We start from the raw sequence: 72,089 nt of genomic DNA, 5'->3' as shown, positions 1-72,089 counted from the left end.
TTCCCCCATGTTAATGAGCTTTAACATCAGTCTGTAACATTTTTTTGTAGAAAATAGGACCATGTTTGTGTGTAATTTGTATCATTAATGATGGTGATTTGGAGAGGGGAGAGGTCTAATTATAAGTTAAGGGAAATACTCAGAGTCACTAGACACATTACATGAGATACTATTTAGTAGTACTGGCAAAAATCAAGGTAACCAAGTTCATGTAGGAAGGAAGGTGACCTCAGAATTAAATTACTTTAAAGGAGAAAGAGGTAAATGAGTAAGGTAAGTAAATGAATTTTCTGGGCACTAAGCCAGTGGTGTGTAATAATTTTTTTCATCTATGTGAAGTAGCTATTGGTAGTTGGTATTAATTATCAGATTTACAGATCTAGAATTACCAAGGAGAAAAGCTTCAGGTAAAACCTTTGAGGAGTTACCAAGATCAGTTTGGCCTCTGGATATTTCTGTCTTGAATCCTCTAGCTTAATTTGTGGTGTAAAGGTTCACTCCAGCTGCCAGAAAAAGTAAAAAGAAGAAAGCAAGATGGCTGAGCACTAGATTCCAGCATTGTGTGGTTTTGGATGACAGATACAATGTAGTCAGCTCCTCACAATCTTGAAACCATGAACTTCCTTCTTCAGTGGAATGTACCCACAAAGTTAACCATGACCCCAGAATAAACTCATTTATTCTCAGTAGTTTGGCCAAAGACTTTCCATAACATAGAATCAATACAGTAGCCTAATTGGTGCCCGAAAATCAAAATTTTGGCAAATTGTATTGACATTCTGCCTATCTCTTATTGTGTCTCCTGAGTTTAGTCACTTTTCAATTATAAAATGAACAGTAAAGGTAGGCTACCCAGTGTAGTAAAAGAAGAAAGTCAGAAATAAAGAATAAAACATTTATTTTTTTTTCAAACAAAGTCACTTTTTAAATAGAGTTCCTGAAAAGGTGACTATGTTCCTTTTCTTTGTCTTTCATTCTTTCTCATGTCATTGTATTGCATAATTGTGTGTAAATGTCTCTTTGTTCATGATGAATGTGTATAGGCATGAATGTTACATTGCATGCATAGAGTAAATGGAGGTTTCTCGCGTGTCTGCCAGTTCCCAAATAACCATGAAGAGGCTTACATTAGTCATAAATGATTGGCTGGTGGCTCAGGCTTATTACTAGCTAGCTCTTACATTTAAATTAGCCCATATTTCTTACCTATGCTTTGCCACATGGTTCATGGCTTGTTTCCTCATTTTCTACATATTTTGCTTTCTCGGAAGCTGACTGGAGTCCTCAGGACTCTCTTCCCTCTTTCTCCCTGTATATCTATCTGTCTTTACTCACCCAGCTTTATTCTGTCTGGTTATAGGCCAAGCCAGTCTAATTTATCAACCAACGAGAGCAATACATCATCACAACATACAGAAAGACCATCCCACAGCCTTATGGTACAGAAGTCAGAGGACAACTTTGTGGAGCAATATATATTTGGAAAAAAATACTCCGTGTTATTGAAGCTATTAAAATAGAAATGTTATTTGGTATTGAAGCTCATCTCAGTCTCCCTGACAGATTCTATATTGGGAAGTCTGAACATACCATATTATCCTGTTTTCAATTAGATCTATGCTTTTTGTTTGGAATAAAATGATAATAAATCTTTTTCCTTTTATGTCTGTAAAATCGTTTTCATACATAACTTTTTGAGTATTGTAAACCCTAACTGCTTGTACTGAGTACTTCAGTGTACTCTTTGCAAAAGTGAGCTGCCAAGAAAAGCCTAATTATGTTGCAGTTTTTTTCATCGCTATTCTGGGGCAAGCAGTATGTGCTACATAACAGATATGCATGCAAGTTTATACTGAGCTCTTGCATTGGATCCCAACAGAACTGACCAAGCTAGAATCACATCATTTGTACTTTGTAGTATGTAATTCATCAAATCTTAAAAAAAAAAAAAAAAAAAAAAAAAGATTGAGTTTTTTTAAAACAATAAGGGGTCTATTTATAATAAGCAATCTAAAGTCAAAAGAAACACAGGCATTATGAGCCTGCAAGATTATAAAAGAAAGCCAAAGTCATCCCTCCAAAGAACTGATCTTGTTCAGTTGTGTGTACCACAAGCCTGATACCTTCTATCTACACATGCACGCACGCACGCACGCACGCACGCACGCACGCACACACACACACACACACACACACACACACACACACACACACACCAACCACATAATTTTATTTACATTTTAGCTGGTATCTCCTCCTTAGACAGCCTCAATCAGATTTAAGCCACCAGAGTTCCACAATTCAGAAATCTCTACTGAAGCAAAAATGAAAAGCACAAACTTACCTTGATAATCATCAAAATTTTCTTTCATTTTCTTTCAGAAGCTGTCTACATGATCTATGTACATATCATTTATGTGAATGAGAAACCAGCAAAGATAACCTGATCTTAATATATATATATATATATATGTATATATATATATTATACATTCATGTTAAATAAGTAACCAAAAATAATTTTTTTAGAGTACCAGACACAATTTTAACTTATTAACTTATCGTGTTCAGCAACATAATGTTTATGTAGATTAGAACTTGCCAATACTCCTTCTAAAGTATGTCTGAAAATCTGTAACGAGTAAGTAGAGAGACAGGTATTATTCATTTCCATCCTCTCTTCCCATGCCTATGATACGTAGTTTGTTGCAAGATGCTGTTCAATCACTGCAACTTTAGTTACAACTTCATTTATAGCTTGAAAAAATGCAAAAATTAAAGCATTTAAAGGACAGAAGCTTGGTGAAAATCTAGAACTTTCTCTTTTAAATAGTTTTCAAAGATGTGAAAATATACCTAAGCATATATTCCTGGTTGTGAAACCTCTCTGAAGCCCTTACTTTTGTTTTCATTAAGCAGGGAATAAATGAATACTGATACAACACAACTTTTTGTTGTTTGAATGACACAAAACCTAGGTAGGCTCCTGTATTTTAGCGATTGGTCAGCAGTTGGCAGAGCTGTTTGGAGAGGACATGGAGAGGACCTTCGCATGGTGGACACTTGCTGGAGGCACACTTCACTGAGAGTTCATAGCTTTACCACACTCTCTTTTCCCCTCTCCATTTCCTGCCTGCAGTTGAGATGTAAGCTCAAAGCTTTTTCACTCCAGCCACTGCTGACATGCCTCACAGCAAGCCACCGCCACTGCTGCCAGGCCTCACAGTAATTACGAACTCTGGAAACAGGAGTGAAAATAAATCCATCTTGCACAAGTGTCTCTTAGCTCTGGGGTTTTATCATAGAAAAAAAAAAAAGGAGCCTAACATGCAAATGGAATTTTGTTTCTTTGTCAATAGTGAAGTCACACACTGTTAAATATTATCCAGTTCATGGTCTCCAGTTTATAGGAAAATCTGGACACAAGGAAAACTTACTTTCCACAACATTATGAATTCCAATGAAGCTTCAAGAATATGTAACTAGATGTTCAAGGAGCAAATTCTGAAAGTATCACATATCAAATGTTAAACAATACACAAACATGTGTACATATAAACATATATGTACATATATACATATATATATATATATAGTGTTTTTAGATATTTTATTGTAAATGTGTTTAATCATGTATGCATGTGTGGGGATTAATGTACAGGTGAATACTGATATTGTCAGGGTCAGAGTCTTAGATCCCCTGCTGCAGGAGTTAGTGTTGGCTGTGAGCTTTCTGACTTTCTGATGTATTCTGTGAACTATTCAACCACCCTGTAAGAGTAGTACACAATCTTAAACACTGAGCCACATCTCCAGTTCTACAGCTCTATAGTAAACTTTGGAAATTTTTATTTAAAACAAGAGTCATAGTCCCTGTTACATTGCTAACATAATGTGATCAGAATTGCTGTTTTAAACTTGATAATCTGAAGAAAGAAACAGGCAAAGTTCTGATTAACTACATGTTTACATAAACCCATCTAATGAAGACTTCATCCTTGTCTTCACTTTAATGTTGTTTCTTTGTTCCCAGAAGCTTAAATCTCATCTTTAACATTCAATCCAAAGAGATTTATGAGACTCTCTTTGCCAGAGAGGGAGGGAGGGAGAAGGGGAAGAGCTGTATATTGATTGAGGTTTAGTTAATTATTCCAGGTCAAAATTTTAGAAATAAGATGCTTAGGCATGGAGAAGCTGAAAATGTATATTTAAGAATGCTAATCTCTAGCCAATTTGTCTCATTTATTCTCAAATTTAAGTACGAATCATATCAAGTAAATAAATGACCCAAAATTATAATGCAGCATAACTTCTAAAATTGCACTTAATGTGCTAATAACATTGAAATGCACATGAAAATTCAATTGTACATGTCAGTACGACCCAGACTCGCCATTTTTAATTATGTGATATGAGCTACAGAAGCTATATTTTTACAGGATGCAATGTTACATGATAAACCACAGTAATAATCATTACTGAAAAACAATTATTGTGTCTAGGGAAGCAGCAGTAAATTATTGAAGAAAGCAAATTTCCACAATACTCTCGAGAAAACTTTGAAATGATGTGACTGTCATTATTTTGAAGTGCTTATATTTAGGTAGTACTTCTACAACATATTAAATAACAGTGATTCACATGCTATTCTATGAAAATGGAGTGATGTGCTGGATCTTTTATGCATCGTCTTCTAGTTAAATGTTCAAAAACCACTAGAGCTTTAAGCAGTCACGATATTTACTGATAGTGCTACAATGAACATACAGAAAGGTTTCACTATGATCCTTACCAGTGCCCTTATAATTTTACTGCATATCGTTTGTGCATAACAAACTTATACACTAGCATGAGGACTGAGAACTCGGAGGGAATAACATATTGAAACCTTGCTCTCAACAAAATAAAATCAACAAATTAACCTATACTACAAATCAGCCATCCTACAGAGCTGAAATGGAATTTTTACAAATATTTTTGATGTAATAGCTATTGTTTGTTATTATTTGAAAATGAGTGAATGAAGAAAAGAATAAATAAATGCAATTCTAGACACAAGGGTAAATGTTAACAGCTAAACTTTCACTTGTAGCACTGGGGAGAAGGAAAATCATTTTTCTCCAATATAGTGACAATGGGTTATCAAACACTCTAGGGCAGACCTCATCTTAGGAGTGGTTGACTAAACAATAATGGAATCCAGCTTTCTGAGTGTGATTTTATTTGCTTACAGTTTGGTGTCATCTTTTGTTTGTTTTGATTCTTGAGATGAGTGTTGTTTTATCTTGTTTTCTTGGTTTTGGGAGGTTTGCTATATCAGGTTTTAGTTTCTGGGGAAAGAACTTGAGTGGTTAGGAATAGCGAGGGATCAAGAAGGACTTGTAGGAGGGAGATATGATCAAAATAAATTCAACTTTAAAAATTTAAATAATACAAATGAAATAAAATACTCTAGAATACAAAAGTAATAATAATTCTACCTATCACAGCATGGTTTCTTTTTGCACTAATCCCAAGACAAATGCCAGAACTAAACACTAGCTTTACCTGTCTTATCTGCCAATCAATTCATACAGTAATCTTACTAGATTGCTGATAGCTTCTTGACTAAATCAAGGCTGTTAATACAGGGTCTAAGAAGCCAGAGAAAAGGCCATTTAGCACAACTGTAGGTCATATTGGAACATCTAGAGGTATGGCATGCAACATGAGTTTTTCCAGTGGCGGTACAAATTAAATCAATTGTGGTAAGAACAAGTTCTACTGAAGCAGAAGTTGAGATCAATACATCCCCACCCAAAATTTCCAAGATCCCTTACAGCTACAGTGACGTTTCCTCATTTAGCCCAGAATGTGCAAAGTAGGATATTACCACAAAGAGAGCCACCCTGGACTAGTTTCCAAGAGAGGAAATGTTCAGGTACAATCTCTGAAATTGAGAGTCTGTTTACTGTTAATGAAAGGGTCAAAGGCTCTCAACTGCTTAGCTTTCCTTCTTCCTTTTTTTTCAAATTTAAATTTGAAACAAGGTTGTTTTACATTTCAGTCCCAGTTCCTACCTACAACCTCCCAACCTCCTCTATCACCCCCACAAACCCCAGCCTATCATCTTTCTGCTTCCGAGGATGAGTGAGACCTTACATGGGGAGTATTCAAAAGTCTGTCATATCATTTGGGGCAGGGCATAGGCCTCCCCCCCACCCCAAGTGTCTAGGATGAGAAAGTATCCTTCTATGGGGATGGGCTCCCAATGTCCATTCATATACTTGGGATAAATACTGATCCATTACTAGAGGCCCCATAGACTTCCCAGGGCTCCTAACTAACATCCGCATTCAGGGGGTCTGGGTTGGTCCTATGCTGTCAGACTGGGTTGCATGAGCTCCTGCTTGTTCAGATCAGCTGATAATCTGGCACTAGGGAAATGCCCAGAGATCTACAAGGATGAACACAACAATAATCTAAGCAATAGTGGAGAGACTACCTTAAATGTCCTTCCATGATAAGGAGATCAATGACTACATTATGTGCCATCCTAGAGCCCTCATGTAGTAGTTGATGAAAACAGAAGCAGACACCCACAGCTAAACACTGAGCTGAACCCTGGAATCCAGTTATAGGGAGGGAGGAGTGATGAGCAAATGTGTCAATACTAGGCTGAAGAACCCACAGCTTAGCTAACTTGAAGAAAGGACATTCAAGTTGAAGAACTATCATTATGTTTCTTGCCACGTGACAAAAGACAGAGACCTCCCTTCCCTGGGGGCACCACTTGGGTGGTAAATGACAACCAAATAAGTTGAAACTGTCATTAGAGTTAAATATCAGGTTTATTTAATTTTTATTATTGCAAACACCTTCAGGTATTGATTTTCTTGTAAATAAACAAAGACTATCTGCAAAAATGAAGTTCAATTCCTTAATTAGCGACTGTTGGACTTCCTTTAACTACTCTGCTTCTCTTAAGGTAAGGAACCATCAATCAGACAGCAAGCAAGCCTAGGCTTATGTCAGCCATTTTGGAGATTCTACTGATGCCTGAAAGAGACTCAGGAAGATCACAGCTGCATTGTCTGGCTCTTGAAGATGCAACATTAGTCAGCATTGTTTCATATGGTTTGTTCTGGAAGTTTTGCTATCAAAAGAGTCAGGAACTTAATATCTGCCAACCATTCCCATCTAGACAACTTGAGGCCTATCAGAGCAATTGTTTTGCTTTGTGGTGGCGCGGGGCATTGATATTAAACGTGTAGACATAAACCTTCATTTCCACACTAGGTTACTCTTGTTGTACATAATACCTCCTCTGGCTGAATAAATAGAATGTTTTTACTTAGTGAGTTGGAGAAAGACAATCTCAAGGCCTTCTTCATGAAGAATTATAGCACAAGACCTGGTAAAAAGCTTCTTTTGTCCCGCTTTTTCTTACTTAGTTTTAGTAGCTTACACAGAGTTGGAAAAACATAAAAATAAATAGTAGAAAAGCATCAAAGACAAAGCCAGTGGCCACTGAGCTGGTGGGTGGCCAATCTGAGAAAGTAGTCTGTTTGATAGCTGAAGAAGAGGGAGCTGAACAGTTTGAGAAGTTAAAGGTCATAGCATATGTGTATCTAAAGCCAAGAAATGAGAGAAAGCTATAAGGAATAAGAGAAGAGAAAGTGAAGGTTTTCCTCTTAGGGAGAATTACTTCAAAGTCTTCAGGTCATGGCTATTAGACATACAGAGCTGATAACTACATCACAGCTTGTTGTCAAAAGCTGGGAAATCCCAATGTCCAGCTTGCCTGTCGCCAAGACTAACTAATCGTTATTTCTTAGGCATATGAAAGAGTTCTAACACAATTAGTCTTAAGGACTCTCACCTGTAAGGTCTATAGGAGAGCTGTCTCATGAGAGGACATGTTATTGTCTCCACCTGCCAAATGCAATAGCTACCTCTTCTCCAAAGTCAAAAGAAGAAACTAAAGCTATCAAAGCTACGTCTTGAATACTTTATCCTTGCCTAACTCTTTTTTCTGTTTCTTTCTTTCCTTCCTTCCCCTTTTTTTTTTCTTGTAGGTAATACAGATATTCCAGCTAGAAGAGTGACAACAATGGCATTTAAAAGTTCTTATCCCCTTCTGGGAGAGTTTAGATAACTTTACATCTCACTTGAATTGAAAAATTGTCCCAGGTAACTGATGAAACTTTGTCTTAGCCATTTGTGGTTTCAAAAGAGCAGGGCTATTGTCTCTAAAGGAAAGATTATGGCATTATTAAATGATTTCCTGTAATTTAGAGTACTTTGACTTGTCTTGGGTCAAGTGTGATGGTTATGAGCTGTTATGAGCTTTTCTACGCAAAGTACAGTCCTCAGAATAAGTTGGATACTTGTGGTATCAGAAGAGCCGGTCTTTGTGTCTAATTCTAGGCTGAGCAACAAGTTAAAAAAAAAAGTGTCTGTTTGTGAGAGTCTCTGAGGCACTCACAAGTTAGAGAGCTTTGTCTAGATATTATATTGCCATTAAAGTCTTGTTCTCTAAAGAATTGTATAGTACTGGAAAAATCAACATCATTTGAAGCACGTGGTCCATTTGGTGGTCTCACTGCTCTCCTGAGCGCAGCAATGGCAATGAAATTTATTCCATTGTATTTTTATTGAGGCCAGACCAAAAAACATTAATTTCAAATAAAGAATTAAATCACAAAAATTTAGTCAAGAAAGAAGCAGGTGGTTTTTTTGTTTTTGTTTTTGGTTTTTTTTTGTTTGTTTGTTTTTGTTTTTTTTTCAAAGAACTTGCACAAACTTTCCTAGTAGGCAGCAACATCCTTAACTGAAATATGTGTTTGATCCCTGGCTAACAAAAATACCACAGGACACTGAGGAATTGTTAATCACCTATGGTTTACATTACAGTCTAAAATTACCATGTTTAAAAAATAATAAGATGAAAATTTACATAGTGAGCATGAAGAGGATTTCACCAGAGTTGTTTTTAGCTGTCTAGTGTCTGTTTGAAGAGTGAAGGCTTGATTGACATTGAACTAGGAGAATGTCCTGATGGTGGAGAAAAAGTCAAATAGCCAACATTTATCATGGGCTAATAGCTTTCTTGAATAGATAGATAACAATCCATCTCTCTATATGACCTAGCATCTTTCTGACCATTAGGGAACACTCTTGGAATGTATCACTAAGCTTGGCAGGCTTCTCCCATCCACCAACTCTGAAGCTTATTTCTAAGATCATGCCTGAAACCTACAGACAAAAATCCCCCACTATGCTGCAGCTCATCATCCTGATTCTCCTAACAACATGTAAATGCATTCATTTTAGACTCTATTTTCTTCTGTGACTACAGAAACTTCCACACTAGAACATGCTCTTCTATCTAACACAGACTTATGTTCCTCATCCATTCCCCCCCCCCATATGTGGCTGGTAATATACTAATATACCAACTTCTTCTTCTTCTTCTTCTTCTTCTTCTTCTTCTTCTTCTTCTTCTTCTTCTTCTTCTTCTTCTTCTTCTTCTTCTTCTTCTTAAAGCAGCATTGATATTTGAAGAACTCATTTTTGTAACTCTTCAGTCTTTGTGTGTGTGTGTGTGTGTGTGTGTGTGTGTGTGTATGCATGCAGGTGTGTATTTTTCTGAGTTATTGTTTTTATCTCTGTGGAAATGTTTTCCTGATGTAAGGCTTATACACTTGCTACAGTTTGTTTAATTCTCATGCTTCTTATTTAGCCTTAACTGATGCTGCACCTAAACCTCAGGAAGGTAGCTTCCACATCAATGCTGGTCCTCATTACACAGTTCAGAGTGTTGTTTAAGGCCAATATATTTTGTCTCTCCTCATATAGTAGAGGTATTCTGTGAAGTCCTACTTTTGGATAGGTTTTCCAATCCTTCAGAAGCAGATGGTCAACACCTTGCTTCTTAGCAGAACCTGATTTGCTGCCAACAGTCACCATAGCCTTTACTTTATCTAGGGTTCAGTTGAAGAGATTTCCTTCCATAGGTATAGTTCAGTCTTGACATCACTGCAGGTTGACATCACAGTAACATTTTTCACAGGTTTTCTCCCCCCACTCCCCACTGATCCTGTTTTGAACTATTTGGCAGATGACCATAAAAATGGCTTGTAGAGAAGTTTCAGACATCTGTCCTTTAATTCTTGAAATTCTAATCTATATAAAATTTCAAGTTTATCCACTTTAATAGTTTTTAATATTTTATTTTAAAAGTTAATTTCTTACATGCTTTCTTACCTGATTTTGTGGTCATACAACTTTGTTAGGTCATGGGTTAGTGGGCATGTGGGTCTGTACCTCTGTGGATCTTAGATTATATGGGTCTGTGGCTCTGTGTGGTTCTATGAGTGTGTGGGTTTTTGACTATGGATTTGTGGTTTTGTAACTTTGTAGATGTGTAGTGAATACTTTTTCTCCCTGTTGATCTTAAAAGTTAGAAATTTAATTTGTCCTCTTTTCATCTTAATCATAGGAATTGTGGCTCTCATTCTTTAGGTTGTAATTGCCACTGTGATCTGATATGGGGTTTGGTAGTAATAGGTTTCTAAATGTATTTTAAAGTCTCTCAGGTAGTAACGTATTTGTCAATTTGAAATTCAACATATGTAAAGGCCCACTACCAAGAATTGACTACCTCTTCTGGAGTTGCTGGCCAGTAATGAGCCATAAAACCCTAAATGTTTCATGCTGCTGCCAATGCTCTTGGTTATTCCTCAGGACTTGAAGGTACGTCACTGCATATTTTGGAGAAGACAATAATCATCAACTTTTGTTAATATGATCTCTGTGAATCACAATAAAGACAGGCACAATAGTAAAATGGACTTGGAATGAACAACCTCTTTCTTGTTGGACAACGGCCTATTCCACAAACTGAAACCTAAGCTTATCATGGCTATTAAAGCATGCATCTCTATTTAGACAAGTCATCAGCTTTACAACAGAACCTACCATTATTCCTCTGATAAACATGCAGAGTATTAAACTGATGTCTAATTATTTAGAGTTAAACCCATAAAATGGTGCCTTTTACCCTATCATTAGAGAAGTCTCTCTTTGTGACAGATTTCAATTAGCCCAGACACCCACAATCGTTCAAATGCGGAGAGAAAGGAGACTAGGGAATACACAGTCATAAGTGCTATATGTATATTATGGGGCCACCTTCCAAAGACCAGAAATCATTGGGATGAGGGAAGCAGAATGATTTAAGAGTCAAAGAGAGAGGATAACTTCAAGGGAACAGTATTTATTTTCTGGATCACTTAGAAGGACATCTGAAGATGTGCATTTGTGAGAGTTGAGACAAAATGTACAAATCAAGCTCAAGGCAGAGGAAATTCCAGCCCAGAAAAGGTAAGCAAGCATGAAGTCCCACTTCTAGCTAAGGAACTACTGTGAATTAATAGCTCCTAGAAAACAAAAAGTCGGATTTTTGTTTTCAGGGTGTGGACTATCCTGGGCTAATCACACTACAGTAGAATGCCCCACAGCCAAGCGTGTATGGGTCATACCAACTCTTACTAATGGATTTACAACAAATAGTCCAAGAGGAAACATTGAATTGCTTAGGGAATGGAGAGGGTTTAGAAATTGTGGGAGGAGGGTATAAATATGACCAAAATATATTATATGAAACCCTTATGTTTTTATTTATTAGTAAACAGTATATACATGTACCCAGTTTTCTTTAATCAGAAAACTAGTTAAGATACTTTTGGTAATTGTTTCCCAAATATCAGACTCAAGACAAATTCAGTCACTTTTTTTTTTCCATTTGTGTATTTTATTTTACATTCCAACTAAAGTCCTACCTCCGACCCTCTATACCTCCTCCCACTACCCCTCACATCTCCCTAGCCCACCCCAATCTACTCTTCCTAAAGGTAAGGGCTCCCATGAGGAGTCAAGATAGTCTGACACAATAGGTTGGGGCAGGGCCAGGCCCCTTTCCCAGGCATTAAGATTGACCATGGCATCCTACCCTAAGGAATGGGTTCCACCAAGCTAGCTCATGTACTAGGTTTGTATTGTGATTCTTCCACACACCATAAATCCCTGATGTTGACAAAGAGCCAAAATGATACAATGGAAAAAAAACATTTTAACAAATAGTACTAGCATAACTTGATGTTAACATACAGAAGATTGTAAATGGATCCATATTTATAGCCATGTACAGATCTCAAATCCAAGTGGATCAAGGACCTTAACATCAATCCAGCTTCATTGGACCTGATAGAAGAGAAAGTGGGATGTGACCTAGAACACATTGGCACTGGAGACCACTTCCTAAATATAACATCAGTAGCACAGACACTGAAAGCAACAATCAATAAATAGGACCTCCTGAAACTGAGAAGCTATGTAAGGCGAAGGATACTGTCAACCAGACAAAATAGTAGCTTAAACAATGGAAAAAGATCTTCACCAATCCCAATCTGACAGAGGAGTGATCTCCAAAATTTATAAAGAATTCAAGAAACTAGACATCAAACGCAGAATTACCCAGTTGAAAAGAGGGGTACAGAGCGAAACAGATAATTCTCACCAAGTTAAGTCTTTATAGTGAACATGTCAAGGGATATGCCTATTATGCAAGTGAAAAGACAAAAATGGTGTTATCAAGATAACCCACTGAAACCATCAGACATGTGTTGTGTCTAAGGAATTCTATTGGATATGCTGTCTGCTTACACATTTATTTAGTTCAGTCCTTCTTTTCTAATTATCCTTTTTTGTTTTTGATGTTGCTGTTTTGCTTTGTTTTAAAGTGACTATACTTCTATCATAAAATTATCAGCAACTGGTTCTGGAGAAATGGCTCAGTGGTTACACCTATTAGCTGTTCTTCCAAAGGTCCTGAGTTAAATTCCCAGCAACAACAAGGTGGCTCACAGCCACCTATAATGAGATCTGGTGCCTTCTTCTGGCATGCAGGCATACTAATAAATGAATGAATAAATAAATAAAATCTTTTAAAAAATATCAGCAACCTCACAGAAGATTACATACTACAGTTTAGCTCTAAGTAAGACTGGCATATGAATGAACATGCTTACATGTGTTCACCTGTGCATGTCAATGTGCTTCAATGTGTATATGAACTCATGTGGAGAACACAAGTCTACATCTGGTATCTTCTTTGAGCACTGCACACTTTATTTTTCCTTATTTATTTTTGAGACAGGCTCTCTTATTGTCTCAGAAATACACAAATTCTGCTAGATATCATGGTCAGTGTGTTCCATGGATTTGTCTGATCTATGCTCCAACTTGCCCAGTGCTGGGGTTACAGACTTGAGATGCCATAGCATATTTTTTGTGTGTTCTGGAGGTCCAGACTCAAGTCCTCATGCTTATTGCTCACTTTCCTGATTGAAGTCTTTATCTAGGTCCTAAGACTGGCTTTGATATCATTTCTAATGCAATGTTTATATTACAGTGAATTTCTTATAATCAGCTTTGACAATTTTTATTCTCTCTGAGTTTGTATTATCTCTTCTGTACATTAACGTCACCTTCTCTTAATTAGGGTTCTTATAGCTGTGAAGAGACACCATGACCATGACTACTCTTATAAAAGAAAGCATTAATTGGGCTGTCTTACAATTTTAGAGGATTTATCCCTTATCATCGTGGGGAGAAGTAGGGTAATGTGAAGGCAGCCACGGTTCTTGAGAAGGAACCGAGAGTTCTACATGTTGATCAGCAGACATCAGGAGACGAGGTACTATAGTGCATATGTCTTGAGTATGTATGAGACCTCAAAGCCTGCCTCCAGAGTGACATTTTGCCACCAACAAGGTCACACCTGATCCAGCAAAGCCACATCGCCTAATAGTGCCACACCCTATGGACCAAGCCTTCAAACCCAGGAGTCATTGGGGGCCATTCCTATTCAAACTATCTCACTCCTCATTAAGAAACCTCATGTTTAATTTTATTGTTGTTTTGCCTTTTGTATTTTTTTTAAATAAACCTGAATGCTAACTTCACATGATTTTAAATGCAACCAACAAACTAGTATTACTTAAGAGATAACATAAAACAAGCCCACACATCTGGAAGGCAAATAGGTCAGCTTTGTTGAGCATAGTAAAAAACATAAGAGCTTTGGGGAAAAAAACATCAAATAGGATAATTATCAATATTATAAAGCAATAAATGGCATCTTCTTGTAAAGAACCTCTGCAAATTGGATCAAGATAACCCTTTTGGTTATTGAGATGCTTAAATGGAACTGTTTGGGAGAAATTCTTGCTTTTTAATCTACACCTCTGCTTTATTTCCCCATTACGATGATTTTATAGTGAACATGCCTGCTTGTGAAGTAATTTTAGCAAATGTTTAAAAGTATCTTCCGGGCTGAGTGTATTAAGTTTTATATAAGCCATGTTTTCAATGTTCAGCTTTATTGCAGCTATGGCCGTGGACCCTATAGTGTTTATGTAAGCTGCAGGCTACTGCCATCATCTTTAGAATATCTAGCCAACTGCTTTTATGTCTTTAAGATACTCTTACAGCTAAAATAACGTTGGCAATAAGCACATGGGGAAATAAAGACACATTTCAGCAATGGACTTTCTGGAAATTCTGTGGATCTGATGTTTGAATAGACCCATAAATGCTTTGTAGTTTTGCAGATAATCAAGAATGGGATTTTTGTCCCAAATTTTTAGCCTTAGAATAAGGTTATTTTCACTGAGGAATAAAACACACTTTGATAACACCATATATAGTAAGGTTTCAATCATTTTTGGAGTCCTGGGACTTTGATTCCCCTTTCAGACTGAAAAAAGCCTGGTTCATTTAAACAGTTCTAGTTTGTTGAAATTTTTGAATTGATTCTGCAGATTCTTCTTAGAATTCAAATGCAGTAAAAGTAATGTGCAATTTCTCTCCCCCCCCCCCATCTGTCTTGAGTAGCTCAAAGTTGATGCTGTCATCAAAATTTAAATGAGTAAATATGTCCTGATTTTTAAACTTAAAGTTTTTTAATTAAAAGTTAACACAAAAGGATTATAATAACTCTAAGCACTAAATAAAATTGAGAGGGTCCAATTACAGTTCTTTCCACATACTTATGTGTTTTTCTTGTATTTAGGTGAATTAACTTCCAATTAATAAAAGTAGGTTATGACTTTAAGTCTTGACTCTGTTCTCGACCTCAGCTAAAGAGCCAAAACTTTGGAAGAGAAAATAATTTTTGTACCTGAGAAATCTCTAGATATATACTCAAACTTATTCTTTTGTTGTCATGATCACTAGTCAGTAAGTGAAATTCATGTATTATTGGGAGCTCACAGATGTCTGTGTTAAACATTGTGAACAACTCCACCACCAATATTTATGTATAATAAAATATTTGGGTATTTTAATATACAGCATTCTAGTTTTAAAATTCTGACACATTACTATAAATATGATTTCTGCAGTCTGGCAGGGGACAAGAATGGAAAAAAAAGTATCAAATAGAGTAAGGAACATGACAAAATAAAAATTTTTATGTATGGAGAGTGTGAATACACCTAATATCAAATAATATCTGGAAGATATAATTCATACTTGAAGAAATGCTTCATAATTCCTTGAGAGTAAAAGTACTTGCTAGTAAAAGTATGTTAGGTGAGCATAGTTAAGGTTATTTTATATGAATCAAAGATACTTTATTATTGTAGTTTAAGATTGTTTATGTTATCTTTATCTATGTGTAGGAGTGAGGAATCTTTCTTTTTATGAGTCCAGTGTGTGCCCAGTCCAAGAGATAGCACTGGATCCCCTGCTTGTGGAATTAAAAGCCCTTGTGTCTTTTCCAAACTGGGTACTGAACACCAAACTCAGGTCCTCTGCAGTAGCAAAAAGTGCCCTAAGCCACCTTTCCAGGCTGGTGATTCTTTCTTTTACACTTTTAATATTTAATAGAATATGATTTGAAATATTAAATAAAGTGAATTGCAAGTAAATATTGATTATATGTTTTAAATCTTTTTATTATGTTTTTAAAGATATAGTTTTGTTTTTAAACATATGTATATGTCTGGGTATATGATTATGAACCATATGTCTCACCAATAATTCAAAAACATTTAAATCATCGCTATTTAATGCATTTCCAAACTATGTCTTTTATTTTTACGTGTACTTCGTATTCTCCCACTATAATGAGAACACACTGTAAAACGTCCTATACTTGCAAGTTAATGTGTTTTTACTTTTGAAACAAATGCACAAAGGTATTTCATGGTGGGAAATTTAAGACACTAAACCATAAAAAAATGGCAAATAAAAGAAAAACATTTTAGTTTGGACCTGAACTCAAGTTTGTTTGAACATGGCACTCTAATCAACAATCTTTTTATTTTTTATTTTTAAATTTATTTTATATAACCAAGTCCATTTAAATGAAAACAAACATTTATAGTCAATATTTGGGAATTTGGGTGTTGTTCTTTCCAAACTATTTCCTGCTGGTAAGGGGCGCTGTCATGGGGGATTCAAAGAAGATTCAGAAATCCTGGCTGTAGTCTGTAAGGCTGCTTTGTCCAGCTGTTTTGAATGTAGGATCACCTGGTACTCTGTTTCAGGCAGTCTGGCTTGATCAAACCACATTAGTCTGGAAGGAATCCACATCTTTTCATTTTTTGTGGAAACAAAAATAGAAACCTTTTTCCCCAGTAACTTGTCCTTGAACTTAAATTTTGGAGTCAAAGTATTTTTCTAATTCAATTTATTATTTTACATGTCGATCCCAGTTCCCTCTCCCTCCCTCCCTTCCTCCCTCCCTCCCTTCCTCCCTCCCTCCCTTCTTCTTTCCTTCCTTCCCTCCCTTTTACCCTCTCTGACCTCTCACATGCACTCTAAACACCCTCCCCTCCCATCCCCCCACCCCAATTCCATATGTAGGGGAATGCCATCCAGTTGGGGTCATGTAGATCTGACAGGTCATGTGAAGTAGGGACTAGGGTTTCTCTCCTGTCTCTAGATTATGGCAGTTATCCCTCCATGGGGGATATGTTTGCAAAGTCCTTTTGTGCACCAGGGATACATCCTGGCTCCACTGTCTGAGGTCTCTTAGACTGCTCAGACCCCATATTCAGGGGGGTCCGAGTCAGTCCCATGCTAGCATCCCAGCTATCAGTCTGGTGGCCCGTTAGCTCCTCCTTGTTCAGGTAAGCTGTCTCTATGTGTTTCTGCTTCCTGGTCTTGTCCTCTCCATCTCATCTGAGTTCTACTTTGACTCAGTGTTTATGTATGGGTGTTTGCTCCTGTATCCAACAGGCATTAGTTGAGGGCTCCATGGATAAGTTAGTTGTTGACCTCACTCTCTGGGAAGGGCATTTATGGTAGCCTTTCCACGGAAGCTCAAATTGTTATTTGGCAGCAGTCTTGTAGTTCTCTAGACCTTTCTTTGTTTTCAATTTTATCTTCAAACCAATATTGGCTCCCTCTTTTATGTTCTCTCTCTCTCTCTCTCTCTCTCTCTCTCTCTCTCTCTCTCTCTCTCTCTTTCCTGTCTTCTATTCTATTCCTAATAAACACTCTTAAACACCAGTGCATGTTCAGAATAGCACTAACTCAAATGAAATTGAAAACTTTTTCTTTTCAAATTGTCCCTGAATATTTAAAAATGAGAAACAACAAAGACAACCAATATAGAGACATGGACACTTCTGGAAAGCTTAATAAAGAAAAGAGAATGAAACAATACATTATTTAAAAATAATAAAAAATAGGAAGAAACAGCAAATGAATTGATAGTGTTCATAATGAAGGCTTCCAGGAAAAAAGATTATTCAAAACCTACTTCATCCTAATTAACACACAACCTGGACTAGACATATATATTCCAATTTTACTCTATCTGATGTTTTGTTAAATGTTGGTTACTCCTTATATTGTTTTGAAAATGTAAGTTCAGATTGTGCTGATAATATATATCTACACAGCTTTGTAAAATTTTACTTGCCCATGAAGGTTGCTTCCTTGTGTGGAGATTCCTAGAATTAAAATTTATTGGGTTTCTTTTCTTTTTTGCTTTCTTCCTCCCTGATTTCCTAAAATTCTATCTTTCTTTTTCTTATTGCTTATTCTCCAGAACCCTGTGTCTTTATTCTTTTCCTATACTTGGTTTTGTGAGTTGAGCTACCTCGAGCTATTATGTTAAAAATCATACAATATCGTGTATTAATACATGGAAGAAACAAACACACATACACAAACACACACATGCACACATGTGCGTACAATGCATAGACAGAAAGAATGAAAAAGAAAAGATTTTTCTATGAGCTACAAATTTGTGTTCACTCATTTCTAAGCTGTACCCATACATTCTCAAGTTTTGAAGATGACTGAAGGCACACATGTATATACAATCAAGTCAGTCTTGATTTAGTTGAATGTAATTTTTTCCAGGTTTCATTTAGCTCTTTTTCTGCTACCTTGATTTTATGTTTGATTCCTTGGTTGTGGTGGTTGGGATGACAACCAATATTATGTGAAATGCTGGGAAAATGATATACCACTGAATAATCTCCCTTGCCTTCAGTTTCCTTAAGATAAAACCAATTCATGCAAATACCAAATGCACATTACTTTCATCATAGAGCTGCACACACCTCACTCATATTTTTCTGCCTATTTCAGATTTATAAATTTTCAACTTTTCTATAATCCACTAAGTGTGCTCCCAACTCTATACTATTTTCCTAAAAATTCTGTTTCAAATGACTCCAAATAATTATGTGTGTAAACAAAAATATAAAAAGTAGATCTGTTAATTAAAGCTTGTCATATCATTCATTAGATATGGAGTGAAAATCTTGAACATATCTTTAAAATGGTAAACATTCTTGCAAGTTTTCTGCAAAGAACTTGATGAGACTTTGGAAGAGTAAGACAAGGAGGGGGCTGTGGGAGGACCTGACAGAGTTCATGAGTTCCAGACCTTGATATATGTTTTGGTGTTCCTAAAGCATTGAAGCCAGGGAGGTAACAAGTGAAATGTGTGTGGATGCTATATCTTCAACATTTGGCAAAAGTAAGAGATTGAAATCAGCAAAATAAGCCAGATGCAATTCCAAAAGTAAACAGAGATGAGGCTGCTAGGTTTATTAGAAAGGTAGTCATAGCAATTACAAATATATGTGATCAATTTTTGTTATAAAAGAGGATTTCCTTAAATTAGGATTTCAATTATATTTTTAAAACTCTTGCAACACAAATATATATATGTAAAACAGAAACAGTCATAGCTGATGTGTTGATAATAAACAAACTATCGTGTCACAGCAGTTAGACTTGTGTTAGCTTATGGATCTTCAAAAGCACATCACCGAGTACGTATACCGTGTTGCTATGAACAACTAAAAAGTTACACTGAGATGTTAGTATGTGGGGAGAAAAAAACAAAACAAAACAAAACAAAAAAAAAAACACATACCTTTCTCTTTTAATTTGACTTGCTACTACTTGGTTCTCTGACTCAGATACAATAGCTAATGTTCTGCTGTGAATTTTTTTGATGTGTTTAATAAAGAAGTCTTCACAAACATCAATATTTTGGATGACATTTTACTTGACACCCTCAACATTTTAAACCAAAATGAAGTAACAGGAAAGCATTGTGATGGGCACAAAAGAGATATTGATTCTTCTGAGAACGGTGACAATGACATAAGAGTCAGAGGGAAATCTATAGCATACCTATATTAGTGGTTCCCTAGACAATGAATGCATAACTCAAAATTACGTAGTTTACATTCACTTCCTTATTCATCTTTTATGTATTTACTGTATTAAAGTTCTTGAAAAGAACAAAATCAATAGAATAAATGTATATTGCAAGGTGGTAGAATAATATTAGATTTTTATATATATTTATTTTATATAGCCAAGTCCATTTAAATGAAAACAAACATTTATAGGCAATATTTGGGAATTTGGTTGTTGTTTTTCCAAACTACTTCCTGCTGGTAAGGGGCGCTGTATAATATATACAATTTTTCATAGTTAACAGATGCAACATAAACAAATATAACACACTTTTACACATTTAAAGTAATATTCCACAACATAAACAAATGTAACACAAATTTACATAGTTAAAGTAGTATTCCCAACAACATATCTCAAGTCTGGTATTAAAATTTTGCATACATAATAATCAAAGAAAAAGAGGTCATCAACTTGAAAGTGGGGCTTGAATTCAAGAGAATGTAGGTGGGAAGGCTTTTAGATGGGAATGAGGAGGGAGGTGGTGTAATTTAATTTCAATTAGAAATTTTTATAAGTAGCTCTGTATAATATGTCAATAGCATTGTATATGAAATGTCAATAGCATTGTATATGACAAAAGATGTAATTAAGTTAAGGCATCAGAGAAATGTGTCCTAGGTGCATCTTTGTATTAAAATAAAGTCCTTTGGATTTGGGGGAAGAAGAAAACTGTATAACTATAACTACACAGGAAAAATTCAAATGATAACGCTATAAGTCATATGAGTATTTCCATAGACCATTTACGGAACACTACTGAGGACCCGATATGGGTGTACAAATTCCACCATTACAAAAATATATGTCTTTTATTTTAAAAAATGAAATTCTATATTAAATCACAGAGCAGTAATTTGACACAGCACTGATAAGAAACTAATACATTGCTTCTGAACTAGTATGATAACTAGGAAAGTGATAGATGGTGGGTAGATTTGTGGATAAGGTAAAAAAGGGAGTGGGTCCAAGAATATTTCATATTACTGGCAGTATTTTGGAGCATATGTACAGAATATATTTTACCCAATTTAGTAATATTATAGTATGGGAGTTATATATTAATATTTTAAATATACACATAAAGTATATAAAGCTCATGAACACGTATACAAATTATATAAATTGCAGTTTTCATTTTAGAGTTGTAGATTTTTGAAGAACACAAATCATAACTTTATTGTTTCAATATTAATTCTCTTCACCTGCAATGATTTTGAATTCTAATATATTATTTATAACATTACCATAATGCCTTATGTAGGAGTTAATTTTCCAGGAGATAATGCTAACAGAAAATAGTTGTTTATCTAGACAAAATAATTCACTACCTATATGTCACTCAATTTCATTTAAAGGAGTGAAGAAGAATAAATAAATAAACTATCCATATTTTTTAAAACTAGCTTGTTTTCTATGTCAGATTAACAGATCATTATGTTATGAAAATAATCAATGAAGTCATACTGAAACATGATCTATAAACAAGCAGAAGAAGCCATGTTAATTCTTACAATGAAGTTGCTAATTGTTTTAATTTATTGTATTATTAATTAGGAATGTATATCTTTAATGTATTTCATTTTTTCAACATTCTATGCATTGATAGCTAAAATGACAAACTTGCTCAGCAAACTCACAAGTCCAGTTTCAAACCCAAGGATGGTGTCATAGAAGGAGATTGCTCGCTGCTCCTGAGTCACCTTTTCTTTTGGATGAGTGCAGTTATACCTCAACAAAGTAACTTCTCTTTTCAGGATATAGGAACAATCACAGAAAACCACAACTCAATGAATATACCCATATCACAGTTTGTAGCATCACTAATCGGTTGAAGGCCTAGAGATATAAATAAAAGACAAGACAGCGGGTCATTTGTGCAACAGGAATGCTGCAATGGAGAATGCTGAGTGCCCTTTATTGAGGGAAAGGGGTGGGCTTATATACTGATTCACAGAACAGTAGAAAACAATCAAGGGTCAAGAGTGAAAACTCTCTGGCTTAGCTCCTCCCCAGCAGATGTGTGAATGCAAATCAAGAAGAGTACCAAGAACTACTCTGGTGCAAGATGTTCCAGCCAACAGCTTCAGGATTCCTCAAGGTGTTTCGGGGGCCTACATGGCCCTACAACTGTTCCTACATCTTAAAACTCAGGAAACACAGGGAAGAGAAGCTAAAAAGATGGTATTAGCCAGAAAATAAGGAATTCTGCTCTTAGTCTTTCCTAGATGCTGCTAAATAACCAAGTCAGAACAATGGCAATAGTGATAGGCATGCTGAAGTAGAAGTGGGGAAATGTTGGAAGAGCCCATATTAGACAAAAAAAATCCCCAAAACAAGTAACTAAAGATTTCTTTGGGGGGGGTTCTATGGCTTTATTATATTTTATTTTATTTTTCTCTTATTTTACATATCAATCCCAGTTCTCTCTCCCTCTCTCCTTCCCTGATGGGAGATGTCAAATTATGGTATAGATATAAATAATTTGTTTTGGTGTGGATTTTCATTTATTGATACAATTTAAGGTCAATTTTGTGATATATATATTTCTCCTCTTGTTTAAGTATTGTTTAAAAATGTAATGTATAATTCAATACAGATTATAGTATCTATGATAGTCAGATATAGTTAAGTTAGTTAAGTTTTCTAGATATACAGAGATGTATTTGAGATGAATAGGCATTCTTCAAACATTTCAAAGACCTACAGAATATGGCATTTAAAATGGTTTAGGGTTTTCATGACAGTGAGACATAATTGCTCTTGACAATACCACCTGCAACAGAAAGGAAGATGGACATTAAAGAAACTCGTTATGGAGTTTGTTTTCAATATGGCAAGACTAGCCATTTGGACAAGATATTGCTCTTGTCTGGACTGTTTGACTTTATGCTGTATAAACTAGACATGCAGGACCCACAGAAAAGCGATTGCTGATTCAAGATGGACATTGCTATAGAGTTCCTGCTTAATGGAAGAGTTTGCCAGACAGTCTACAGGACACAGAGGAAAGTGACTGACAAACTGCCAAATACAAGAAGACAGTTTAAAGTTTCCTGCTTTGCTGGAGAGTCTGCCAGACACACTATGGCCTATGGGCTAAAGATGGAAGATCACAAAAGAACTTCAGGTGACTGACAAGGCAAGATGTCTCTGTCATTTCTAGAGCTTATATATAATCCTTCTGTGGTCTTTGAAGGAGTTAAAGACAGGTAGTTATGGTTATAGTTTTCATTAGTTAAGATTAAAGATAAGTTACTTAGACTTTAGACACACAAAGATAAAATAGATGATGAAATATTTTCTTCAAATCTTGCTAAATGTTAATGGACTAAATAGTGTTAACTGTGATTCTTATTTGATAACTGTTATGTGATATATTTTGCTATGTTAAGGTTAAAACCCTTGTTTTTATTTAGACAAAAAAGAGGAGATGATGGGAGATGTCATTCTGTATATGTTTCTCATACTGGTTAATAATAAAGCACTGTTGGCCAATAAAAAAGGAAGATAGGAGGGACTAGGAGACAAGGAGAAAATAGAAAGGAGTAAGGAAGAGTCAAGATGGAGAGTCTGGAGAGAGCTGGACGCCAGCTGCCTCCCTGGTAAGAGAAGGCCATGTAAAAATACATAGATCAACAGAAATGGGTTAATAATTAAGACAGAGCTAGCCGATAAGAAACAAGTAACCGGGCCAACAACATTGTATGAAATACAGAGTCTCTGTGTGTTATTTGGGGCTGGCGCGACAGCGGGACAATACCAGGCGGCGGGTGGAAAAACCATACACCTTACACTTCCCTCTTTCCCTACTCACTCCCTCCCATGCCCCCTGATGTAATTAAAAATTTCTAAAAGAAGGAAAATTAGCCTAACTCAGGGATAAGCCCCCCCATTGCTATCTAATACCAAGTGTTTAACCCTAGCACCATATACACACAAAAGCAGACTCCAAAGGTTGTACAAGTATCCACAAACTCTTTGAATACATATTTACAAATATTTACATATTTGTAGGTACTTACATACTTCTCACTATCTTTGTTGCTATGTATCTATGTATCCGTCAGTCCGTGCATCTATCTATCTATCTATCTATCTATCTATCTATCTATCTATCTATCTATGTATCTCTCTGTCTGTCTTTCTGTTTATCATCTATGTAATGCTACTAGGGAAAAAAGAAAAAAAAGAGGCTATTAATTTGAGAGTGAGGTGGGGAAAAGCAAGAAATTGGAGGGAAAACACTTGGGACGGGGTAATGGGAGGAAATTGAAGATGGAAAGTGACATAATTACAGCTATTTAAAACACATTAAATACAGTATAACAGTATAAAATTGTATCATTTCATAAAATTGTACTTTTCATAACAAGTTGATGAGAAGACCAATTCAGGATTTTACAGTGTCACCATAATTTGATAATCTAGTAATTAGATTTGGGAAAACCCTTTTATAGATGGGAGAATGACAGGATATATTTATTTATTATAAAAGATTTATAAAACCACACATGATATATTAGAAAACAATTCTGATCCATTCCACATGTGACTTCTATAACTTTCTTATCACATTAATATATTTTATGTTTGAAATATATATTCTGTAATCACTATTTTATTGATTAATAATGACAGCATAAGGCATGCATTTTACAAAAATTAAGATTAAAAAGATGACATTTGATAAAGTTAAATGTTACCTCCAGCAACTATGGGTCATATTGGGGAAGCAGATGAATTCAGTGCCTTTTATTCCAAAATCCCGGACACCATAGGCAGTGTATTAGGACTTCCAAATGAATAAACTATTCTTTTTGTTGGCTCTTGTGCATTTCCCTAAGTTACACTTACGTGAGAGAATCTGAGGCAGTAAAAGTTTACGAACCATTAATTAATATTAAAAAACAACAGAATCCAGGGTCTTTGATATAAGCATATGTTCTGTAATTGTTTTTAAATTCACTTTGATACCTTATGGAATTTTGGATTCTGCTCTATTTGTCCAATAAAAACACAACCAATTTTAATTACCTATTAATATAAACATGTGAAAATTGCTGTTTGTGTGTGTTGTTTCTAGTATGATAGAGATCTCAGAAAAAAGTTAATGCTGCATTTGTGTTAGTTCTGTTTGCTTGTGTATTTTGAGTATTTAATTTAATTACATCATTTCCCCTTCATTTTCTCTTCTCCGATCCCTACTAAATACCCTTCCTGTTCTCTTTCAAATGACAACTTTGTTATTAAGAGTTATTTAATATACATATATATTTGTACCCTATTTTGTCCTTATAAAGCACACACATTTTTTTTTTTTTTTTGCTGCTATGTAAAGAAAAGCAAGAGAGAATTATGTGTGATAAGGCATCACCTTTTAGATTCTGTCTCTCCACAACTTAGGTATTTGGAATAACAATATCTGTCATCTTTCAAAAAGCAGTACCTGTCATGATCACAAAGTAGTCAGGTAAGTATAGGACAACAATAACTTGCATTCAAATCTCTGAAGGCTTAAGACTGGAATTGGCATGCTGTCTTTTCTGCCTGTGATGTATTGATCCATCATGCTATGACCAGAATCAGAAGGAAAGGATATTTCAAAACCACAGCACAGATAGCTTGGATAAAAGACATGCAATGAACTAAGTACGCAATTCAATTTACCAGGGATGATAAGACTTTTCTTTTCTTTTACTCATCTGTCAAATAAGCTCTTTTTCTTCTTCTTCTTTTTTAAAGTATCACAAAATATACCCCATGTTGTAAACAGTAGAATATTTTTACAAATAGTAATACTCTCTAACTTCAACTATGATCAAGCTACTACAAACATTTACTTTTTCAATGCCTTCTTTTCACTACTAAATATCATGCTATAACAATGTAAATAACTATTGTGTCCACCAATAATGACACAAATGGCTTAATTCTGGATCTTAGTCACAAGAAGAAGAAAATAATATCACTATAGGTCAAATCAATCTTCCAACAATTTCCCCTTTTGCTTCACTATGCAATTGTGGTTTGCGTTATAGTCTGACAAATTGCATGGTTGTGATGTTAGAACTTTAGAGAGAAACTACAAAGTAATCAGAGCAACATCATATGAAATCACATGTATCTCTGTAAGAAGTTGAACACTAGCACTAGAAAAGGGAATAGAAAAGAATCATTCAATGTAGTATTCCTTAAAAATCACAGGTAATTGATAGTTTCCCTTAAAAATGGTAAAGAAAGAGAAGTTATATAATTAGCTATTTGTATAATTACATGTTTCACCATGCATAGTATAAACAGTGTGGTAATTCATAAATTATTTTTTAAAGATTCATGTATTGCTACAGGTGGGTATGATTAAGTGGGAGCAGATGCCACACAGCATTTGTGGAAGTTGATGGGCAAATGTTTTGCTGCTTTTACTTTTATGAGAGCTCTGGTGATCTATTTTAGATTGACTGGTGACTACTTTTGGCAGCAGCTAAAATGCTTGGTTTAAAAATAATTTTGAGGAAGAATTATTATCAGTGATCAAGTATTAGAGATCAGTGATTCCAACTTTGTATTATCTTATTCAAGAACAAAATAAAAAGTGCGCCCAGATTAGCAAACAAGTACTTACTTTACTCAAAGAAAAGCCTTAGAACCTCTTGAATATTTTGCCAACAATGTTAGTACACCACACAAAGGAAGTCTGTTTGGGTGCTTGCTTTTGTGATATTCTGGAGAGCAGTTTGATTGCTAAATTGTGCAGTCCAAGTTGTTCTATATTTGTTGTCAGGGCATGAATTATCTTAGGATTTGTTTACACTTCATGATCATCCCCATGGTGTATCACATTTTTACTATTTGCATGTCCAAATGCACACAGACACACAATGTTAAATCAAAAGGCAGACTTTTTCTGATTCTGTATATATACCCCCAGCCAAGTCAGGTTGGAACAGTTCCCCAAGTTTTGTATCTGGGCACGGCAAGAGCATGATTGAATGGAATTTGTTTAGATTTGCCAATTGTTGACTGGAGGAGAAAAGAATGCCCTCTATTGTTCAGAGAGAGTGCGCCTAAAACTTGATATAGCAGGAGCCTAGATTGGTTGCGGGTTGTTTAAACTAGTAGAGTCCAAAGTTACTAAAGTATTCTCTAGGTTTGCCCACTGCAAAATGATATTCAAAAGTTGTTCAATATCATTATGAACTGACTGAAATTTTCCCTTATAAAATTTAAAACAATAAACCTTACCATTAATTTTAGATTTAGTAAAGAAATTTAAAATTTACTCATCTAGGAAAAAATATAAAAAAGGAACAAAACACCCATCATTTTAAGAAGTTTGAAAAACAATTTACATCAGTTTGTACCAAATCTTACTCATACTCAGTTTAAACATGAGGCCAGGAGGCTGTTTTGGTAAGCAATGAACACACAAGGACATTATATTTTATTCAAATATTGAAAAATGTTATGAATGAACTATTCAGCAAAATGAGTATTAAGAAAATTGTGTTTCTGAAAATTGACCTAAAGCCATTATCCACAATTTCAAGAAATGTCTGTTATTTTAATAACTGTCTTATGGTTATTTACTCACAAAGAGTATTTACTAAGTAAAGCTTATGGTTTCCATCATATTATAATTATTGGGAAAAATGGAAATTAAATCATACCCTCTATTCTTATGGATTAGTGAACAACAAGGAAAAAAATGTTAGTATTTGGTGGTACACACTTCAAGAGGTAAAATAAAATGTAAATAATGTAAAACTGGTGCATTATGGGTGGTTAGCACAGTAGTCCCTATTCAGTACTCCCAGAAATGCCTGCTTTGAAGAATATTGTAATTGGCTTTCCAATAGGTGAAGAAACACAGAAAAGATCCCTCAGATTTGCTAAAGGGTTCTGACATTGAAGCAAAGACATTATTTTGTAAACATTATGAGTTTTAATGGTCTGAGAGGAGAATGTCTTTGGCAAAGTCTTTCCTGACAAAGATAATTGAGTAAATTGAGGCAAGATAGGGAACATAATTAGGATGAATGCAACATGTGTTGCACATTGCATAAAATAACGGGGTTGAGTAGTGTATTAGTCAGACTTCCCCAGAGTCACAGAACTAGTAGAATTAATTCATAAGTGCACACATACACACATTGTGTTTGCTTCTTCTTTTGATATTTATATTCTATGTATTCGTGGGTGTAATTAATTGCCTTACATTGAAGTTTTCCTTCTAGCATCTCTGTTTACATTTGAATTTATCATATAATATCTCATTTTCTTTCCATCTGTGGTGACTGAAAGTTTTGCTGGGTATAGTAGAATGTGTTGGCATCTGTGGTCTAGAGTCTGCTGCATATACTTTCAGGCCCTTCTGCCTTTTAATGTCTCCATTTGGAAGTCTGGCATAATTACAATAGGTGTGTCTTTATATGTTACTTGGTCTTTTACCCTCACAGATTTTAGTTATCTTTCTTCTGTATACTTGATGTTCTGTTCATTGTGTGGCATAGAGACTTTCTTGTCTTTTCCAAACTCTGGTGTTTTGTAAGCTCCTTGTGTCTTTATTGGCATGTATGTCCTCTTTTAGGTCATGGACTGGTTAGTTTTGTCTGTCAAATTGACACAACCTAGAGTCATTAGAGACAAAGGAGCCTCAGTTCAGGGAATGCCTTCATGATATCCAGCTGCAAGGCATTTCTTACTTAATGACCAATAGGGGAGGGGCCAGCTCATGGTGGATGGAGCCATCCTTAGGCTGGTGGGAAGCAGGATTAGAGAGCTAAGTGGAGCAAGCCAGTAACCTGCACCCCTCCATGGCCTGGGAATCAGCCGCTGCTGCCTCTGGGATGCTGTCTTGTTTAAGTTTCTGTTCTTAGTTCCCCCAGTGATGAACAGCAATTTGTAAGTGACCCTCCTTTCCTCCCCAACTTACTTTTCAGTCTTGTTTCATCACAGTAATAGAAACCCTAAGACAAGTTAGAAAAATTTCTGTCCGTGTTTTTGTTGAAACTTTTTCTCGGTGTTTGACCAGAGATTCTTCTGGTCTTAGTGTCCTAGATTTCCTGGATGTTTTGTTTCAAGAATTTTTAAGATGTAGCATTTTGTTTGACTAATGTATCCATGTTTATCATTTCTTCAGTGCCTGATGTTTTCTTTTTAATTTTTTATAGTCTGTTGGTGAAGATTGTCTCTGTAGTTTCTGTCCAAATTTCTTAATTTTTTATTTCCAGAATTTTCTAAGTTTTGGTTTGCTTTATTGATTCCATTTTCAGTTTCAGGTCTTGAGAAATTTATTTATTTTCTCATAGTGTTTGCTTGTGTTTTCCTGCATTTCTTCAAGGGATTTAGCCATTTCTTCTTTAAGGGCTTCTATCATCTTCATATGGTTTTTTAAATGTCTCTTTCTTGTGCTTTAGTTATATTGGAAAATTTAAGTAAGGCTTTGATGGATCAGCTGGATATAAGTGGAGGCATATTGTCCTGGCAATTATTGACAGTGATTTTATTTTGGTGTCTTGGCATCTGAATTTAGTAGGATTGTAAATCTAGGTGCTGAATTCTGAATTTGTCTTTGTTGGGTGGGTTTTATGTACCTTGGTTTCTGTTTCCTCTCAAGATTTTTGGAGAGTGTGATGGCTGTGTCTTGCACTGGTAGGGATGCAATTGTGGGATTGGGTGTTGGGGAACAGAGAGAAAGAGAATGAGAGAGAGAGAGAGAAAGAGAGAGAGAGAGAGACAGAGGGAGATACAGAGAGAGAGAAAGAGAGAGGAGAAAGGAGAGAGAATGGCAACTTGCCTGGTTTTTCTAACAGGTATGGTTTATGGCTCAGCAAGGGGTGCCTGCTGGAGTTGGGGGCTGGGAAATATAGCTAAGCCCAGGGGAGGGAAGATAGGAGTGGAAGTGGATGGATGGTCTCTGGGACCAAAGGCAGCATGGGCAAGGGAGAAGGGAGGCTGAGCTGCAATTCTGTTGTAGCCCTAGGGATAAGATGGGTATTTTAAATTTACTTTTCAAACCACCTTGCTGAGTATACTTATGAATCAATGTCCTTCCTATAACTTATACAAAGGAACAGCCAATCCCTTTAATTTGCTTAGTTAACATTTTGAAAATATACAATTGTGTGCCTTTTCATTCACTGAGATTTTTTCTTACCTGTCTAAATGTCATGTTTATTTTATTTATGTCTCATTTTATTTCAGATTGTTCTTTCTCTTGGTTTACTCTGATCTTTCCAACTTATTTTATGACTCAGTTTCCAACATTTTATTCTCAGCTCTTCAAACCCCATGTGTCACCTAATACATTTTATTTCTATATTTGCACCTAGTACTATAATCACTGTATTTATCATCAACCATGTCCATGTGTATTTCTGCAAATATTATGATATCCCCAGTAATATCCATTACAGGAAACTGTTTTTCCCTCTTCCAGCCGGAATCAATTGCAATCAGCTTATTTGTTACTAGTTAGGTTCCCTGTCCATTTCCCTTTCTGCATGCTGGGGTTTTGTCTTGTTTGACTTGTGCATGCTGTCCCTCGCTGTGAGTTCGTACATGTCTCAGCTCTGCTGTGAGTGTGAGATGTTCTTTTCTTGGCGTCTTCTACCATCTCAGTCTCTTAATGCTTTTCTATCTCTTATTCTGCACAGATACCCGAATATTGCAGCAAAGGTTTAAATAAGACTTAGATTTAAGGCTTTACAGTCTCTCACTTTTTTCATTGTCCAGGTATGGATGTTTGTGTTAATTATCATCCATTCAAAATGAAGCTCCTCTGATTGGGATGAACTTATACAAACTCAGAGACTGAGTAGCATGCATTGGTTCTGCATGGGTCCTCACTAGGTCCGGTGAGTAAACAGTATCAATTCCATTTACTGTTTTTTTTTGTTTTTTGTTTTTTGTTTTTTGTTTTTTTTTTTTGCTTTCTTTGTGGAACTTTTCCTCCTGTTATTCTGCCTTGTTCAAATTCAAAGTGATAGTTCTATTTTATCTTATTAAATCATATATATATATATATATATATATATATATATATATATATATGAGAACACCTAGGTGGTAGCTTATAGGTTACTGAACTGATTATTTCTGCTGGGAGAGGGAAATCCAGTTTTCATTAATGGAGGCACTACTCTAGGGAAGGTCTCATGTTCAAGAGTAGTTGACCAAATAAAGTGGATGCCACAGATTTTTGTGTGCTACTTTTTTATTTAAACTTTTGGTTACAGTTAGATGGGTTTGTTGTTTTTTCTTTGGGGTGTTGTTTTCTTGGGTTTGGAGGCCTTTGTTGTATTTGGATTTAGTTTGTTTTGAATAAGTACTTGAAGTTGGCTGGGGAGCCATTGCTAGAGGATCTGGAAGGAATTGGGAAATATGATCAAAATATATGTAAGTTTTAAAATTGTCTAAACTAATAAAAATATTTTAAAAGAATTTAGACATTTATAGTTTATTAGTCAGTTTTTGAATTAATTCTGGGATCTATTTCCCAGTTATTAATTTACTCATTAGTTGTTCACTAATTATTCAGTATTTCTTTCTAAAAGAGCTACTGCATTTTTATCTTTTAACTTTTTCATTGTGACAACTTTCATACAACTGAGATTACTTTTATAAGAAGCATTCAGACATTCTTATTAGAAATTCCATTTCTCTTCATTCAAAATGTCAAAAGGCCCCTTGATTATCAGAATTGACCATGCCTGCCTATCTTTTTCATTTTTATTTTCCTATCTAGAATTAAGGAGAGAATTCAAAGGTCATCTTTGCTGTCTCATATCTAAAAGCAATCCCTGGCAGACTCTTTGCAAACTGGAAAAACTCACCAAGTCTGCTTAGGTGAACAGGGTGCCAGTTAAGCATTACTCCTTTTCCTCTTTGGGGGCAATCTGATTTCAGTCAATTAGATCTTATAATGTTATTCCTGTGCTCCAAGGCCATTTCTTCTTGGAGAATATCTTAGACAAAAGATCTTTCTAAGTCAGAATGCAGTCAATAAATTAAATCTATAACCCACTGTAATTTAAAACAGTAAAATGGTTTATTCTGTGATTAAACAAAAATTTAACTTTCATTATATATAATTTATCTATAATTGCAGGCTCATTTTATTAAATGTTGCATTACATAGGCAAATTCAGAAGTAAAAAATAAAATTTTATGTAATTTATCTTTCTTTTAAATTTACTGCCTACTTATTTTCATAGGACTCTTAGTTAGGGTTTCTATTGCTGAGAGAAAACACTATGACCAAAAAGCTATTTGGAGATGAAAGGGTTTATTAGACTTACACTTCAGCACACTTCAGCATTGCTATCATTCATTGAAGGAAGTCAGGACAGGAATTCAAAAAGGGTAGGATCCCAGAACAGGAGTTGAAGCAGAGGCTATGAAAGGGAGCTGCTTACAGGCTTGCTTCTCATTGCTTGCTCAGTCTATGTTTGACACCTCCTAAATGAGAAAATGCCTTACAGCTGCATCTCACGGAGGCCTTTCCTCAGCAGAGGCTCCTTCCTCCGATGGCTCTAACTTGTGTCAACTTGACATACAAAAACCACCCGGGACTGACTCTGTATTTTATATCTATACCATTTTTTTTTCTGAAGTATTTTGATTTATAATACATTGCCTGATAATAGAAAACAGTAAATTATCTTTAGCTTAATTAGAAAAAAGAGAAAAATATGAATAATGGAAGTTTACAAATAAAACGTATGGGCCTGTATTATATAACCTTTCTCAACTGTGAATAATACATGACACGAAGCAATTTAATGGTGTCAGAGATCATTCTGGCTGACAATTTAAGGGATACAGTTCAACCTAGTTAGGAAGGCATGGCAGGATGAATGGAAAGTGACTGGTCAAATTATGCACTAAGCCAGGAATCACAGAATAGACAGAGAAGGGTCTGTCCGTCAAATCCCAGGACATGTCTCCTAATCCCACCCTCTTCCCTCCAGTAATCAGTAATCTCTATGCTCCCAAACAGCGTCATCATTTGTAAACCAAAAATGTAAACATGTAAACTCATAGGGAACATTTTTCACTCAGATAAACCAGACTGTTTTCATTCCTGGATGAATGTTGAAACCTTGATTCCAGAACCAGGTGGTCAAATACCAATGCCCTTGCATCTCCATGTACAAGTCAACGCCTTAGTATTTACCAGCAGTCTAGGCTAGTCAATATTTTCCTTTTGGAAAATGAAAGTCAAGCCCACAGTGGTCTTCTGTCTTTTTCCTTTAACCATAGGCTAGTATGTTTGAAAAATTCATGTTATCCTTTCTCACTTCTTGTTACAAAAACCACTCAGCATTATTGTCACAGGGATATTTCCCACTAATACTGAACCTTGCTGATAGTGGTAGAGAGAATTATTTTCTGATTAGCAGCTATAACAAATTAAAATACCTTTTTATTTCATATAATCCTCAGTTCAATAATCTTTATGTATATTAGTATATTATGTATATTTATAATTTCACTTGAATAATACAGTAAAATATAATATAATATGTTTAAGGAATATGCCACAAGACTTCTAGAAGTAAAGATATTGAATTTCCAGATCTATAACAATCAGTTTTTTATATTTTAAATATGGAAATATTATTCCTTAATTTTTATGAGGTTATATTTCAAGAAGGATGGACATAATAACGTCCTGATGGGAACTGTTACCTCTAAGAACAAATGAATAATATACCACATCACATTTTTATTTTGTTTTCCTAACAGATTACCATAAAATACAATACAACTCAAGGAAGTAAAATAATGCATATTATGTACCACAATAATACATTTCTTAAGAATGTAAAACAGTACAATTTTAAGAAGTAGTATACCTGCAAAAGGGAAATTAATATAGACACAGTAGGCATAGATATTGTTCACATGCTTCATCAACTTATATTAATGTTTACTTTATGCTATATATAAACTTAATGTTATACTCTTGGTGCAGAATATTAGGATAAGAATCAAACAGGTGAATAATGGCCTCTGATTTCCATGCTGTCTCTTTCAGGTAATGATACACAATGTGGACCGGTAAGGTCAGGAATGTATGAACTGTCTTTGCTTGCTAAAACACAGAACTAATTAGATGATCCCAAAGACTCTATATATATGGCATTCTTTCAAGAACATCAAATTTATTTTTGATAGAATGGATCATAGGTATCTAGGATACATTTGTGTGTGTGTGTGTGTGTGTTCTTAGTTACTGCACTATATTATATATCTCATCAGTAATACTCCTTTGAGAGCATATGCTTTTCTTGGAAAACTATAATCATTGATAATCCATTTTAAAAATCCAAGGTCATTTTAAGATACTTTTATTTTTTCAAAAAAACATACTAAATTTTATTTGGTATGTATAAATACTTATCAGTGTGTATGTATGTTTACCACATGTGTGCCGGGTGTTTGTAGAGGGCAGAAGAAGTTTCCCTGGAGCTGGAATTACAGACATTTGTGAGCCACCGTGTGGCTGATGCTAAAACTAGGTCTTCTGCAAGAGCAGCAAGTGCTCCTAACCATTTAGCCATCACATAGTTCTAAAATATTTTCTTTGACAAGTATTTATTTACTTTGAACTCTGTATAAAGTTGGATGTCAAAGTTCTCTTTTCCTGGAGATATAAACACACTCACATTTTAAAATGTTGAACTCTGTCCTCTTCTAATGCCAAAGAAAACAGCAAATTATTCAGCAAGTATTTCAGTAAATATCAATTTGTAAGTAAGTTTTGAATAGTATTTACAATTTCATATGAAATGTAATTCACAAATCCCCTTATAAATGATATTTTCCAGCAAATCGAGCAAAACACAGTGTTCCTATGTATTCAATAACTAGAAAGGATATTCAAATAATATCTAGATTCTGATCTAAGAAGAAAACAATATTAAGTACAAGAAATAAAATTTCAGTAAACATTTATTATATTAGAGAAGAGAAGGTAATTGTGTGTTAACATATAAGAGGCAATTATATATAAATGCTTACACACATATAAATACATGTATTTCAAATGGAATTTTGAAAGTCATCCGATATAATTATGACTGAGGGAGAAATTTTAGAACTATCTATTTTCACTTGGATTCTTTACCTTGGGGATAAATTATCTATATAGACATACATGCAGTTTCTAAAATCAAACACTTTTTTTTTTAAGTTGAAGTCATTGCTTAGGGATAATCATATGTTACAAATTAAAATGTTTTAACATTAGAATGTATTAAGTTTTATGTTTGTATTGTTATCTACTTTTGATGTGATTACGGTGTTTCTTTTTTTCAATCAACACTTTGCCATGTATTCAAAACTATAGAATTACATTACAAAGTGTAAGACTTCATCACTTGTTCACTACACTCACCCAACTATTTATGTTATATGATGGTTAGGTTCTATCAGTTTATATGGTTATGACATAAATAAAGGGCAACATATAAGACATATGTATACTTTAATAGTTTATGTTAATTTAAAGTGAATATTCTTCCCCTGGGACATTTCCCACACTTTTTTTTTCTTCTTTCTTTTTTTTTTTTTTTTTTTTTTTTTTTTTTTTTGCCATCAGTGTTATTTTTAAAATGACACAATCACTTTACTTCATGGAAGGAGTTCATGTTTGAATTAAAACATTTCATCTGAGCATTCTGACTAATAGAACATCACATTTTGACTTGCATCACCACTCTTAAAGAGTTTATTAAAAGGCAAGTTTTTCCAGAGTTGTTTACTCACTATTCACCAGGTAAGACCCAGGATTTGTTTCTGGCATGTATGTATATGATACTACCATTTTCTGGTACAATTTTCCTGATGTCACACTATGAGACTTTATGAGCTGCCATCCATGCCAATAGACGAAGCACCCAATCTTTCTATATAAATGACTTGAGAAGGATTCTACAAATAAATAAAATTAATTGAGAAAGTTTAATATAATTTTGCCTAAAACATGCAAGTTTTATTATAATCTCATGAGAGACTTTAAAATTAGATCAACATTAATCTTGAAAATGCTGAAATAGCATCATTTAGAAACATTTAGGTCCTTGGAGTAATTTAATGTGCTTGTTATTTTTACCCTGAATTGCAATATCGAAGTTAAGGAGACATCGGTTTGTGTTTCTAATACTTTTTTGAAAAGTTTATTAAAAGGGGAACAACCTTCGGACACCAATTTCCCAAAGATAAACACCAGAAACTCATGGAGTTGAGAACCTTTTATTGGTTACCTGACCCTGACAAAGTTTACCCATAGAGAACATTCTCAGACCTCTACCACACTAATGCCCAAATTTTCATCATAGCTAAGAAAGTATAAAATAGTTATTTGGAATCATCAACTCTTGGAATGTATTGTAGATTATAGGGTTTTAATTTAAATTTTGCAGGCATGCACTGAGATAATTGCTTCAGAACCATCAGCTTTCAATTCCTTTGGTTCAAGTTTATCCAAAATCTTGGGAGTATATTTTTTTAAAAAGTATGATTGTTTTCATTATTTGCAAACTTTACCATTTGACATAGGAATGCTAACTCTTCTGAAATTTCATAAATACCAAGGCAGAATAGCTTTACTCAATATTCATTTACAGTATTAACATCAATGACACCGAAGGAATATTTAAACTAAAGCTGTTAATCAAATAAGTGTTTGTGGAGAAACAGTTTTTACAATTTAAATGAAATTCCTTGATGTTTGATTCCTGATTCTCCAGCAAGATAGATGTCTTATTACTGACTAGTTTGTCTCCAGTCATCCTGCTCTGAAACATGGAAAAGGGTATGTATGTCTCCTATGTGCCAATACAGAACTTGATGAGGACCAAGCATTTTATGGTCAAGAGTTCTAGCCCATGTTGACCTCTGTGCTCTGAATGCTTTCCGGTTTTTGGCATTTTTACCCTCCTGCATTGGTATTTCTCTTCTGATTTCAATTTTGAACAATAACAATTTCTCAAGGGATTCTCCTGCTATCTCTCTTTTTCAACACCCCAGAAATACTATCTAGACTCTATGCCAAATTAAGTAGCTAGGATTTTTACATATATTTATTTTAGTACTACATTATGTTGTTATTTTCAGAGACATGTCATACTTCAGAAAGTATATAGTCATTTTATCATCATGCACTCAGATTATTTCCTGGTGAGAAGGATTGAACAGGTCTGTCTAGAATTTTAAGTATGTGAATAATGTTATCTTATTCTTTCTAGAATTTAGTTTATTCTTAAAATATACATCTTTAATATTTATCAACTACTGATTCAAATGATTGTTTCAGAAGCAAGTGATTATGAATGCCTATTGAATAGCATCATTTCTGATAAGCAATATGCATGAGCGTGTCAAGCCTTTCAGGGTGTGAATTGAAACCCCTTGAATTAAATGTTGTGAACCAAGAAATGGATAATATCAAAAAATAGAATTTCCACATATTTTACATTCCTTATGTTTCAAAATGTTTACTGGTGTTACCAGTCTGACAATTTTTTAAGTTAACAGAAACTTTGTTAAGCCAGGTATTGAGATTCATCAATTACTAGTTTTAAAATATCAAGATACATGTACATTTCACATATATAACTTATAGTGTCACCAGAATATTCTGGACTGAAAAAAAAGTTAAAATTTCCAACTCCTTAGAGGATAGAATATTTATTTTTCCCTTTCTGTCACTCATATTCACAAGGAAGTATTCCAAATGTTGGGATGATTTATTCATTTTTCTTAGAAATAAATGTCAATGGAAGGGGATACATTCACTGGATTACTCCTTTCTTCCCATTGATGTGGTTGAGGAGTGTCACTAAGATGCTCATTTCCCTGAAATCATGTATAAGTGAGGGTCTCTTAAGAAGTCAGAAGAACTATGGAAGCTCTTCATTGAAAGGGTGAGCTCTGAAACAACCAATGAGTCTGGGGAGTTATTTTGAATAATTGAGAAACACTCATGAATTTTAAAGTATTAAACTCAAATACACTCAAAACAAAATGCTAAGCTCTCCAGGGGCTTTGGATTTGTCACATGTAAACCATGGAGGAACTGAATGTAACTATTTCTGAATACAAGGCCACACAAGGTAGATGGAAGACTTAAGGAACCAAAGAGAACTGTGTAAAATGAACATTCTCAGAGGCCTCATGTCCTCTAAACTGGGAAGAAGACCTTTGATTGTGGTTTAAAGAAGATATCAAAGAACATCAAACATCACCCATGAGATTATTTTAAACATTATGGGAAACTGAAGTAACTGATATGACTGACAGAGACAGCGGGACAAAGAGAGGCTTTGCGGGTGCAATCTATGACAAACCATGACTTTATGGATAAGATAGATATTCTGAATAACAATGCAGTGTATTGTCAGAACCATGAAATAAAAAAAAGCTCATGGAATAGGGATGCCCAGTATTTCTGCCAGTCAAAGTAGTGGTGATGGACATGGAGATAGTTTACTGGCAACGGCCATTATTATTGTGGAGAAAAACTGAGTGGTCAAGGTGGCTTTCATGGCAGCTTGGGTGGTGGTGGATATGGTGGTATTGGAGACTGTTATGATGAGTGTTGTAATGGTCAAAGCAAGATTTCAGGTGTAGGAAGCCATGGTGATTTTGGCTATTGCAACAAACAGGGTTCACATTTTGGATGCTTTAAAGTTTGAATTTTGGGTCCTTATAGCACTGGAGAGCAGTATTTTGCTAAAGTGTGAAACCAACTTAACTATGGTGGTTCCAGCAACAATTATAGCTATAGCAGAGGCAGGACGTTTTACTGCCAGGAAGCAAAATTTGGCAGGAATGGGAAGCAAAAGATGTGCTAGGAAGCTACATTTTCTAACAAATTTGAACTGAGCCAAAGTGGTAGCCAGACCTAACTGCCACAAAGAAGACATGTTTTACATGTTTTAGACAGTACTATTATGTATAGGCAAAAACACTCCAGGGATATATTTGTAAACAATTGTAAATAATAGTTTTGTTTTACTTTCTGCTCTTGGAAATAGTAAAAATGTAAAGAATCTCCACAAAGGGTTTTCGCTCTCTCTCTCTCTCTCTCTTTCTCTTTTTAAACCATGCTGTCAGTTGCTAAATGTGATAGTTTCATCATGGCACTCAATAAATATGTCCTTTTAGAAAATGCTGTGTAGAAAGGGCTTTGGGAGCACATTCCCCATGGAGGGATACTCTCCTAACAAAGAGGCAGGAAGGAGGGCCTAATCCCTATTCCAAATACTTGATAGATTATGTTGATTCCTCCTGGAAGATAACACTCTCCCTGTGTAGTGAGGGGGGGGGGATGGGATGGGAGGGAGGAAGGGAAATAGAAGGAACTGGGATTGATATGTAAAATAAGAAAAATAACTAGAAAAAAAAATACCAAAAAGAAAGAAAGAAAGAAAATGGTGTGTAGATGTAGCCTGCTTTGAAACCACATTGGTAAACAGTATGTTACCTTATAGTATGACATTAGCTTTCCTTTGGATGATGCCACAGTCGATTTATTCCATTTATAGTTTAGTTATACTTTGGTAGAGTAGTCACTATCCTTGAAAACCTAGGAATAGTTAACTGCTGCAAAATATATTAATTTGTTTCACCATTGAAAGGGTCATCCATTGCAAAGCAACAAAATTTCCTTACAAAAAATGGTTGTTGGAACAACATATGCAATAATAATTGAATTAAGGTAACAGATAAATAACAGATGAGAATGAAGTCTATGTATCATCTTTTGACATGTAATCAGTAGAGGAGTTAAAGTCTCTCGAAAAATCAAGTGCAAAATGAAAGACATAAAAAGGGATGTATATTAATGAAAGTTGTTACAGGTAAGTTGTGTTGTCAAAATAACAATTCCCCATTGAGTACTTTTTATAATATATTTCCCTTTCACACCTTAAGAATTTTTTTTGAAGCAGACTCCTTTAAAATAACTGAAGTCCTCATCTAACTACCTTGTCAATATCAATTCATCAACCGAATATTTTTGATTTTATAAAGCATATTTGAATATGCCTTCTCTAAAACCATATATAGTACCCACGGGAAATTTATTTAAAATATTTTGAATGGTAATCCAATTAAAGTAAAATATGTTCTGTAGCTTAAGAAATAGCATTGCTTAATCATCATAGGAATACTTTATTACAACAGCTCTGAGAATTCCATAACACTCTAAAAGCATTTCTACAGTTGCAAACATAAGCACAAGCAATCAACCAAAATATTTGAAGCTTTCTGTATAAAGTTTGGGGATTTTTATGTTATTAATCTTCCCATGCTGTGAGTGACTTGGTTTATTATTTGTACTTGAAATACATAAATCTAGTTCTTTGGTAGTAGGGAACTCAGAGGATTATCTTTCCTTTCATGAAGTTTCCTTTCCTAAAAACTAAAGTGACAAATCATCAGATATAACTTTAGATTTATCTTTCTTAAGAATTTTATATTCCAGTGAATACATTATGCAATATTTCATTTTGATTTATGAATGTAAGTAAGTTTTTGAATTTTAAAGTCATTTAAATGTTGAATTGATACTTTTCTTCCATTTCTAAAATAAAATTTTATTAACTATTTGTGAATTTCAAGCAACATATTTTGAATATTTATATCTTACCTCACATCTACCCCTACATCCTACTCACTTCACATCTTGGGTTTGGGGCCGACTGCTGTAGTCCTGTCAGCCTACCAGTCTTTACAGTGTTAAGTTAAAAAATGACTATCTCTGCCAGAAGCAATAAATTGCAGTAGTTCCTTAGGTAGGCGTGAGAATTCAAGCCCATTGCCTCTGTCATTGTTGGGGTTTGCACATGAAGTTTACAACTTCTATGTGTTCATATGTGCAACTGTGTTGTGTCCAGGAAAATATTGTTTTTTTGCAATCATCTGCCACAAAGACTTACATCCTTTACAAACTCTCTTCTATAATGACAACTTGAGTATAAAGGAGAAGGGTTACATATAGGTGTCCAATGGTGGCATAAAGACTACACAGTTTCTTAGTCTCTGCACATTGAAAATGTGTCTGTCCCTATATTCATTACCATCTCCTGAAAGAGGAAGTAAATGTTCTGATAAGTTGAGAAATTCACTAATTTATCAATATAGCAATATGTTTTTAGAACTCAGTTAAATGCAACATCCATTTACAAGCTGAATTATTACTAGAATCCACCCAGGATCTATACCTATCTAGCCATAGATTCTAGCCAGAATAACAGTGGGCCAGATATGGATTACATATGGCATTAAATAAAATTATAAAGGTGTTGGTTATTACTAGACCAGTCATACCACAATTACACTATAAGGCATATTGTATCTGGATACACAGTAATGTTCAAGCCTGGGTAAGATTGGTAACTTCTTTTCTCATATTATGCATTACCCTTTATAAACCAAGAGAGCTAGGTAGTAAGGATGAAGCGTCCATGTTGGGACCAGCATTATTTCTCCATACTTTATGACTAAACCTTGTGGTATTGTTGGCAATAGGGTCTTACCAGAAAGGTCAGGAGCATGACCAAGAAAAATGTCAATTTCATCAATGTTTCTGTTTCCATGGGAAGCCACTTACCACCAGCTCTAAAAGAGGTAATCCATTCCTCATGCTGGACTTTTTAATTCCTAGTCAGTTGTCTTGATACACTTAAAGTCACCATAAAACTTTCTGATTCAAGACCATGCTGGGAAAATGCACAGAAACAGCTTACCTGAGCAAATGGGAGGTCATGTACCCCAGTCTGACAGCTGAGGAACCTGCATAAGACTGAATGAGGCTCCCTGAATGTGGATGTCCTGTCGGGGGGGGGGGCTCAGCAGTCTAAGGGGCCTCTGGCAGTGGAACCAGTATTTATCCCTAGTGCATTAATGGGCTTTGGGAGCCCATTCCACATTGAGGGATACTCTTCAGAGCCTAGATACACGAGAGAGGGCCTAGGTCCTGTTCCAAATAATGTGACAGAATTTGATGATCTCCCATGGAAGAGGCCTCACCTTCCAAAGGAATAGATGGGGGTGGGATGCGGAGCTGGTGAGGGGAATGGGAGGACAGGAGGGAAAGGAGACTGGAGTTGGTATGTAAAATAAGATTGTTTTTTTAATCTAAATAAAAATTAATTAAAATTATTTCTGATTCAAAGTCTGTAATATTTGAAATGTTTCTTTATTAAATATTTACATAAAGTTGCGTCACATGGTCCATAAACATGCAGTGGGTTTTTTGATGTAGGATATTCACCTATTACTTGGTTCTTCACATAACTCCATGATCATTACTGCACTTGTACTATGACCATTACATACTACAAAAATGAATCAGTAGTGTGTCAAAATAAATAATGATTAAATTATATCATGAAAAACCACTTCTCTATTTTTGTTAATGGATGTACATTTGTGGAATAACAATTTGAACTGTAATGGTTATTCATTCTGTTATTATTGTTATGTTTGTTAATAAAATTTCATTCTTTACAAATATCAGCTTTTAATATGAAAAGGTAGATATTGTTTTATTCCCCAATAACCTGTTATTTTCTTCTTTTATTATTTCATGTCTGTTCATATATTATTAAGAAATTTAATCTTGGTTTCTGGTACTCAATATTACAGGAGAAATTTTCATATATATATATATATATATATATATATATATATATATACAAATTAAATTCCCTATAATTTGCTTTAAAAGGTTTATTGGAGAAATAAACTTCATCACTTTTTTTGTGTATTCAAAGGCAACATAATTATTATAGATTTTAATAGAAGTGCTTTAATCATATCAGCATCTATCCTAACACAAATAGGTTTTATCATATTTTTTTTCTTCACATTCAAATAGTATACTGTGGCCAATTACAACTTAAGGTCATCAAACACTTTCTTCCTAATGTATTTGAGAATATTAATTTTTAGTATGGCCTGTGTCAACCAAAATAATTTGTGAAAGAGTTTTCTCTGAAACTGTACTGTATATATTGTTACACACAAGTAATATCATGCAGTTACATTGAATTTGTGCATTCTGATTTGTGGGAATATGGAAATTATGAAATGAAATAACTAGCAAAAGCTAAATTGTAAAACAACTTCAGATAGAGGACTTGAAATTTTGCACATGTCAGAGAACAGAAAGCATGAATTTAATTTCTATTAGTGTTAAATATAAAATTACATTTAAATGAAATCCGTTAAATGAAGTAATTGAGAAATTATTGTTATCAATATGTTTTTAGACATAGTACACTAGTGTTACAGGCAGTGGAGTAACTATTCTGGATAGGTTCAGTCCTTCATGGGACAAGAGGACAGCCTAATGTGAATAATGACACACATAAGAGACTTAGACAAGGAGATCCCTTTCTTGCTCACACAATCATTGAGCAATGTTGGGAGAAGCATGCTGGCTAAGGGGATACAATGATGCATTTCCCAAGTGTCTAACTTGGCAGTGAGATATTTCAGTGATGTGGCTGCCTTCATTTCACTCATGATCCTGTAAGCAACTTTGATACCTTCATTTCTTCACCATCCTGGACATAGATTGATGGGAGATGTCATTCTGTATATGTTTCTCATACTGGTTAATGAATAAAGCACTGTTGGCCAATAGGAAAGGAAGATAGGAGGGACTAGGAGACAAGGAGGAAGAGGAAGTAGGAAGGAGGAGCCAAGATGGAGAGTCTGGAGAGTGCAGTACGCCGCAGCCGGCTCCCGGTAAGACCAGCCGGCTCTGGGTAAGAAGACCACGTGGAAATGCATAGATTAACACAAATGGGTTAATACTTAAGACAGAGCTAGCTGATAAGCAAGTAGTAACTGGTCAACAGTATAATATCTAATACAGAGTCTCTGTGTGTTAATTGGGGCTGGCGTGGCGGCGGGACAAGACCAGGCGGCGGCGGGCAGAAAAACCATACTTCTTCCATTAGATGGAATAATTTCTTTATACCTTCTTTATAGAAATATTCTTCAAAGGAAAATTTGTGCAACACTATTGCCTCAGAGAGAGTGGAATGGAATATTATTAAAGGAAAACAACTATTTAATTAATAATATTAACAAAAATTTCCTCATTATTAAATTGTGTAAAACCCATTTCCTGGCTTAGTATAAAGCACAGTAAAATGTAAATTTTACATAGCTGCTATTTTTATTGTGGTCAGTCTCTTAAATATTTACAAACATCAAAAACACTAAACCAATCACAGTTGTAAACATTTATTTCCCCCAGTGAACTATGCAATGCAGAATGCAAGTGAGAGCAAATTTCACTTTTTAGAATCATGAAGTAAAATGTCTTTACATCATTTTATAATTTAGCTCTTATGTGGCTTACATTCTTAATAAGTTTAAAAACAAATCTGACCTCAGAATACTCCCAGGCAGTTTTCAAAACTAGAGGAAAAAGAAGGTCATGCACAGTATTTGAAAATAATCTTTCCAGATATATTTCAGGTTAAAAGGTTGGCAAAATAGATCTGCATAAATTTAAATTTAATCAAAAATACAACAAACTTTTGACTTCTGTTTATCTCAAAACATGATTACAGCTTTTTCACATTGCAAATGCAAATGCAAAAAAACCTTAAAAGTTTATTTGCTGAAGTAAAACTTAAATTAGAGATGCAAATTGAACATAGTATTGATTTCTGAATCATTCTGAACTCCATCTATTAGACAGCAAGTTTACTCCACACAAAACATTAAAATTCAAGCCACTTTTCTAATATTCAGCAATGATAGAGAATTCCCCACATATCTTGTAATCTATTACCTAAGAAACATATATTAAAGATTTCTGCATGTTTTGAAAATATTCATGTATTTATTGATTATGCAGAGATGTTTTGTTAATAGAAAACATGTTAAAAAGTTATAGCTAAATTTTTCTGATTTCATAGCTAGAGCAGAAGCTACACAATTAAATTTGGAAATCTGAATCTCTAATGTATGCAGCAATTTTGGATACTGTTGAAATTGGAAACTAATACAGCTCTGATTTCTGACTTTTATGTCTGTTTAGATCAGGAGGAATACTTAAAGGACACATGGCCTAAGAAAGCAATTATTAGTTTCATCAAGAAAAAACACATTTGTGTCCTTGGTCTTCTTTCTCTGACATGCCATGCTTTGTAAGGAGTAAGATTTTCCTCCAGCTGCTGGTCTTGTCCCTCCGCCTCGCCAGCCCCAATTAACACACTGAGACTCTATTAGATATAAAGCGGTTGGCCAGTTACTTGTTTCATATTGGCTAGCTCTGTCTTAATTATTAAACATTTATATGTATTTCCACGTGGTCTTATATCGTGGTTAAATAAGGATCAGGATAAACAAATAGGCCGAATAGATGTTTATTCAGGGAGAAATAACTTACAACCTAGACAGATGAACACCAGGAAATTTAACCCGATCCTCTCCTGTCCGAGTCACGCCAGTAAGCGAGCTTTTCCCAGCTCTCCCTCCGACTTCCTTCCACAGGTCCCTTCCGCCCATGGCTCCACCCCCCCAATGGGCGTGGTCAGTGCCACAGAAGGACCATTATTTGGGGCTGGCGCAGCAGCGGGACAAAACCAGCCGGTGAGCAGAAAAACCGTACTCGTTACAGTCTTATCTTACCTGGGAGAGGGCTGTATCTGGTCTCCCCAGCCTCTCCATGTTGACTCCTCCTTATTCCTTCCTCCTTTTCTCCTAGTCCCGCCTATTTTCCTTTCCTATTGGCTAACAGTGCTTTATTCATTAACCAGTAAGAGAAACATATTTACAGAATGACTTCTCCCATCAAAGCTTCCCATGGAGACTGAATGGGAGATCCTCAGACTGAATGCAATGAGCTCCTCCCTCCTTCAACCTTAGGTTCCACTCTTCACCCAGCCATATCACTCCTGTCTCCACCTCCCTAGTGCTGGGATTAAAGGTGTGTGACTCACAAGTACTGGGATTAATGGTGTGATTCATCACTACCTGACTTTGTTTCTCTTCAGACTGATCAATCTTGTCATTCAGGGTGGCTTTTAACTCCTGAGACCTCCCCTGCCTCTGCCTCCCAAGTACTGTGATTAAATGTATGTGCCACTACTGCCTGCCTTCTGTGGCTGACTAGTGGCTAGCTTCACACTCTGCTCTTTAGGCAAGCTTTATTTGTTAAAGCACAAACAAAATATCACCACAGTCAGCATGAAACTAATTGTGCCAGTGATTAGTCTCTAGAGAGATAGAACAAATAGAATGTATATCTATTGCAAGAGTATTATGTTGGTTTACCGGATCTGGCCTCAGGAGCCCAGCAGTGATTGCTTGCTGGATAAGATGAGAACTTAGTTTCAGTTAAGAAGACAGGGTGGCTCAAGGTTTTCTATCTGTTCCTACACAAGCACCAAAGGATTTTGGGGGAATATTGTTTTTCAGTCCATGTTGGAAGGCTGAAAGGTGAGTTCCTCTGTTTGAAAGGATATCACCAGTGAAAGCAAAAGTGAAGTGGGTTCAGTCATTCACAAGGTATGAAGGCAGAGCAGCAAGGGCAGCTCTCTGTGTGTCCCTCTGGCCTTCTTGTATCTAAACCATCACCCCTGGGATTTTAACTTCTTCCTTTGATTTTTATTCTTTGTATAAAAGATGCATGCTTCTAATAGAATATTCCAGACAAGAAAATAAGAACTTTGAAGTGTTCTGTCATGAAGCAAAAACTGTTTTAATTTCTCAACTCATAATTGTTTTATGACTTGCTTTTCTGGTTTTCCTGGAAATGTGATAGAATTGGGAAATCTCTAATTTATTGTTGGATATTACTCATCCAGTGGATTTCACTCTTGAAACTTGTGAGACATTACACATATTGCCCCATCAATCACAGCTAAGTAGAGGAAGGCAGAAACCATGACACACTTTGCACGTTTTCCAAAAGAGTATAATGTTTAAAACCATATGTTATTTTGGTATAATCCTTGAGGAGCAATGTTATTATCTTTAAAATTGATTAAAATAACAGTCTCTGACTTAGATGAAAACTAATAGTAATCCACTCAATGACTTAATGTCACTGGGATAAAAGAGGGTGTGACTGTTGCTTATAAGATCAAATGTAAGAAATTGATAGATTCTCTGTAATACTTTCAAATACCAAATAAACTGAAGACCCTATCTTTAGCCACATGACCACATGAGTCTGATTTGGAATTCTTAAATTCCATGAGTTTGTACAAAATTAGAGAATTTTTCCTTTTTATTTAAGCCTTTGGAAAAAATAACTTCAATATTTAAAATCTTGGGATTTATATTTGTCACAGTCCTAGGATCATTAATACAGAAAGGACAAATATGTCAGACTAAGGTCTGTTCCTGGGAAAGCTTGAATGTATTTGCTGGACAATTAGGACAAAATTCCTAATAAAAGATTATTTTCCTTGGTATGATCACTGTGAAGTGTGAGGAAATTAATTCTAATTAAGTTTATTGAAATAGGAAGACCAAGCTCCACTTTGGCCTGCTTGGTGGGCTTTGGATGAATATTGAACTTCAACTGAGCACAAGCAAGCAAGCAAGCAAACATACATACATACATTTTCCTCCGTTCTTCGTTGTAGGTGTAATCTATCCATTTGTCACAGGCTTTTTACCATTGTGACATTCACACAGTGATGGATTATAACCTAAAAGTGTGAGTTAAAATACTGCTGTTTACACTAAGTTGCATTTGTGAGGACATTTTATCACCTTAACAAAAATGAAACTTGGTCAATAGGCATCATTCTTTCAACTGAGTTATATCCTCTGCACAAGATGCTGTTTAAAAACCTTAAGCTACAATAATAAGATGTAATAAAACTTTACTTTCAGAAAATCGTTAAGGTAGAAGTATACTTAAAAGTCAAAAAACTACTTTTGGTTTTGTCTATAGATTAACATTTGTCAGCAACTATACTGTAGTGTGATGTTTGTATAGAAATTACAATGAATTTCAAATTTTTTATTCAATGAAAATTAAAAAAATGATAAAATACTTAAGTGCTAAACTGTATAAAAATGAATATAATACAATGAATTAAATTTTGCATTTTCTACTATGTACATCACATTAATTGTTTTTCTCAAATTATTCTATTCATCATGTATAATCTTTGAAAACTGCTGTTTTGATTATATTTTTAGGGTTGCACTATCCTAATTTAAATATGAATGTTAAAAATTTAGAGTTAAACCTGCCTGTTCTATCTATTTAGTGAACATCATCTTGAAAGTGAAAGTTTTTTCTCAGTGCATATAAGTTCTGTGGTACATATGTTCTTATGAATAATCATAGGAAGTAATTTTTTTCCACATTTATATTCAGCAATCTACATGAACTGCTGACTTCCTATCATAAGCAATTATTTAGAGTGGAATGAATTACTGAAACCAGCTGCTTGAAGTGGACAGTTTCCCTATGCTTCTATTGGTACAAGTTTAAAATTTCATAAATTTCTTTTCAAAGTAGAATAAAATATTAGCATCTGTTAATGATTTTCTACTGAATCCAAACATATTAGATATAAAAAAGACTGTTTCATCTGTTCTGATCTTTTTACATCCATTGCCTGCTCACACTTGATAATGTAAATATAATTATCATACACCTCAGCCAGTAAGAGAAAGAGATTAGCTTTTCATACAGCAATCTTTATAGCTTTATTGGAGGCTTTGGAAAGCTATAATTGACTATCTCTTTTTTGAGCATATTTAATGCCTTTTGTTTCAAGTTTTCAATAACTTTTCAAGTTTCTCATAACTTTTCTTGGAGATATACTTTGATTCAGAACTAGAACCACACTAACTTGTCAGCGTAGACTACCACAATCTGGATTGTCTATATTCATGGACTGCATTATACAATTTCATCTCAGAACGACATTTCACTGAAGCAACAGCAGGAATGTACACATGACAATGTGTCTAGGGAGAGATGATCCTAAAAGTGCGACACACAAATCACGTTCTAACGTGTAAGTGAAGGGACAAAATGTTATTTCTTCCTAAATTGTTAATTTTCAGGACTCTGGCTTCCCCTTTGATGAATCAGTTAACATATAGAAAACTATAGTCATAGTCAGGAGATATCAGTTTTTTTATGTTTTAAATTTTGAAAGTATTTTGATGTAGATTATGCATTAAGCAAATGTGTTTTATAAAATTTTCAACTGTAGCATATGATTAAAAAAGTTTATAAAATATTCTATGCAAAATCAAAATTCGAAAAAAATTACAGTTGCATCATGATAAATTAACTTTGAATTATGGACATAAAATTGAAACATGAACCCAGATTTTAAAATTGCTTAATCAATGGATAATTAGTATTTAATATTTTGTTATAGATATAAGAAAAATACATAAGTATGATACATACATCATCAAACAAGTAGTAAATGAAGACCTTCCACAGGAGCAGTGAGGATCCTTCTTAGGTTGGGGGCCATCACTCTTACCTCATTCTCAAGGTTTCAGAAAGAATGACCATGATTCTGAATAGTGATACCACTTGGTTTTGACCAACTCTGGAACACTGTATCAGTAGATGAGGAAGTGTGTGTGTGTGTGTGTGTGTGTGTGTGTGCTCGCGCGCGCGCACACAGATGTTTGTGTGTGCATTACTGAGCATACCTAGTAGTAGCATCTCTTTTCATGACTCAATTGAAAATAATTTACTTTAAAAAATATCTTAATGTATCATCATATAATGTTTACACATGTATTTGTTAAATAACAATTAAAATCTCTATTGAATCTGTATTGCCTCTCTAAAAACAGATAATGTATGCAAAGAAAATGCCATTGAACAAAGAATGTTAATTTTACAAAATTTTACAAAATAATGCTAGGTGACCAGAATCCGTTTTTTACCTCAAGTGATATCCTGCTCCAAACGTAGGATACATACATACATACATACGTATGTATGTATGTATGTATGTATATGGAAACAATTATAATATCTGTCAGGAGAAGTGGCTATGAGGTTACAGCCAGAGACAAAGAAAAGCTCCAGAAGTTTCTAGAAGCAGCAGAAAGCTTTTCTGTTTCAGAATTTGTAACAGAGTTGAACAACTGACCAGAAAATAATGTTCAAAATACTAGGAACACTCTTGTGAATATAGAACATTCCAAGAGTGAGTTACAACATGCACCTTGAAGATAGTGTGGTGAGCTTAGTCTGTTTTGTATATAGACTTGTTTCTTTTGTGATTTGTTACTTAGAATCGTGCTGGATATGGCCAAATTTGATTACTGTTTCAGGGGTATTCAAAAGATGTGTAACTGTGCTGTTGATTACAAATTGAACATTGTGTTTTCCATGCCTATTTATTGACAAGATCAGCTGAAGTTGCACACAAGAAATTTCCTGGAAAATAAAAACAATTCTTTGAGTTCCAGCTTACACAAATTTCTCATGTAAATTTATATATGCCAAAATACAAACAACAAGCATCATGTAGTCTACCACTGTGTTTACAGTGGATAATTCATAATGCAATATTTATTAATTTAAGATTGCAATTGTATAAAACAGTACTAACTATGTTTAATGATAGTGTGATATTTATTTCCCATCCTTTTCATTGTGAAGGTGAACTACAATTGCATTGCCAACACAACATGATTTAAATATATCTTAGATATATTTTGAATTTATTAATATGGGAAAAAATTCATTTGTACATCACTCAGAAAAAAATTCTGTACATGTGTTGGGAATATAAAGTGAATGGGAAAATATTCTTGATTTTGGAAAATAGCAGTCCCTTATTAGACTTTACATTTTAAATTAGAAATAATTTAGTTTGCATTAACCATTGCTAAGTTTTAGTACATATTACATTTTAATATACTGGAGAAATCCAATTTCATGAAGAATGTAATTTTCCAAAGGACATAATGAAGTGTGAGGGTATACCAATTCCCTTCCACATTCAGTTTCTCTTGATGTCGGATCCTGCCCTGTACTCTATTTTAACCAAGGAGAACTCAAATGCTGTCATTCTGAGTGACAAGGTAAACATTGAAAAGATTGGAAATTTGATAAGGGTGAAATAAAATATGGGTCTTGGCAGCTTTTCATTGTTATGATATTGACTTCAAAAAGATTGATGTTTTTAGGTATTATTTTCAGTTATGTCAATTACATTTGTGATTACAATTTTATGAGAATGTATTTATTACTACGAGTTATTTTAATGAAAACTTGCTCTACTCCTTGTGGTTTTCAAATTAATTTAACTTATAATTATTTAGACATTTAAACCAGTGACAGTTCTCAACAAAATTTAATGTTCTTTTATAGAGCCTGTAGGCAAAAGCAGTAATGACATAGCATTGAACTCTTCCCATAAGTAACACACTGGTAAACACCAGTGGTAGGAAGTTGATGATTACTGATTCCCAGAGGGGAAAGTTCAGAGAGAAAATTATTTTCTATAAAAAACCATCAGAAGTACATGGCAGAAAGATCTCCAAAATTTCTGAGAAAGTTATTTGGACCATTGAATGTTAACCTCTCCTATCTTTTAATGTTAATCAAAATATTTTGAAAACATAAAAAGTCCTAGCTTTGCCTTTGATGCTATTTTTCCAGGTATGGTAAGAATAAAAAAACCACTAAGTCTTAAATACTGATGATATTTTGATAAATTCCTCCATTTTATTTCTCTATGGAGCTAACTATAACACAAATCTAGATCTTTAGTGTTACTACTGCTCATTGGAGTAACTTATATCCATAAGTATCATCTTTGACATATTTTCATGCTACATGTGCCAGACTTAGAACATTTTTCTAATTGTGTTTTAATACATAGACTAATTAAAAAATATTCAATGAATCATTGCCAACACCAAGTTTCACTAAGATATATGCTTCTTGGGTGTTATAGAATGAGTTTCTGGCAATGACCACTTACAAAAGTTACAACAGTCAATTAAGACAAATTTCTAGATATTGTCTGGCAAACATGGGAACATATGTTTTTGTTAAAGTGATGTTATGTAATCATTGCACCATTTGTGTTCAGTTTGTTTGGGAATGTATATTGGGTAGAAATTGAATATCTATCATCATATTTTAAATTTAGGGTTCAAATTATTAATCACAAAAAGTACCAAACCCCTCTAAGAACATGGAGATAAATACGATTGTTACACAGTTTTAAAAACAATAGTTCTTTGGTTTTAGTGGTAGCAATAGTGGACAGCCAAAGGGGAAAAGGCAGTGTGTATAGTAAAGTTCTAAGAATAATATTTGAAATGAGACATGACACTGTTATTCTGTTGTTTTTTTTTTTAAAAAAGGAAGTAACATCCTATTTAAGAACTTACTAATCTGTATTAAATATTTTTTGCTTAATTATTCCCACAGAGTAGATTTAACAAAATATTAATATTTAGATTTCAAAAGTCGTTGTGTTTTTAGTGACATTTTTATTTAAAAATATTTCTAAAGGAAATACCTTGAGATAGGAGTAGCAGGCATGCCCTTGCCATATAGAGTTAGGAAGCAATTATAAATTCCAGGCTGCCTTCACTTACAAACTGAGAGTCTTTCTCACAAAATCAAAATAAGTGTATACATGAAAAAATAAGTCAAGTCATTGTTAACTACAGCCTAGATTATCCACATTGCTTTGTTTCTATTTTTATTAGCGTGTGAAATAGTAAGATAAGTCCTGTCAGCACTTACTTAAGACAGTGTTGTAACATTGTACTGGTAGGAGATAAGCTGTTTTTTTGTAGCTTCATTCTGTCTTCTGTGCATGACCCTGAAGACCATGTCTTACTCTGTTCTGCTTCCTATATAAACTTTTCTGCTCTTCCCATTTGACAGCATATGAAATCTTGCTTGCTCTGTTTTGACAGAGCTCACCTCTGACTATGTCTGTGTCTTTGTCTCTGTCTCGTTTGTCTCCATCTCTTTCTCTCTGTGAAAACTTATCAGTATTGATATAGATCTGGGGAACGGTCCTTATGGACAAGGTAGACACAGACACTTTTAAATGAGTATCTTAGAACATGGTAGATCCTCATATAAATTTTAAATGTCATGAACTCTATCACTCTCTCGCTTCTCTTCACGATTAACAGATATGATTTCTTTTTAACAAGAAATTTTATTCAGCTCTAGTCTTGTTATCATGAATAGATTGATTAAATAATTTATGACTTTTCAATTCAAAAAATCATGCCTTAATTGATTTTTTTTTTACTTTCTAGTATAAATATTCATATCACATATTTTTTTTCAAATTTTTTGCATGATTCCATACAGATGCTCCCAATACTTACTAGGGGCTTCAAAGAATTACCTATTGTCTAGTGAAAGACATTTTTGAAAAGTAGTAAACTTAGAATTTTAAACTTGGATTTTAAAATTACTCTTGTTATCTATTTGAAATGAATTTACTTTTTGGTTTTATATTTTTGTTTTCCCATCTATTGTATATCTTAATCCCAGTTTCCACTTCCTCTGCTCTTCACAGTTCAACGTCATCTCCTCTAACATCTGGATCTACTCCCATCCTATCTCTCATCTCTTAGAACACTCTTCTAGGAGATAATAATAAAATAAAACAAAAGAAAGTATAGGAGGGAACATAATCCAACACATAAAGGTGGACATGAGAAACCAACAGAAGGAAAAGATCCCAAGAGAAGGCACAAAGGTCAGAGACATTTTCTGCACACTGGAGTATCCCCTACAGGCACTGAAGTGAAGGTCAGAATACATTCACAGATGATCTGGTGCCGACCCATTGCAGGCTCTGTGCATGCTGCTTCCTTCTTTGTGAGTGGATATGAGCTTTGCTCATGTTAATTTAGAGGGCCTTGTTTTTTTAGCTTTTACACTACTTGGAGTTCTAGTTTCATGGATTTATTCAGACTCTGAGGGGAGGGAGCTGATAGACAAAGCCCACTTAGGCTGAGTGTCCAAGGTCCTTCACTTTCTGTGTAACGCCTGGCTGTGAGTCATTATATATGTTCCTTTTGACTACAGGAAGATTCTGTCATGATACTGGACAAGGAACTGATTTATGAGTGTAGCCAAATATTATTAGTAGTTATTATATCACTATGTTTTCTATTTGTTTGTTTTTGTTGACTTTTTTAGGATCAGTAGTCTTAGTTTTACCTTAGGACCCCGGGATACTTAGTCACTGGTTCTTGATCAAGCAGTGTTGGGTATGGGCTCTATCTCATGGAGTTCACCTTAAAGAAAATCAGTTTTGTTTTTTTTTTAATTTCTTCCAGTGGCAGTAACAATTTATTTTTCATTATTTTTCTTTTTGTTGAAAATAGGTTCTTCTCTTAGACAATGTATCTTAATTACAGTTTCCCCTCCTCTCAGTTCTCCCCACCACTGGATCCACTTCTTATGTGTTCCTCACTAGAAAAGAACAGGCATCTAAGAAATAACAATCAGATATGACAAAATGGAATATAACAAGATGGAACAAAATAGCAAGACTGGGCAATTGAACAGAAGAAAGAAAAGAGCCCTAAGAGAATCAGCGGTTCACTGATTGATCACACAGAGTCCCATGAAAATACTAAGGTGAAAGCTATAACACACATGCAAAGAACTTGTGCTTACTTCTTCTGTCTCTGGGAATTCATGTGTGTCTTCTGAGCGCCTTGTTTTCCTGATGTCCACCCTCCCCTTTGGCCACTATTTCTCTACTGTAATCTGGTAGGTGGAGGTTTCCAATAGGAGGACTGGATTATTTGCAATTAAACTGTTAGCCAAGAGGTTTCCATGGAAATCCCCAAACAAATAACTAAGGCTATTGCTAAGCCGATGGGTTGTTCATTGAAATCTGAGAACAAGGCCCCATTGCTGGAGCAAAACCCATACAACTCAATGAACATAGTAGAGAAGTCAAGCTGGTGCCTGCATAGAGCCCTACCCCTATGTTCTCATGTCTTCAGTATGGGAATATATCTTCAGACTATGAGGGAAGTGTAAACACCAACCTAGCCACCTAACCTTTGGCCTACAATCTTTGTGTGTTGCAAATATGCTACAGCAATAGTGGCATAGTACCTGTGGGGGTAGTCAACAATACCTGGTGTGACTTACATCACACTCTAGGAGTCAGAACCCGCGCGCAGCAAAACCAGGGACTTCACAGCCTGGAGTCCTAGGATAAATCAAAAAACTATTGGTCTGAAAACAAAACAGTATCATTAAAATGAATCCTAGAGATATTTTTCTGTGTTTATAGATCAGTGCCTCATTCAGTTATCATCACTGAAGCTTTCTCCTACAACACACAAGAACAGGAGAGACTCACAGCTAGACATTACATGGAGAGATCTCCTTTTCCTTTGTACTGTTTAATATTCTCATTGTTCTGTGTGTTTATGTGTTTAGATTTTTGATTATTATGTGTCAAGGGCATTTTCCTTTCTTATCCAATCTATTTCCTATTCTGTAACATTATTGTACTTATATAGGCATCTCCTATATGTTAGGAAATTTCTTTATGATTTCATTGAATATATTTTCGGGGTCTTTGAGCTGGTTTTTGTTTTTTGTTTTTTTCCGTATTCTTTGATCTTTTCACAATTTCTCTGATTTCCTGGATGTTTAGTGTCAGGAGTTTGTTTTGTTGTTTTGTTTTGTTTAAGTTTAACATATTCTGTACCCAATGTAATCATCTCTTCTTTTACATCTTCCATGAATGAGATTCTTTCTACTATTTCTTGTATTCTGTTGGTAAAGATTTCCTCTGTAGTTCCTGTTTGAAATTTTAATTTTTTTTCATTTCCAGAATTTCTTCATTTGTGTTTTCTTTATTGATTCTATTTTCATTTTCACTTCTTAAACAGATCATTAATTTCCTTTCACAGTTTGTGTTTTCAAAGATTTATTTGTGGGATTTATTAATTTCCTCTTAAAGACATCTGTCATCTTCATAAGGTTGTTTTAAGGTCTTTGTATGTGTTGTGGGGTGTGTGTGTGTGTGTGTGTGTGTGTGTGTGTGTGTGTGTGTGTGTGTGTCTTTCTCAATCTCTCTCTCTGTGTTATCTATGTTGGAAAATTCAGGGTTTGTTTTCTCTAGTAGGATAACTGAGCTCTAGTAGATACATTTATCCAGGGTGTTACTGGTTGTGTTTTTTGTTGGTTTCTAGGCATATGGTATTGAGATAATTACAGATTTAATTTCTTATTTCTAGGTTTATTATTGGTTGTTTCTCTTTCTGTATTTTTTTGGAGAGTGTGATGCCTTGTGCTGCCTGGTGAGAAATTTACTTTAGATCATAGTTGTGACCACTGGGGGGTTCCAGGAAAAATGGTTTTCTGTGTACTGGGAGCCAACAGTTAGGAATTGGGATAGGCTAGTTGTCTGAAGGTGTTTATAGGAGGGACGAGATAAAAGTGTTCACCAGGGTCTGCTTATTTATTCTTCTTGGAATTCTTGGAGACAGTGAAGAGACGTCACCCCAGAAGACCTGCTATAACAGTAGAAACGAGACTGGCCATTTAGATCTAGAGGAACACATTGAGAACGAAACACCTACCGATAGAGAGCCTACCTGCTTCCCTGTAACTATTAGTCTGTGGGGTAGCAGGGAGTGCCTGCAGGATTTGGGGATTGCAAAAAGCAGGACTGGAGAGTGGATGGTTAAGAAGAAAAGGTTTATAGGGGACACAGAAAATGGGCAAAGGATGAAGGAAGGCTGAAGAAAGTTTTCTGTTGCAGAGCTAGGCATGAGGTTGGGGTATAGGATCTGGAGCAGTGGGTAGAGATTAGCCTAAGTGTTGCTCTCTTATTTTTCCTTATTGACTTTATGCTTATCTTTCTATCATTGTTTATTTTAAATGAAAATATGTATAAAGCACATAAGAGTACAAAAAAATTAGACACAATCTTATGGAACATTAAACTGTTTAAGAAGCAAATAATATAACATCACCTTTCGGGTCACCTTTAATTCAGCACTTGCCAGGCAGAAGCAGGGGTATCTCTGCAAGTGTGAGGTCAGCCTGATCTATACAGTGAGTTTCAAGCCAGGCAGGTCTGCATCATGAGATCCTCTATCAAAAGACAAACAATAAGATTAAAAACAATGAATAAATAAAGGAGGTTCAAACTTTCTCCCCCAAAATAATACCCCATAAAGTCTGATATGCTAAAGAAGAAACTAAAAACTTGTTCATTCATTTAGATTAATGTTCTGTAACTTTCAGTATTAGAATTCCCCAATCGGTATTATTGCTTCCCTAAGGAAGCAATAATCTAAACACGTGGTAGTAAAAACTAAGTATGGTTCATTGGATCCTTATACAGGTTTGGTAAGTTTGATTAGAATAATGTCAAACTATTTTTTGTTCAAGTACAGGGATATTTATTGACCAATACATATTTTGAAAAGAAGCATTTTATATGTTTTTCTAAAGCAAATATATTGATAAATAATTATTTATTTTTAATTAAAATTTATCTTATTTTACATATCAAACCTAGTTACTTCTCACACCATCTACCCATATTATCTCCATACACTCCTCAGAAAGTGTAAGTCTTCCCATGGGGGTTCATTAAAAACTATCACATCATTTGGGGAAGGACTGAGGCTCTCCCCCCTGTAGCTAGGCTGAGAGAGTATCTCTCCATAAGGAATGGGCTCCAAAGAGTCAGTTCATATACGAGGAATAAATACTGGGGATAATTTTTTTAAATACTGTATATTTTCCCATTTAGTAGTTTACTTTTAAAATAAGGAAGCCTGAAGAGTAATCACATCAGGAGATTTAGATCGCTCTCATTTTTATGTCACCAATGTTAGCATAAACATACCCTTTTCTTTGAATGTATCATAGTCAAAGTTATTTTGTCATTTTAAAAAAGAAGATCAATATTGCCAAAAAAATAAGGCAACAGAACTTAAAATTAAAGCATGCCTTAAATATATATGAATTCACCCAAAGAATATTAAATGAGGACCAGAGAGTCCTAGGAATATCATTTAGTGTACATTGGCATGTATTGAAACGAACACACTTCACATATACATAAACCATTTTAACATGAATAAATTTACCACACTCAGCCATATAAATTTTATTACAGAAAGATATTAATTGTTACATTTTACAAGCTCATGAACAAAACATAATTACACAATATTATTGAATTTTTATAATTAGCTCAGTGGGGATGAAACACATGCTTTATTGACAGCTAAAGAATATTGTAACATGTTTATGGCTCAACAATGGGAACCAAATTGAGGGTGATAGAAATGCATACTAGTCTGCAAGGACACATCATTCATATAACATGTTGATATTTTCAGACTCAGTATAGTTTATTTGCCATCCTGGGAAAAACCAAGAGTTCATCTATCACCTGCCTAATTGTGTGGAGAAAACATTCAGGCCTAGGGAGTGTTGAAAGAGTGCCATTAGTACAGGGGCAACCAGCAGTGTCTCCACACGTCTTCCCTTTTCCCTCCCCACAAGGATGAAGTCTCACTGGAGGAGTACTGATGGGAAAATCATACCACAGGGTGATGATGGTGACGACGGGCTGCTTTTGCTCCTGGAACAAAGTGGGCATTGTCTGTCTCTCATTTCTATACACAAATTCAAATCTCATCTTTGACTAATTTGTTATATGACTTTAAGATATTCCACATATCTGTGTCTTGTAATATTTATTTACTGCTAAAGCAAATTTAGTAATCAGATATACCTCAGAACTTTAATTCAATGGACAAAGTCATAGTTTCTTGTTATTTAGTCAAAAAATTTGAATCTTTCTTATATTAAAACATAAACAGTAACAATGAGTCCCTGTAAGGAGTAAGTTCATAAATATATGATAACTATCAATTTCTTTTTTGAAATTCTCTTTATATTATAGTATCCAGCTGGGAAAGTGGTTATGTTCTTTTGTTTGATTGTTTGCTTTTTGTTTTGTTTTTTTTGGATAATAGATCAGTGGTGTAAACTGTGGAACATCAATGGATATAAAGAAACTCTAATTTGACAAAATAACAACCAAACCTTTCCATTAAATCAAGGTAGTGATAACACATTAATAGCTCATTTATCTATAGATTATAACAGTTATATTCATAAAAGTACAAAATTACAAAAAATACAGAAAAGAAACATTTTCTCTTCTTCTGGTTATCAAACTCCTATTTCAAAAATCACACATCCAAGGAATCTTATTTTATTTATATGACTAGCACTGGAAATATTTAAAACAATCATCTGTTGTTGTGGACAGTTTAACTGCTTTATTTAAATATTTATTAAGTATATTTGTATTTTACCTTAACATTTGCCTTTTCATCTTTAAAAAATCCCTCATGAAAGCATATCATGTTCATTTTTATGTGGAACACTCTGCCTAGAGCAGCTGATTTTTTTTTTCCTAATCCTTTACCATTTTATATGCTGCCAAGTTGTTGTTCTCTTTGAGGTGAAATTTAAAGGCTGTTTCTAGCCACTTCTAAGGAGCTTCATTTGATCAGAGAAGGGAATTTGTTTTGAGTGATATGAAAGTAATGTTTGGAGCCCAGATTTAGCTTTATTTTAAGTTATCCTAGCAATTATTCAGTACCTCAGTACAGCCTGAATTTCCATCAAACACTCATCAGCTTTGTGTGTGTGTGTTCTTTTCTCATTCTGCATAGTGATCCAAACAAAGATCAATGAAATCTTCCCATACCCTTACAAACAGATATATTGGCTGTTTTAAAAAATATTCCTGACCTCTGAAAAGAGTGGAAAGACATTATTTTGGGGTCCAAGGTATTAGTTATAGGGACTATGGCAATGAAGTCTGGCAGTCAGTGTAACATATCTTGTTCCACAAAATCAATTTGATGCATCATTTTAAAGAGCATTATGGGGTCAGCAGATGGGAAGTTCATGTTATCAAGTGACATGTTAATGTTAATAGTTCCCCAACCTAACTCTTCTTAACCATTTTTCTTTGCACTGGTGGAAACAGATTTCAGAGCTTAGAGGACCCTCCTTTCTCAAAAGTCCTGCTCCATACACACAGAAACCACCAACTGATTCCTAAGTAAGCAAGGTTGATTAAAAAAGATTTTTAAAATGCAAATGTTATTTTAAACATGGATTAAAAATGTGTCCAGTGTCATGAGAAAGCAGCTTGGGAGAAAGGAAAGATAAGAGATTTAAAGTCTTAAGAAAATATCGCCAATTACGGGAGACCATCTGGATCTCTATTGAAAAATAAAACTGAAGTTTAGGTTCATTTTACTTTTATTGAAATGAGAAGATGGAAGGGAACATTCCTGTACATGGACTACAGGAGAACATGCTTTATCAAAGCTAGTTTCAAGATATTTGCTAATTAATATAAGAGATTGAGAGAATGAGTTCACAAAAATTTTCGACAGTGACATTAGGTACACAGTATCTAGAAAAATGATCGTTAGGGAAACCCCATTGGAAATTCTCCAAAAAATCCTTTTTCAGAAATGTCACAGATTATGATTAGGAAGATAACAGAATTGCTAATGCTGAACTATAGCTTATTAGAGGCAAGGTTCAAAGATATTGAAATAATATAATGTATTTTTATACACTACCACTTGTTTAATAAGAGGGAAATCACTTGCACAGTTCTGTGAAAAGATAAAATATTGAAAAAGCATTTTAAAATGTGATCCAAAACTAGGCTCAAAAGCCAGAACTTCACATTTGCAAAATTTGCATGGCAACTTGTTCTAGCTATTTCTTTCTGTGGAACTCTGTCCAGACTGTGTGTTTTCATAGACACAGCAACAAGAATAGTAATCCTTTCCACCCATTATAAAAAGAGAACAAAGTATACACAAATCTTAAGGGATTTTGCTATGTTATTAGCTGTTCTCATGCAGAAGTTTAATGAGAGACAAGACAAGTATAATAAAACTACCAAATTACTTGCACATTAATATGCAAGTAGGTGTTTCAACAGGAACCTGATTGTGTTATTATTATTTAAGTGCATTTTGAAAGATATTTAAAATCATGAACTATTTGGCCAAAGTATAGTTCTCATACGCCCTGCTATACTGAATTCAATGGCTGGGGGAGAGTGTGGAACAGATTGTCATCAAGTCATACAAAACTCAACTCCCGCTCTGTATAACATTTTAAAGCCAAGCATTATTGTAAGGTCATAGTTTTGTATCTGATATTTTGTTTAGTTAGTTAATTTCATTTAAATCAATGACAATATACTACACAAAATATTGCTGTGATATAAAAAACACTTGACAGAAATCAAATAAGCAACAATAGAAAGCAATGTCTCCCCGCTTCTTTGCTTAAATTCCTGGTAGTTTTCTCCTTTAAGGCCAGGGTTGTACTGAGTCATCTCAGAAGTTGGAGCACAAAAGCCAATAAACAGACCACTCCATTGTCTTCAACTTCTGTCAGTTTCTCACCCTTGAAAATCCCAAACTGCTTTCCCCTGTCATGTCATTTCACTGTGTTATTCTTTTGCTTTATTGACAATGCTTGGAAGCCATATTTCTAGCTGCAGCTATGAGTTCCTTTCTACGCCATTTTTCACATGGTGCATACATCACGTGATAACAGACTTGCTTGTTCTGTTCTTGCTGTTCAGCCTATTGTTACACAGGTTCCTTTCAACGTAGATTACATGAAGCATAATGGAAAATATGCATCCCACTTTCATCTCTTCCATTGAGTTTCTTCCTTACATGAGACAACGTCTCACGTAGCCAAGGATGGATTGAAATCTGGATGTAGTCAACACTGGATCACAAATCTTGTGTCCTCTACCCATGTGTTGGATTTACCTCACCATGCCTAACTGATAGGAACACCGTGCCTAACTGATAGGATATTTTTAAAAAGCCTGGAATATATAAGAAAGATAGCTGAGCAAGCCACAGGAAGGGAACCAGTAAGGAATATTTCTCTAAGGGTTTCCCTCTCTACCCAGTTCTTACCCCCAGGCTCTGCTGTGGCTTTTCTTCACGATGGACTGTATAACCTGTAAGCCCAATAGGACATTTCCTGTCCAGGTTGCTTTTGATTGTCACCTTTTATCATAGCAACAGAGATAAACAGAACAAACAAAAATCAGACTGAAAATGAAGCAATTATCTTCTGTATGAAAAAAAGGTTCAGTTAAAATAAAATGTATTATTGTTAACTTGAAACTTTTCCACCAAGATTTGTTTTTCATTGTCATTCTCTCAGTATACGATGGAATTTTTGCATGAAAAGAATTTTATATATATATATATATATATATATATATATATATATATTAGCTAAGGATATGTTACTATTTTATGTTATTGTCCTTTTACTAATAGTTTATAAATGTGCATATGATAAGTATCCTATATATAAATGAATAAAAATTAATGCCATGATGCTTATTTTTTTAAATAGATGTAGTGTAGTAAATATTACTTTTAAAATAATAAACCAGAGTTTATTGGTTTCCTTATAATTTTACCATACTTATGCTTGTCTTAAATGGTATAAAAGAGTTCTAAGTACTTTTTATGACATAGTATTATTTTGTTTAGTTAAAGTGTGAAATGACTTTACAGCAAGGCAGTTGGAGGCACATGCCTTTAGTCCCAGCACTCAGGAAGCAGAGGCAGGCATATCACTGTGAGTTCTAGACCATCCTGGTCTACAAAAGCTAGTTCCAGGACAGTCTCCAAAGCCAGAGAGAAATCCCGTCTTTAAAAAAAGAAGGAAGAAAGAAAGAAAGAAACAAAGTCTTTTCCAAACATTTCCAGTCCACGATAAATTGAGCATGAACTACAAGTAGAAAACTTGAACATTTCCATGTCAATACTCCAATTCCTACATCTTCATATAGACTTACATAGTCTTTTGAAATATATATTTTACAAAGAAAGTAATTCTGGATTTTTTTATTTTTCCAAACCAGAGAAATGGGGTGATAAGGTGGAGCATCTGAAAAGTCCAGCAAACGGATAGCAGCATAGAGTGTGCTCATTAAATCATCACCCTAACAGGATGCAGCTGTTAGGTTCCTTTACCTTTGTCAGAATGATTTAAAGCATTAGTAAAATTAAAATTACGTCAGCATATTCTTGGAGAAATGAGGAAGAAGGAATTAAACACTGAGTTTATAAACACAATATTCAAGCAGAAATTAAGGAGATAACTAATCATACAATCAATTCAGCAAGATAATAAATGGTTCTTTCTGGCAACCTATAAACTTGATATGCATTCAAACAAATAGGTCAGGTGAATATTAATAAAAGACAATGGCTGATATTAGGAACAGAAGAGCTGATGTAACTATAAGTCCTTCAGAAAAGAAAAGGATGGCAAGGAATTGGTATGAGTAATTCTGCCCATATCAGTGTTACATGGGTGAAAGAAATGAGTACATTGAGTGGTATGCTATTCCAAATCCCATTTAGACAGTTCCAGAGAATGAATAGCTGTCCTTCTGCTTTGTGCTCATGGATTCTTCACAGCCCTTGATGATGTACTAACACATTTCTCTACAAGTCTTCCAAATATAATGATAAAAAGCACCCTGATACCTTAATATTAAAATCAAGCAAATATGTACAAAAAAAAAAAAAAAAAAAAACAAACCCACTATTGGTCATTTACATACATTGAAACTATTGTGAAGCTATGTTAGGTAGGAACACCTACCTAATGAAGCCAATTAGACATGTCTGGAGCTACCATTCTACTTTATACTTAAAATATGAAATGTTTATTTTCAGAACTGAGTCAAAATAAATACAAAATAAAAATAAAAAGAAGAGATTAGTAAAAAAATAAGGAAAAAACAAGAGGTTAGGAAAGAAACAAACTTAGATACAGAAAACAAAATTGTTTAAGAAAATAAGATAGAGCTTATAAATGGTTATTGGAAAGAATAATGTGTTAGTTATGTTGAATTCATCAGGCAATTAAGTCAGCTGTGTCTATGTATATCATTTACAAAATGAAAACCATAACTTAAATTCATATGTAAAATAGGAAATTATTAAATATTGTTTTGAGTTAAAATACACCATACCTATATACAATAAATAACACAGTACTGGGATCATATCTAGTATTTATACAAATAGACAATGGGTGATTGAAGCTTCAAAGTTGCTATGAGTTCTGTCCAGATTAGTCTATAGATTCAATGGGTTTAATGTCTTTTCAACAAAAAATAGCATTATACATTCTTATTCATTTTTAGAAGCAATCTGTTCCAAAATTCAGATGAGCATATAAAGTTTTATAAAAAATAACTGCCCTAAAATGAGGTAGTAACTATAGGGAGGTTGTTTCCTGAGTGTGACATGCAGTAGAGGAAACTGAGCTGTAAAAGCAGCATAGGACTGACAGGTTCTCTAGTAAAACTATAGGCAGCAAAGGAAGTCCAGAAATGTATCCACACACATTATTATAATGAATCAGTTGGTCAAGCTTAACCATGTACCCATCATTCCAATAGAACATAATCAGTAAGTAGCTGGTAAAGAGGATGGAGAAGTTAAAAAGGTTGGGTTTATGGAAGTGACTGGAGGGAGGCAAATGATGAGAAGAGAGTGACCAGAAGGGAAAGAAAAGGGAGGGGAAGGGAGGCCAAGTACAAAAAAAGGGGGGGTAGTTATTGTCACATAGGAGGAGCTTCTTATAAAGACAAAAGGGAAGGTGTAGGCTAGAATCGAAGTAGACTTTTCTTTCCCAACTGCCAGTTCCAATTAACCACTCTGAAACTTAACATTTATTGTATTATATTAATTGCAAATGTTCAGCTGATAGCTAAGGTTTGTTACTAGCTAAGTACAAAAAAAGGGGGGGTAGTTATTGTCACATAGGAGGAGCTTCTTATAAAGACAAAAGGGAAGGTGTAGGCTAGAATCGAAGTAGACTTTTCTTTCCCAACTGCCAGTTCCAATTAACCACTCTGAAACTTAACGTTTATTGTATTATATTAATTGCAAATGTTCAGCTGATAGCTAAGGTTTGTTACTAGCTAACTCTTACATTTTAAGTTAAGCCATATTTCTTATCTGCCATTGGCCATGTGGCTCATGTCTTGTTACCACTTTCCTACACATCCCACTTCCTCTGCATCTGCTGGAGACACTCCTGGCTCCTTCTTTCTTCTGTCCATCAGTCTCCTCCCTCTCTTGAACAGGACTCCTGGGGCACATCCCAGTGCTTGACTGTGGATCTCTGTATCTGTTCCCATCAGTTACTGGATGAAGACTCTTTGATGATAATTAGGGTAGTCACCTATCTCAATACAAGAGAAAGTCAGTTAGGGAACCCTCAACACCATTGCCAGGACTCTTTGCTGGGTCATCCTTGTGGATTCCTGGGAGTTTCCCTGGCGCCAGGTTTTTACCTAACCCCGAATGCCCCAACCATTAAGGCACCTCTTTCATTACTCCTCCAATCTGTTCTGCCTCCAACCAGATCCCACATGTCCTCCTCCCTGCTGCCCCTAGATTACCCAGGAGATCTCTTCTATTTACCATTCCCAGGAAAATCCATACATCCCTGTCTGGGCATGCCATGTTACCTAGCATTTTGGGGGATGTGGATTGTACCCTGATTATCCTTCAATTTTCAGCTAATTTCCACTTATGAGGGAGCACATACTGTGTTTGTCTTTTTGTGTCTGGATTACAATCACTCAGGATTTTTTTTTTTTTTAGTACCATGGACTTTTCTGCAATTTCATGAGGTCATTGTTTTTTTACTACTGAATAATACTCCTTTTTATAAATGTGCCACTATTTTCTTTATGTATTGGGGTTCATCTAGGTTGTTTCTAGGTTCTGGATATTATGAATACCATGGCTATGAGCATAGTTGAGCAAGTGTCCTTGTGGTATAATTGGTCATTCTTTGGGTATATGCCCACAATGGACATAGAAGGGTTTTGAGGTAGATTGATTCACAATTTTCTGAGAAACGACTGTATTGATCTCCAAAGTGGCTGTACAAGTTTGCACTCTCACCAGCAGTGGAGGAGTGTTCTTAATCCACAGCCTCTCTAACATAATCTGTCATTAGTGCCTTTGCTCTTACCCATTGTCTTAGGAGTAAGATGGTATCTAAGAGTTGTTTTGATTTGTAATTACCTGATAGCTAAGGATGTTGAACAATTCTTTAAATGTATCTCAGCCATTTGAGACTCTTCCATTGAGAATTCTGTTTGCATTTAAAAAACTGAAAAAACTAGACATCAACATACCAAATAATCCAATTAAGATAGAGACAGATTTCTTAAGGCAGCTCAATGTTTCCATAGTCTTAGAACATGTCTTCACAACAAGGCTGAGATCGTGTCGGATCGAAGAAGCAAAAACAATTGTCTAGACAACATGTGATATAATCATCAGTATGAGAGTGTAACTCAAGCTGATGCCAGGAAAAAGGATGAAGAATCTGTAGATCTGGTGTTCTATTAACTTTTCAAAAACAGAGAGAACCTCTGTGAAACACTGGATCAATAATGCTTTCTGAGATATGAAAATTAAGCAAAATTTATAAATACAAATTAAAATATAAGTTCAAATATCTAATATAATAATAGTTTCTTAAAGTCCCAGAACTCTGAAAGATCCCAGGACAATATGGCTCATATAACAGTATTTCAATTAGAAAGAAAACAAATATAATTATTTACATTGAAATGCATATGCTATAATGTGAATCAAATCTGGGCAGGCTGCATTAAGTGAAAAAGAAAATCACAAAATAGCAAACATTGTTAATTGTGTATGGATGGAACAGTTACAAGAGCAAATGTTCATTGCTGGTGTCTAGGCATGAGGAATTCATACTGGACATGGTGCTTCAGTTTTAGGATCTGAAATGAAATGAAAATGGGTGATTCTGATATCTAAAGAACATAGTAGACATATTTATGAGCTGAGCATGCAGCCCAATGGAGGAAAAATAATGGCACATTGATAAGGTTCTGTTTCCAGATCTAGAATATATAAATGTAAAATATTATAGTTCATTAAATACCACTCTCTACTAAAATTGGTTAAGAGTGATGATAACAAATACCGTAGTTTGTACATTTTATGACAACAAAAAGTTGTCAGGGAAAATATGAGAAAAATTAGTGATCTATCCTAATGCCATATCTAAGATAATTTTCTTAAGTTTAATTTCAAGTAGATATTGTTAAAATCTTCTTCTTGTACCCTAGTGTTAGAGTCACAAACTACCTAGTGTTGATCTACAGCTGGCTTATTCAAATCTAATATTCACAATTAAAAAGAAAATATGACCAAGGAATTGAGTACTTGTTTGTAATCATTAGGATCTGACATTGGATCCCAAACTTCTACATGACAACCTGGTATAAGGGTACACTCCTCTACCTCCAGAACAGAAGGATAGCTGGGTGGGATAGATCATGTGTGTTCATCAAACAGCTAGTCAGAAAACACAATGAGTTCCAAATCAGGGAAAAACATTGTCTCCAAAATAAAGTAAAAAGTATTAAATGGAGGTACCCACTGTTGGTGTCTGCACAGGCACACAAACACACACATACAATGAAACACACATACAAACATACACATACACATTTAAACATAGACAAATAAACACATATAGACACACACATATACATACACAAAGATATACATACACAGAGACACAAATAAACATAATGACACACAGACATACATACACACAGACACAAACACAGACACCATACATATCCACATAGACATACATACACAAACATACTCAGATATATACAGACAGACACACACATACACTGACTCACACATACACACATGTACACACATACAGACAGACACACACACACACACAATGCAAACATACAGACACACATATACATACACATCCACAAATACATGTACACACAAACACACATACATATGCATATATACAGACAAATATACATACTTACACATACATTCACAAACACACACAGACACATTTTTTTAAAGTAAGTAAAATAAAGTTCACTTATAATACAGTCCCCAGAACCATGTATAAGAATCCAAAGAACACAAATGTCTATTAAATAAGTAAACAAACTAGTTGACCCATGCTATTGAATGCAACTTATGACTACAAAGAAATTATTAACATTTGCAATGAATTGAATGGATTTCAAAATAATTTGTCCAAGTAAAATAAATTAAAACACACCTGCTATGCCAATTTTCTTCTAAAAATATGGATGAATATTACAGTGACCTAAGATAGATTACAAGATGCCTGTAGTGGGTGGGGTTTGGTAAACTGGAGAGTGGTAAAAACAGAACGTAATAAGGAATTATGAAGTTCCACAAATAAAGGAGTTTTATGGGGTGTATATGCAGCCTTGTCCTGGAAATTGCTAAAGCAACAGTTATACATATAAAACAATCCAATGATAGGTATTGTAGAGGTTATGTATGCCATGTTTGTCATAGTTTAGTGAAGTTTTACAAAGGAAGAATTGGATGAAAGTAAGAATAAGCAATTCTAATGTTTGTTAGTATCTCTTGTAAATTATTCTCCTTCCTCTGCATCCAAGCAAACTACTTAATGCAGGCAGCACCGTTACTGGTGAGACACAGAACACCGAGAGGTTCAGTTATTCTCAGCCTTCCCGTGGTAATCATGAAAGATATTTAACCTCCCTGACCCTGTGTTTCTAACTTTAGTATATGAAAATAGAATGCCCACCACAAAGGACTGGAAGAAGATGGAATACTTTACAAAAAACCTCTGGCTCACAGTTGCTGACTAGTTTACTTCACTTCTGCCTTTCCAATGTGATAAGCAGATTTAATTATATACCGATGATACTTTTGTGATTTGGTTTCCTACCAAATACTGTTCTATAATCCATGAAGAGTGTCTGCCCAATTTTAATGTTTCTATTTCAGTTATATGCCATCCTCCATCTTCAAAAAAAAAAAAAAAAGATTAATGAAATATACCTCTGCTCTCTGAGGAAATATAAACTCAGGATTGGGAAAATTATATTAGTCAATACAATGCATTTTAAATCAGAAATGCGTTTGAGTTTATGTAGTTGAAATTTATTTCAATTATGTTGAAAGAAATTGTTCCCAGCCTGCATCCCATACCCAGTTCAATCTTCTGTACTGTGAACTTCACAGTTCTGTGGGAAATCGGATTAATTGTTACATGAATAACATTTAACAATTATAATACTAAATACATTAAAATTAAGCTGTGGGCTTTGAAGGATCATTTCTATAAATAGAACTGTTACCCCTTAAGTATGTAACAAATACAAATTTCAGATGATGAATAAAAATGTAATTAAAATGTTAAATATTTCAAATAAGCAATGATAATTTGAATGAATTTTATACAATCCAGAATTATTCGGTATTGAAACAGGTAATAATCTTTCTTGTGGTCATATTTGTATGAAATTTTAACTACATAATTCTCATAGGAAATTCACTCTTGTTAGTGAATGATTTGCCTTCTTTTTTATTTACCTCAATAAACTGCAACATTCAAAACCCTATGGATTACTTTCAACAGAGAACTGTCATCTAAGTCAGGAATATAAAGTGGTTCAGAATAATCCTTGAACTGAAAAACACATAAAATCTCAAGCATGTGTGTAAATGAAGGGCTGTAAGGTGAATGATATCTCCAAACAACTTCTGAAATATTTAACTGTCGCTGGTAATAATTTATAAAGTAAGTATGTAGACATTCGCCTGATAGATCTGAGGGGCATGTTAATGGGGTCCAATGAAGACAGATAGCTCCATTCTGGTTCCTGAAACACTTCTCTGCCAATGCCCATCAATCTCCCTCCAATGGCTGCTCAGATTAGACAAGGAGGCATACTTCTGTGAATCTTAAAAGGCCATTTCTATCTCCTGTGAAGTTGTTTAACTTTGTTTTCATTTTACGCAGCCTGGCAGAGCCCTAACAAACAACGGATTTGAAAGATCAATCTTTATAAGATACCTAGGAATGAATGATTTTTATGGAAGCATAAATTACAAATCTCATTGAGTATAATCTACTTGGCATTAACTGGAGATATGATAAAATTATATTCATTATTTATAGCTTCGTTCATATACTTTTAGAAGTAGATCACATCTTTGTGACATTATTTAATTTGTTACAATTTAAGATGTTGATTCTTGTCAGTGAGAAGGGATTTTTCAGGACACATGTTTAATTGTCATGGAACCAATTTGTAGGGTTTATGAACAACACACGATTATTAAGACTCCCCAGGGAAAATGAAGAACAATCACTTCAGGCCAGTGAATGAAAACAGGTCTTGTTACAGTGAAAGCACGATCCAGATGCATTGTGATGTCTTTCATTTGCTGTCATCAATGACACGGCACAATGTGTGATACTACTGCTTTGCAGAAGTGATTTGTCCCTAGGATTGGTAAACCTCAACATCATAACATCAAAGTTCACAGTGTCTTGCTGATACTGTGTCCATGCATCATGACTATCAAGAAGTGGCATCAATTATTAAAGAAAATCACATCATCACGATCCAGCTCATTCAGAGAAACCACACTATGTTATGTGTTTCACTAATGTTTGATTTCAGCTAAAAACAAAATCAGTCAAACTGAGTCAATTTTCATTTTTTTTGTACACACACACACACACACACACACACACACACACACACAAAGAGATATTTTAAACTCTCTGTGAGCTTTGCCTTGAATTTTAAGAAGGGTATATTTTGTTTGTTGTTGTTTGTTTGCTTTGCAACCAGTTTGCAGAGAATGGTGTCTATATGATGATTTTTGGTTCATAATATACAGCCTCTGTCTATTGTCCTGCGCTACCGTCTCACCAGCAAGAACGACGGGGCACACTCAGGATCCTTCTGCAGTAAAGCTTTAATGCATCTTGAGAGGGAGAGCATAAGCTTACAGAGCTGAGACGCCAAACATCCAAAACCCAACCCTTATATAGGTTTACAACCTTCGCCTCGGACGTGTCACCTCCTGATTGGCTGCAGCCCATTGGCCCATATGACGCCACGGGAGAGGCAGAGGCCAAGGGAGGGAAAATCACCCTGCACCTGCCCACTGACTTGTTTACTCTCAACACCAGCCGGATGCAGACGCCATCTTGTAATGGAGAATGCAGGGACGGCTCCCTACAGTCTATACCACCCAAGTCCACTTTAACCTTCTCCTGGACTTTGTCTGCCAGCTCAGGCTACTCCTAGTTCTGTCTACTTGAAGTGTACAGAATGCAGAATGAAAAGCGTGAAAAGCTCCCATTTCCATGTCTCAGAAAGGCCAGCCTTTAGGTCCTCTTAATTTAGGAATTAGAATGCAAAGGATTATCAGTAACCCTACAATGACATGAAAGAGTAGGGAAGCATAGTGTTCAATTTCATCAGCTTCATTCCATCCCCAGCACCTTGTGCTCCTCCTTTGACATTGCTTAACTCTTTACAGAGACTAATATCCTATTCCTTAATCCATGTCTCTGATGGATTTTGTGAACAATGGTTCCAGCAAGTAAGCTTCATTTTTAGATGTCACTGAGCATGAGAGTTTGACAATCCCGTCACATGTACAATGTTTTAAATCCTACCTCTTTCTCTCAGCATAAGACTTGAGAATAGTTGTCTCTAGAGAAATTTCCAAGTTACAAAGGGCTGCCTGATATGATATCTGTGTACTCACCTTAGTAAAATTTCCCCAGTTGAGAGGAAGCTGTTTTAATCTCTATACTACTAATTAGTATCCTGAACAGAGAACATTTGTTTTCTCCTGTAAACATTACCAGGAAGAATAACTTTAAATTATTACTATAGTATTTTGTTATTTTCTCCATAAGTTCGGCACTCACATGTGCTACCTTTTTTATCCATCTTATTCCCAGAATATAAGGCACTATTTGAAATGTAGTAGGAGTTCTGTGGAAGTGTAGGAAGTCACTATAATATTGTCCTGGGATGGAATGAAGATGTTGAAATAAAATATGAAGTTGAATAGCTATAGGGTAAGGGTTTACTTTCTGTTATTCTCTTTACTTAATCAAGTTATCCTATATTTGACCAGTAAAAGCCCCATAATGCTGAATTTTTTATCTTGATGCTGTGTACCTAACATTTTTGTCTGAAATTTTCTGCTTATTGATAAAGTCTACCTTGCTGAAAGAGAATCATTCAAACTCACATTTTTCTTTATCTATCTGCCTTACCTTGGTTAATGTATGT

This window comes from Phodopus roborovskii, unplaced genomic scaffold, assembly GCF_943737965.1.
Source record: "Phodopus roborovskii unplaced genomic scaffold, PHOROB, whole genome shotgun sequence".
NCBI lineage: Eukaryota > Metazoa > Chordata > Mammalia > Rodentia > Cricetidae > Phodopus > Phodopus roborovskii.
This window is presented reverse-complemented; position numbering follows the sequence as displayed.